Source organism: Bidens hawaiensis, unplaced genomic scaffold, assembly GCF_021521415.1.
Source record: "Bidens hawaiensis isolate Kalapana, Puna unplaced genomic scaffold, B.hawaiensis_p1.1 tig00023848_1, whole genome shotgun sequence".
Classification (NCBI taxonomy): domain Eukaryota; kingdom Viridiplantae; phylum Streptophyta; class Magnoliopsida; order Asterales; family Asteraceae; genus Bidens; species Bidens hawaiensis.
The window spans coordinates 42,232-114,320 of NW_027493756.1; the positions used below are offsets into that span (position 1 = coordinate 42,232).

Below are 72,089 nucleotides of genomic sequence, written 5' to 3' on the forward strand. Positions count from 1 at the left end.
CGTTACATCCTCCCCAACTTAGGGGAATTTCGTCCCGAAATTTAGCTTTTTAGTATACTTGATGCATCGATGATTAAGATTACATGATCCCATGATGACCACTATGCGCCACCACTTCTAATATTCGTCTCAGGCACCACCCAAATCAAGCCGAAGGGGCTTATATATAGGGTGTACCAGCGGCTAACCCACCACTCCTTCAACCTTACTTGGGTGTTTCCTTCGACTCCTATTAGATCAATGACACACAGGACGACACACTATTTTCCACTACAAGGCATCATCCTCAAGCTTTACATCAGACATATTCATTTCGGATTGAAGGGGTTTATATATAGGGTGTACCAGCGGCTAACCCACCACTCCTTCAATCTTCCGCGAATATTACCCTCGGTAATTCTTGAATTCAATGTCTCACAGCTGCCACGCTAACTATAAGTCCCTAATTCCAGGTTTCGCTTCAGACATATTCAACTCGTGCCGAAGAGGTTTATATATAGGGTGTACCAGCGGCTAACCCACCACTTCTTCAACCTTTGTCGAATATTTCTCTACACGAACCTTGAGTTCACGACTTCTAGTTACACAATAGCATATTGCTTATACACGTATACACCTGTGACCTTGATGTAATTATATTCCGGACTATAATTACGAGCTCACCTTGTATCAATGTATAAGCTCTATTGTGTGCGGCTAGAAAATTTGACACGACACCACACACATACACACAACCATGCTCCATGAATGCAAGAATGAATGACAAATTTTTGGCTTAAATAATGTATAAATTTCCCCAAAATTCATATGATTGAGTAGATATGACTTGTGCTCCCAGCATGAGCCCTGAGTAGCCAAATTTGTGGATGCAAATAAAAGAATACTTATAAGCATAATAAGGCAACACGATATTCATTGAATAACACAATTATTTGATACATGCTGCAAATGTTATATTGACTTCTAGACAATAGATTACAAGAATAGAGACTAAGAGAACAGATGAGGGTATTTCTCCTTCATTTGATCTTCGCGTTCCCATGTAAACTCGGGTCCGCGTTTGTTATTCCATCGAACATTCACAAGCGGTATGCGGCTACGCTTGGTCTTCTTGACCTCGCGATCCAAGATTTCGACGGGTTCTTCAACAAAAGCAGATTGTCGTTAATTCGAACCTCGTCGACGGGAATGAGAAGGGCCTCGTCAACAAGACACTTCTTTAACTGCGAAACATGAAAAACATTGTGAACTCTACCGAGTTCCGGCGGCAGCTCAAGACGATAGGCAACTGGTCCGATCCTTTCAAGGATTTTGAATGGTCCAACATACCTAGGAGCGAACTTTCCCTTCTTCCCGAAACGGACTACGCCCTTCCAGGGGGAAACTTTCAGCAGAACACGGTCACCAACTTGAAACTCGAGTGGCTTGCGTCGTTTGTCTGCGTAGTACTTATGCCGACAACGGGCGTCTTTGAGTCGCTGTTGAATGATAGCGATTTGATCGGTTGTTTCCTGTATTAGTTCCGGGCCGATGATCTGTGAATCCCCGGTCTCGGACCAACACAAGGGTGAGCGACACTTGCGACCGTAAAGAGCTTCAAACGGCGCGCATTTAATAGAAGAGTGGTAACTATTGTTGTAAGAAAATTCTGCCAGCGGCAGATGAGCTTCCCAACTATTACCGAATTCAAGGATACAAGCTCTCAACATGTCCTCTAGGGTTTGTATGGTCCTCTCGCTCTGCCCATCAGTTTCTGGATGATAGGAAGAGCTAAGCTTCACACTTGTCCCAAAGGCCTTTTGCAAAGATTTCCAGAACCTGGAAGAAAAACTGCTGTCGCGATCAGACGTAATGCCCTTAGGCACACCATGACGGGAAACGATCTCACGAATGTATATCCGCGCCAACTTTTCCGTAGTGTAGTCCTCACGAACCGGGATAAAGTGAGCGGATTTAGTTAGAATGTCCACAATAACCCAAATTGAGTCATGACCGCTAGGCGTCCGCGGTAGCTTGGTGATGAAATCCATAGCTAACTCTTCCCACTTCCACTGAGGAATAATAGGTTGCTGAAGCAGCCCAGACGGCCTTCGATGCTCTGTCTTGACTCGCGAACAAGTCAAACATCTCATCACGTATAAAGCGATGTCTTTCTTCATCCCGGGCCACCAATAATGAGGTTTAAGATCTTGATACATTTTGCTGCTGCCGGGATGAATCGAGTATCTGGACTTGTGGGCTTCACTTAGAATAAGCGTTCGAAGAGGCTCAGAGTTTGGGATCCATGCTCGATCAAGAAAATAGAGGATGCCGTCCAACTTGGTTTCGAATTTCTGTTCGGCTCCACACGACAAAACGCCCTTGAGATCTCCATTCACAAGCGCCTGATTCTGAGCTTCGCGAATTAAGGAGGGAAGATTGGATTGAATTCGAATAGAGTGCAGCTGGGTCCTTTCTTTACGACTCAATGCGTCAGCCACCACATTAGCCTTTCCCGGGTGGTAGCGGATTTCACAATCGTAATCGCTGAGAAGTTCGACCCAGCGTCGCTGCCTCATGTTCAACTCTTTCTGATGGAGGATGTGCTGTAAGCTCTTGTGGTCGGTATAGATGACACACTTCGTGCCGTACAGGTAGTGTCTCCAGATTTTTAAGGCAAACACCACAGCACCCAACTCGAGGTCATGCGTGGCGTAGTTCTTTTCGTGCACCTTGAGTTGTCGAGAAGCGTAAGCGATGACCTTCCCTCGTTGCATTAAAACGCAACCGAGGCCTTGATTTGAAGCATCGCAATAAACGGTAAAGTCATCGTCACCTTCCGGAAGCGATAGAATCGGTGCACGGCAAAGTTTATTCTTCAGAGTTTGGAAGGCTTCCTCTTGATCTCGTCCCCACACGAAGGGTTCTCCCTTCTGAGTCAGAGTGGTCAAAGGCAAGGCAATCCTGGAGAAGTTTGAGATAAATCGGCGGTAGTAACCAGCCAATCCAAGAAATGAACGGATTTCGGTAGGTGTTTTAGGCGCTACCCAATTTCTGATGGCTTCTACCTTGGCAGGGTCGACGTGTATGCCGTCGACATTGATAACATGTCCCAAGAATTGAACTTCCTTTAGCCAAAATTCGCACTTGGAGAGCTTGGCATATAGTTGTTCCTTCCTGAGAAGCTCCAAAATAAGCCTGAGATGAAGCTCATGATCGGTCCTCGAACGAGAATAAATGAGAATATCGCCTATGAAAACAATGACAAACTGGTCGAGATATGGACGGCAAACGCGATTCATCAGATCCATGAAAATGGCGGGGGCATTGGTCATTCCAAAAGGCATAACCATGAACTCGTAATGACCGTAACGAGTTCGGAACGCAGTTTTCGGGATATCCTCTTCCAGAACACGCAATTGATGGTAACCAGAACGCAGATCGATCTTAGAGAAAAACGTAGCACCCTGAAGCTGATCAAAGAGATCATCAATTCTCGGTAACGGGTACCGGTTTTTGATGGTCAGTTTATTAAGCTCCCGATAGTCAATGCACATACGGAAAGTCCCATCCTTCTTTTTGACGAAGAGTACTGGGGCTCCCCATGGAGACGAGCTAGGGCGAATGAATCCCTTGCCAAGAAGTTCTTGAAGCTGATTCGATAATTCTTGAAGTTCCAGCGGAGCTAGACGATAAGGAGACTTAGCAACAGGGAGAGCACCAGGAATAAGATCGATACGAAATTCCACCTGCCTGCTAGGAGGAAGTCCAGGCAGCTCATCGGGAAAAACATCAGAAAATTCACGCACGACAGGGAAGTCCTGCAGTCTCTTGACTTTGGATTCCTTGAGAGTAACACGGGCTAGAAATGCGGGATACTTCTTTTGAAGGTACCGACTGGCTTTTAAGCAAGAAACGATTCTTAGGCATCCACCCGACCTATCCCCTTGAATGGTTAGAATTTCACCAGAAGACAGAGGGATACGAATAAGTTTCTCGGCGCAGATTACTTCCGCGCGATTGCTAGACAGCCAGTCCATTCCCACAACTAGATCGAAGCTTCCAAGACGAAAAGGTATAAGGTCAATACTGAACGATGTGGTGACAAGAGTAAGGGTGCAATATCGAATGACAGACCTCACTTGTGTGGACTCTCCACTAGCAAGTTCAACAACCAAGGCAGGTTCCAACTCGGAAATTTTTAATTTCAGCAAAGGAACCAATTCGCAAGAGACAAAACTCCTATCAGCTCCTGTATCAAATAGGACAGACACCCAATTGTTGTTAAGAGTAAACGTACCAGTAATAACATCGGGGTTTTGGCGTGCTTCGGCAGCTCCAATGGTGAAGGCCCTCCCGCGAGCCGGAGGAACGTTGGTGATGCGAGGGCATCGATTTCTGTAATGGTCCATCGCGCCACACTCGAAGCAGCCTCGAGCAGGGTTAGGCTGAGGGTTAGCATTCCCCACAGCCAATTGGTTGCCAGGACTCCTGCAGCGCTCCACCAGGTGTCCGAATCGTCCACAATTTGTGCACTTGCGGCACAACTCACTTGTTGGGTGATGATAAGAACATAAGTTGCACTTGGGATGCGGCCCAGTATATTCCTTTCTCGGTCTTCCCTGAACTGTTGCGGCTGAAACGGGGGCCATGGAGTTGATAGGCGTAGCACCAGTGATCGCAGTTAAGTAGGTCGCTTTCCGCTTCCTATTGTTCCCCTTTTTCGCTTTCCCATCGGAAGATTTGCCCTTATCCTGATGCAAAACACCGGACCTGAGCTGTTCCCTGGTCAAACGGGCAGTGAGATCGATCACTGCCTTAAGTGTAGTGGGGTCAACTGCAACCGCAATGCCCCTCATAGAGTCCGGAAGACCGCTGATGTATTGCTCGACAGCGCGTGAAGCTGGGGTAACCATGTGGGGCACCAATAGGGAGAGTTCATGAAATCTCCCCGTGTACTTCATGTGATCGGCGCCCTTCATCGTGTGCGCCCTAAACTCAGCCTCCAATTTCTGGAGTTCGGTTCTCGGAACGAACTCCTGCGTGACTAGCTCAACAAACTCGGCCCAGGGCAAGGCTAAGACCGCGTCTCGCCCCCTGGTTCTAATCTCGATATTCCACCACGTGAGAGCCCGTTTGTGGAACATACTCGCCGCGAATTTGACCCTGAGTTCATCCGGGCAAGAGCACATGTTGAATGAAGCTTCGACTTTCTCGAACCACTGGAGAAGACCAGCAGCTCCCTCGGATCCATTAAAGCTCGTAGGCCCAGTGTTAGTAAAAGCCTTATAGAGCCTGTCGGCCTGAAGAGTAGGATTCGGTTCTGGGGCTTGTGGCGCACCCGAGGTTCCTTCTTGCCTTAGGTTGTTAACCAGACCCGGAAGAACTGCTGCAATTTGCTGCGCTATGATGGCAGCGAGGTCAGCAGGGTCAGCATTAACGGACGAGCGACGAGGAGGCATTTTGAAAAAGAAAAAGAACGCGCAAGAATGATACCGGGAATAAGAATAACAGGATAAGGAATAGCCAAAGAATACATCGCTACGATAGACACAATTAAAGATGCAGCACATAAGCACATAGCAAGCACATAAGTGTGGGCGTGTGATAGTGATGCATGAATTATCTAGAGTTAAGGGTCCTAGGTTATAGTCTAGGTCGGTTTCCTAATTCCCTATAACCATTGGCTCTGATACCAATCTGTCACACCCCGGTCGTAATGGCGGAAAACCGAGGCGTGGCGACTAGGTCGTGATTGATTGAGCACAATAGTATAAAAGTCTAAATGCATAAACATAACCAAACTGTCAAATATTACATCATCCAGGTAACATGAAACAAATTGTTTTAATACAAAATATCAAGTTTCCAAACAACTCCTAGCCTAGCCTTCATCTCTCTAAGGCCTCTATCAGCTATTAGCTACTTCCTGCTTCATTTCCTGAAAACATGTAATAAAACGTCAACTACAAAAAGTAGATGAGTGAATTCATAGGTTAACTAATACTGTAGTGATAAGCCCTACACAAGCATACTAGGCTAAGTTGTAGGGGTTTATATATAGGGTGTACCATCGGCTAACCCACCACTCCTACAACTTATCCTACTATGCTTGGTATGCTTATCATCTCAACTGAATCTGCAAGAGTTTCGTATAAAGATTCCAATTATTGTTTCCATGCATGCAGGAGGAACGGTATCAAGGATATATGTATAAGATACCCAAGAATCATATGTAACCATGCCATGATGAAAAATGATAATGATGCATAATGATCACACAAGACCTGACATCGACCCCACACAAGACCACACTATGCTACTTGATTTCCTTGATGGTAACCCAAATCGATCACTTTGGGTACCATGAGAGAATTCTAAAGCGTACTTTAGTATCTCTTGGATTTCCTAATCGATCACTTAGGAGATCCTTCGGATCCTTAATCGAACACTTAAGAGATCCTTCGGATTCTTAATCGAACACTTAAGAACCCCATAGGTCACGTGTATTCTAAATCGATCACTTTAGAATCCCACATCTAGTGACGGCCTGTCTACCAATCGACCACTTGGAGATCAAACCTATGCACTATTGTGACCTATATTGCCACTGTTCACACGATCACAAGACTGACCAATGAATAATGTGTTTTCATGATAAAGTATAACGGGTACATGACTTTGATTTCCAAACGTCCAATGTTCCCTAAACGCTGAGTGATTCCCATATTTACTCCTGAATATTTGATTATGCATACACAACTTCCGAGAAAGTTAAGGTACGCGTAACCTGCCATGATTACTTGTTTTCCCAATGTTCATTGTTTGCAAAAGATTTGTCAAGTGTTTATGATAAGTAATGTTTGAATAAATGTGTTTTGTCAAAACGTGTACATTTACCATGTTTTCACCCCCAATGATTTGAAAGGCTTTAAAAGAAAAATGGGGGCTATGAACTCACCTTGTTGACTAGGTGTGGTTGCTAGGGCGGTCGGGTGCTGTCAAACGTCAATCCTCTAAGTCTAGACAAGGACATAATAAGTTAACAACGCAGTTTAAGTCTAAGAGTGTAAGCCTTACACGATCTCGAGCAAAAACTAGGTTTTAAAGACGAAACAGCTTGGTTCTGACCTGATTCGATCGAATAGGAACACATTCGATCGAATCGAAACACATTCGATCGAATAGACACACATTCGATCGAATAGACACACATTCGATCGAATAGAAACACATTCGATCGAATAGACACACATTCGATCGAATAGAAACACATTCGATCGAATAGACACTCATTCGATCGAATAGACAGACGTTCGATCGAATACGAAGCTCATTCGGTCGAATGAGTTGGAGACCATTCGGTTGCTTTCCTATTCGGTCGACTGGACTGGTTCGATCGACACATTCGATCGAATGAACTGATTCGATCGACTGGTTCGATCGACTGGACTGATTCGATCGACTGGTTCGATCGAATGAGTCTGATTCGACTCCTTCAAGCTGGGCGACGGAGATACCCACGGGTTTTCCAGATTTTCCAGATTTTTGACCCAAAATCGAAGTTTTTGACATGGAAATGCTCGGGATTGAAAGGGGTATCGATTCCTAGTACTTTTAAACACAAAAGCTTGCATTTTGACACCAAAAATGACGGTTTTTGACCAAGAACACACTTGACACAAAAGTCGGAGTTTTTGCTCGATTCGGGGCGGGTTTTGGTTGTAAAAACGTATGATTTTCAAGAAGATCTTACCGACAACAACGATAAACAGATTGGTGGACTCGAATCTTAGATTGGATGACTTTCTCTCACTACTCTCTCTCTAGAAGTGGGAGTGTTTGGGTGGGAAGTGTTGGTGGAAATGAAAGAGATGGTGTAAGAATACTTGATTTTCCGCTTAAATACTCGGGTGACTCGGGTTCGGGTTTAGGCTACCGACGGGTCAAGACTAGTCGAGTTCATAAGTTTTTAAACAAACTAAAACTTTTTCAGCAAAACTTTTATAAACCATTTTCCGAATAATTATTTAAAATCTTTTTTTTTTTTTTTTTTTTTTTTAAATAAGAACATTTTATTTTTCAAAAGCATAGAAATTAATATTTTCCAGGCGTAAATGTCGTTTTATAAAATAAACATTTCAAATGATAAAAGCAGATTTCTCCAATGATATGGGTTCCGAACTTATCGTCCAGAACCCCAAAGTGTATAGTTTCCGATGATTCCTTGATTTTTGTCTACCAGTCAAATTCCAGGGCGTTACACTTAATCAGCCCGCCGCAGTACGGACAACATCCCGGTGCCTGTGTTTGTCCGACAATCCTCTCATCTTCATCACACACAAATACTAAACACATGTTGGTTTGTTTGTCTAGAAGTTGACAACAATATTAAACGCCTAGGTAGTTGGCTAATTGTCTTCGCAAAACAAGTAACGAGCAATGTGCAACTAGTATTTATATATAGGAAGGAGATGTTTGATTGAGAGAGATGAATAGACGAGAATGTTCTACACTGTTGGGTGGGTCCACATGCGAATTTTGGTTGTGATTTACAATATTCCACGTGTCATGTGGATTGTACATTTTAGCGATCAAAAGTTGTATGATGATTTGGATAGGTGGGTACGTGTCGGCAACGTGTTATTTTGTGAATAAGTGTGTCGACTGGTAGGGCGTCACATTATTTGAGTTCGGTGTTTTTATTTTTCTTTTTATTTAAATTATATAGATGATGTAAATGAAACTTATAATTAATATAGTATTAATAGGTGACACCTCATACAAATCAAATGAATGTAGTCAGTTTAAGACTTTTCATATCGATATTTGGCATATTTAGATATTTGTATGTATTATAATAATTAATAATTAATTAGTTTGTATGTATTACAATAGTTAATCATCTTTATCATTCTATAAATTATTAAAACTTATATAACAATCAATGACAACAAAATATAACAAACCGTCAAGACAAATTATTAAACCCGGCCTACACGACCAATCCACTCAGCCAGGTCGGTTGGGTTTGTCATTGTTATAGGCCGATCGAATATGATTTCAAATTCGTAATTCTCATACTCTTAAATTATTAAAAACAAGGTTATTGTTATTCTTTTAATGACTAACTCACCAACTCTAAAATTACGTGTAAATCTAAACCTTCAATGTCCACTATTAGATTATAATATTCAACCATTAGACTCTAAAGTTACTTGTCAATCTACAGCTTCAATGTCCACCATTACACCGTCCGTAGTTGCAGAGTTATGGTGGTGTTTTGGAGCTAAAATGCCAGGGAACACCGACTCTCTTGATGTTTTGGGGTGACTTTTTGGTACTGGCATTTTGTACATAACATTGGTGTGACACGAATTTTGAGGGTCTTGTGAGAGAGAGGTAGTGAGGGGGAGGCGTTTTGGAGGCATTTTTCACTAGACCCACTTTTTACAAAATGCCCGGATGCAATGTTTAAAAAACTGGTATTTTACTTGTACCGAATTGGGCTAAACAATGGTACAACCGGTTGAACCGGGGTATACCGGAAGGTTCAACCGGTTGAATAGTTTACCTTATAATGGAGCTTCAATCTAAAAATAACCCAAAAGTAAATAATTCCATAAAAAAATAATCCAAAAGTTAATCCATATATATTAAAAAGAATAATGCAAAAACACTCAATTTTGAAAAAAATAGTCATAAAATTTACACGTTTAAATGTTAATTGTTGGGTTAAAAGTAATTTTGAAAAAATATTGGCCGCAAATATAAAAATTTCTCGGACATAAAACCGGTTTGTCGGTAAAAACCGGTATTTTAGACAAAAACCGCTGGAAAGATGTTCTAGCAAACCAGCCAAAAATACCGGATTCAAAATACCGGCATGCTGTCCGAAATCCGGTTTAACCGACCCTTTTGAACCGGTTTTTAAAACACTGCCCGGATGTATCCAGTTTTGACTTTTGACTACTATGGTCTTTGATTCTCGGATAATATTCAAGTCACTGTTATATATATATACATAGAGAGAAAGAGAGAGATTTTTTTACTAAGTGTAAAAAAGAAGTTTTTATAAAGTTAAGAAATTCCATTTTTTTGAACTTTTGGGTTTGGTGAGAATCTAGTATAACATCATTTTGTTATTATTGTGAATTTTTGTGTTTTTCTACAATCCGAGCGCAATATTATTATGGTCTAATCGAGAAATTATAAATATGTAAACGAATTTATGTTATATTTTTGGTATTTTTTTTCAATATGTCAGGGATGACAAAAGGTATTAATAGTATAAATATACAATCCAATTTTTTTTTAAAAGTAAATGCATGATTTGTTATCCGTAGTTGATCGAAGAGGCTATACGTAGTTTAGTCATTAGGCTATAATGTAATATGGCTCATTCGCTATGGATTGTATAGCAAATGGGGTCAATTCGTTAAGTTATAAGCCCATTCGCTAAGGGATTTAACGAATTGAGGCTCATTCGTTATTTAAGGTTATCATTCATTATGTAATGTAACGAATGAGAAGCCATTCGTTATAGGGACCCCCCATTCGTTAGTGATGTTAACGAATGGGGACTGGGCCTATAAATAGGCCTTACTGTTCATTAGAGAGGTAGAGATCCGAGCTTAATTTATCAAAGTACTATTACCATGCCGGATTCTCTCTATAATGTATTATCATAATATATTCATCCATAATGTATTCAATACGGTATTTCTTAACATATTAGTATCCGTTTAAAGCATTGTCTCGTGTATTGGATTGATGTATCGTGTTAGCGACTAGATCTTGGCTCGTTATATAACGTATTAACAACATTTTTGATCATTTTACATTAATAAGTTAAGCCAAATATTTTTTTCAAACAAATCCTTTTGGACTTTTCTTATAAGTTAATCCAAACACTTTTTTTATAAACTCATTTTTAAAAAGTCATATGTTATAAGAACTTTTAAAAAAAAATCTTTTTGGGCTTAGAAAAGCAATCCGAAACACACCCTAAAATCGCTTACTTTTCACTAAGTTTTTAAGCTTCATTTATTTTGTCAAGAAATTTCGATCAACTTTTCGGCTTTTATGCAAACTGATTTAATTTATTTGAGAATCTACAAGTGTTGCTTAACCAATACCTATACCTATTTAAAATAATAATATAATTTCCTAAAGAAGATCTAATAACGGGTATCGGATAAAGTTAGAAAAAAGTACGACTAGCGATTAAACTAGTTTTTGTAAAGAAAATTTGTTTATACCCCATGCGTTGTTCATCCAAATTTGGCCGGATCAGTTTGTTAAATTGAACTAATTTCTTACACGGATATACCTAAATGATTATTGATTATATTTGAAAAGAATGAACATAAATTTTCACCCGAAACAAATCAAAGTGATGAAACATTGTTGGTATCTAAATTACAAAACTTATAATCACATGTGAAAGTATAGACCTTAAACAAAGCATGCAATATAGTGTTATCTTTATTTTATAACAATACCATGAGCTATGTAACCATGAAGAATTAGTAGAATTTTGGTTCTAAATCTCCCTTTTTATTGTTGCACAAGGAAAATTCATGTAGGCTCATTTGAGAGTGGGGTTCGACTTCGAGGAGACATTAAACGTTGGTTTTGAATTAGTAAGTATGATAGTATTGGGAGTGAGCATACAAATAGGAAAGTTTTGTAACTATCCTGTATTAAGGATTGCGATCAAATCAATTGATTATGAAAGAGCAAATCATGTTTGATCAATTTTTTAGAGTGATTGTCTTCATACAATTAGCTTGCATATAATTTGTATTTAATAGTATCTCTAGATATTAGTTATTGTATTATATTTATATCACTCATTGTAATTGAACAATTTGTGGTTTCATAATATATTCAAAACGTTAATATGGTATCAAAGCTCATATCTCTAACGGGAAAACTTTTGATCCTATTAGCTTGCAAACAATCATCCACCACCCCTAAACTTCTTTTCCAACAACCTCTATATTTCTTTTCCAGGCACTATGATCCCATTATCTCTACTAAAATCCCTTAAAAAACACTTCTACCTACATCACCATTACAATGGTTACTTCTTCTATCACAACTACTTCTCTGTCTATATAATTTAGGTTTTGCAAAACCTATTACCCTATCACCGCCGCAACTATCATTTTTCCGGCGAATCCCACCTTTTATATCATACTTCTATTTCATTCACTCTAAAAAAATCACAAAATATATTTTACTTATGCTTCATCTCCATTTACATCTTCAACTTCTTCTATTTCTTAAATACCATAATCATCTACTTTTATCCAAGATTGGACTTATCCCATGGTCGTCCATCTTGCGGGAGCATATTAAGGATTGCGATCAAATCAGTTGATTATAAAAGAGCAAATCATGTTTGGTCAATTTATTGGAGTGATTGTCTCCATACAATTAGCTTGCATATCATTTGTGTCTAATAGTATCTCTAGATATTAGTTATTGTATTGTAATTGAACAATTTATGGTTTCATAATATATTCAAAACGTTAATATTCTATTGGTATTCATAGTAGGATGCGTTTTAGACTCTTTTGTTGATGTGACATGAGGTCACACAAATTACAATCTATATTAGTAGACTACACATTTATCTGTCAGGGTAATATCATTTTGTAAAGTTCCTTGTTTTAGTGATGTCTATACTATCATTGTCAACCTCCTCCGACACAACACATTTTCACTCGAAACAAATTTGAATGATGAAACATTGTTAGTATCACTAAGCAAATTACAAAACTTTTAATCACTTGTTAAAGTTAAACAAAGTAAACCTGCATTATAGCGTTGCTGCAAATGATCTTATAACAATACCATGAACTACGTAATTGTGAAGAATCAGTAAACGTCGGTTCTTAATCTCGTTTTCGAATTGTTGCACAAGTAAAAAATCTTGTAGGCTCATTTGAGAGTGGGGTTCTTTTTTTAACCGACTCCGAAGCAACACTAAGAATTGGTTTTGAAATAGTGATTGTGAGAGCATTCAGAGTGAATACATAAATGATATTCATTTTCTGTAACTAGTCGGGTGGTATTCATAGTGGGATGCGTTTTAGACTCTTTTGTTGATGTCACGTGAGGTCACACAAATCACAATGTGTATCGGTAGATATTCTATGTCATAGCTATGCATTTGTCTTTGTCAGGGTAATATTGCTTTGTATAGTTTTTTTTGTTTTTAATGATGTCTATGCTATCCTTGTCAGGTTGTTAGCCACACGTCAATTGTCAACCAGTGTGATACAAATTGTTTTGAACGGCAAACATCTCATTAATTAAAAAGGAATACAAGAACCCATGCATAAAATAAACTGAATTAAACCCCCAACAAAATAGAGGGGAGCACCAAAGATATGCGCCTACACCTAAACACCAACTCACTAGGAGCAAACAGGCACAAATCACCTAAGAACCTTCCATACACCATTTTGGAGACCTTGCCTTGTGAGAAGGCTTTAAACTTTTCCTCGAGGGAATAAGAACAAGGTTTAAGAAGAAGAAAAAAATGGACCACAAATTGAAAAGCCCTCACTTAGATGTCAAAGTTCTACCCCATTTGAAAGATTAAAGCCACTTAAGAGTACCAACACTTCGTTTGAAGAAAGGATACCTTGTTTTAAAGTTATAAAAGTTTTGACCAGACCCATTTATCTCTGTCCCCCACCCCCTCTCGGCTCTCGCACCCCTGCCAAAAAAATCATTTTAAGACATTTACCTCGCGTTCACAAGCGATAATGTCTCTTAGTTGTCGCTCATAAGAGTGAAACCCCCCAGTCCACTGCCTCTCCTGACAAGCACATTTCAATAACCTCCAAGTCCATTTGTTAGGTTTTGGTAGTAGTGTCAAGTTTGAATATCTCCGAGTCCATTTGTTAGGTTGTGGTAGTAGTGTGAAGTGTGGATATTTGAGTCTAATAACTCATAATTCATACGATCCAGACGAACATGATGATTTGAAGCTCAACAGCGAGTTTATTAATCCGAAACTTAGTATTGCGGATTTACCAATTTAGCGGTTACCCATTCGTATGCATTTGGAAGCATCTCATTTATAACTAGCTTTTGAACCCGTGTATTACACGGGTTTTGTCAAATAATAAAAATAAATTAGATTCTTTATTTCAATTGTGATTCTCAAAATACTTATAAATTAATTTAATGTAGATTTAATGGAAAAAAAACAAACAAGAGGTTAACAAAAAGTATGAAAATAGCATGATTTTAATGGAAACGTCAAGAAATTTTAAAAAAAGTATTGAAGTTGCGTAACTGGTTAAACATCATATATGAAAATGAAAAATTAATTCAATAATGAATACAATCCACGCTATGTTATAACTCACTTGACAAAATGGTTTTGACCCGTGACCCGTGAATAGCTAGGTTAGGAACCCGTGTATTACACGGGTTGGACAATGAAAACAGTATAATTGATAAATCTTTAAATACGTTATATGACTAAAATTAAATACTACAAATAATATTGAAAAATGAAAAGCTCATGAATCTCTAAATTATAAATAAGTTGCAAGTTTTATATATGCAAATAAATTGCTACATCTTTAGGGAAACATTAACAAATCATTCGTTATATAGCAACAAAGCATATACAAATCATATACAATCTTTTTTTATTTGAATTAATTGTTAGTTTCCCTAATCATTGATGATGACATCTGATGTCCAATTATTGATTCTACTATCACCTGCAATTCACAACAAAAAATAACCAAACTAATCATGATTTAACACCCAACACTTGTCTCATTCATTCAGTTCGATTTGTACATTCATAATCAGTAGTAGTGAACGAGCCACAACCAATACAAAGCAATGGGTATACTTATATTTTCTTTATGAAATTCTAAGCTTTTTGTCCTAAATGTTTTAAGTTTTGAAGTGAACGTTTCAGTTTTGTTTATAACGTTTAAACATAATATTTTGAACCATAATTAGAGCTCAACCGAGTGTATTATTTTGCAATTTTATAAACGATTGATGATTCTAAAGTCTCCTACACATCAATTCGATTGATTTAATTATTAATTTTTGATCAATTTGAAGATTCTTAATGTTCAACGACGTTCTATTTTGATTTTAGTTTTTGACTTTTGAGATTTCATACTTTAAGCTTTGATTAGGGTTTAGAAATTGAATGAGATAGAAGGAGTTCAGAATTTAGATCAGAATCAATTTGTAATCGATGAATTTAATCATGAATTAGTTTTGGGTTATTAACAAAATTACCGTCACGTATGTTGTAATCTAATACTTTGAAAAATCACTTACAAAATATACGATAAACCATTATTTTATAACAACTCATCATTTTTTTTTTGAAAACATGAAAATAGTAAACAGAGGCCCAACTACAATACAAAGCAATGGCCATTCTTCATTCACCATGTTACCTTACTCACTTAACCTCCTTCAAAATCAAAACACACCCTACGACGTCGTATAGAACCACACTCCACCTCACCATCCGCCGCCACTCGCTTCCCATGTCATCCTCCACCGACACAACACAACCTACTCCGACCACCGGAAACTCCGAACCAACCTCCGACGTACTGGTACAGTACGTCGTCCTCCGTCGAGACCTGATTGACACGTGGCCGCTAGGCAGCGTGGTCACACAGGGCTGCCACGCCTCAGTTGCCGCCATCTGGTCACACAAAGATGATCCACATACTATGGAATATTGTAACCCTAGCAATATCGATTCAATGCATAAGGGTTTTTCGGTTTTTGTCATTTGAGCTTAAATATTTTCTTTTTGAGTAGGAATTTATATTTGGCCCAAAACAATGAATTTGGGTCTTAATTAATAACTAATTAATTATTATACATTTTGGATAAAATATTTGAGTTGAGTACTCAATCAGGCTGGAGACAAGAAAAAATGTGTGCCTTTAGTATCAAGAGTTTTAATCGACATAAACAAATAAATTTTTACTAAATTTTTAAATTTGCTTATTGGTTATGATTTGAGTTGTACAATTTTTGTTTTTTTTAATTAAAATGGGCTCAAATGAATTGGCTAATCGAGTCTAACGGTGTTTGGGATTCCTTATTTTGCCTCCTTATAACTTTTTATTAAGTTAATAAGTTAGAAAAGTATAACTTATTAACTTTTTCCTCTATTAAAAGCAATTCCAAACACCTTTTTTTTTAAGTTAATAAGTTGGTGAAAATAAGCAATGCCAAACACCCACTAAGTACTAAGAATATGTATTTTTCTCAAAAAAAGTATATAAATTGAAAAAAAAAAAATCCAGGCCTATCGGGTAATTATAAACGGCCAACCCCCCCCCCCCCCTAAGCCGGGCATGGAGTTAAGTATATAAATTACTTAAATACGAAAAAAAAATTCTATAAATATGGTTCGGTTCGGTTTTTGTTACACGCAAACCCAAAATGGGAAATGTAAGCTCGGTTTTTACAAAAACATAAAGCCACTGGCGTTTTTGTCTCAGTTCGGTTGTTTCAATTTGGTTTTATGGTTTCAGAAAGGTTTTTCCGGTTACATGCACACCCCTAACCGATTTAAAGTTTGAATTTGTGAAGTTTTTAGTTTTGTACAACTCCTCTACAGTTATATGTCAGCTAATACACATTATTTACTTCAAGATTATTGAATATCAGATCATGATTTATAACGACATTTGCAGTCGAAGTTTTTAAATTAGCCTGTTATTTAAATCCCTCAATTTACAAGTATTATGTTTTAATTCGATTAATTTGTTTGTTAGTTGATTAATTAGGATAATGTGTAGGTAACTCTTGAAGTAAAAGGAGAAGTACAGTTAAAGAACTTGTCAGAGAAGCTTACAATTAGTAACATTGCTCATAAGTTGTGGATTGAACAACCCGAGAATTATCCTACTTGTCTCGCCTCCAAACCGTACCCGAAATCTGTTGTTTCGAGCTTCTTTAAGAAGCTGAAACTATGTAAGTGATTTGAGTTTTGTGGTGCTCAATTGCCAAAGTTGAATTTTGTTATCATTTGTTTTGATTATGATTATTATAAAAGCTATATATATATGAGTTGCTGTTGTGTGTACACATGGCTGATATAAGTGCATTAGGCGCGGATAAATAATAATGCATGATGCACATGATGAAAGCGCACCGTTCTAGATGATGCACTGCGATTCCATAATGTGCAGGTGATAGCATCATTATTTGAACGAATTAGCCTGTTGTTTATGATTTTATAGTTTATATATGCTGTTAGTGAATCACCTGGTGTTTATATATTGATTTTGGGATTCTGATTTTACATATTGTTCAAGACAATTCTTGTTTTCTGATTTTATAGTGTGTTCAAGTCAATTCTTGTTTTCTGTTATTATACTTATTTTCTGTTTTTGAATCACCTGCTTATTGATTTTTATACATTGTAATTGTGTTTTATGTTTAAGTTTGTTACAATGACGTGTGTGCCTCCCACATTGCACATCGGATTTTGGGACTTAAAACACATCGGTGTGCCTCACATTTTTAAAACCAAGGCATGGGCTGGTGCTGTCCGTGTCTGGTGGCGGGTGGTAATTAAATCCACAGGTGAAACATGGTCTTTATACGTCACACTAGTAGGGTTGTAAACGAACCGAACGAACACGAACAAGGCCTTGTTCATGGTCGTTCGTTAAGAAAATAATGCATTCACAAACGGTTCACGAACACAAATAAAATCGGTAGTGCCTAGAGATTGAGACCGATGAATTCATCAATATGAATAGTGAAAGCCCGTAAACGAGTCAAATGAACACGAACAAGGGCATGCTCGTGTTCGTACATTTAACTTTAAAATGACACACACTTAATCGAACAAATATCTATGTTCATGTTCATTTATTTAAAAATGGACATTTGTGTTCGTTTATGATCGTTTGTTTAAAATCTAAACGGATACAACTAAACAAAGATAAACTAACATATATGAACAAATGTAAATGAACACATCTACTATTATAATAAACAAAAATGATAGTTGAATCACATTACCCTTAATTGGCCTAAAATTTTGCCATGTGGCACCCTCTCTTTAAAGCTCTAGGTCATAAATATCTCTAATTAAATTAAAATTAAGAAATTAAAACCTTCCATATACACAACTAAATGTATTCCTTGACTTTTAATATTTAATTATAAAATTAGTCTTCAACTAATAATAATAGTTGTTTTGAATTCTTTCTTCTATGAAAACAAATTATCATTATCAACTAATAATTAGTTATTTCCTTTAAGTTACGTATCATTAATTACGTAGACAACTAATATACAGTAGTTATTAGTTATAGTAGACAACTAATATACAGTAGTTATTAGTTACCGTAAACTTTGTTTATTTCCATCATTCCTTCAGCAACAACTACGAAACTAATCTTTTTTGGTCCTCTTCATTCCTTAGTATTAAACACCTTTATTTGATAGTGTTCGTACTCACAAACACACATGAGGAGCCTTTCATAGCTCTGCTCCTCTTCGATCAATTTACCTTAATTACAACAAGTCCTACATCCAATTACGTATTTTATATTGCGCATCATATATTAATATTGTATTCTTCGCACTTTTAAGCATATGTGAATCACATGTATATCAACTAGGTGTCTTCTTGGTTGCCTTTAAAACCATTAAACCAGCCAAACCTACTATCTTGAAATGAAATTCCCCTTTAAATCAGCTATTTATGTTTATACAGTGTTATACATATATATTATATATATTTGGGTTATAAACGTCATATTACACGTGATTTTCATATAAAATTTACATATACTTATTGGATGATAACTTTTTTATAGCTTCTCTAAAAAACATGCAGAAATCATTTCATTATTCCATAACTAAATAAATATATAAAATAACAACTAATTAGGCTTTAAACTAGAATATTAAAATGAAGTTGTTTTTATAAAAAAATGACTGTTCGTCACTGATACACTAAACATAAAGGTGGTACCCCACTAAAAATTGTGTAAAATCATGGCCAACGGTTTGGTTTACCATTTTTATAATTATGGGCCGTATAAACTAAACCGGACTGTAGGAGGTGGTTGGTCTATTTTAATTTTCTTCATGTTGTTTACGTTTTAAATTCATCGCTAATGCTATTTTATACTTCTTCTATCATTCATATGATTCCTTTTTATATAAATATATTTATTTTGTCAAATGATAAGCGATGTCTAAAAGATCAAAAGCTCACATTATAAATTCGGAGAACGATGTTTCTAACGGGAGTTATACAACAACGTATCATTCGTTTACCTACTAATAATTAAATTTATGGGATATGTGTTTATTTTATATTACAACTAACATATAAGATTGTACACATTTGTTTTTAACGTTTCAGTTGATGCATCTACATGTCCGTTGTCATACATTTCAAATGGTATTTCATTATTATTTAATTTAACTTGAATTTAATTTAAAACATAAAAATAAAAATTTAAATTTACCTAACACATTTGTTTTAATTCCATCTAAATAGTTATCCTTCTTATAGTCTTTAATACGAACAATGCATATTTCGGCGCCGCTAAAAAATGAAAACAATGAAAACTTCATATAATAAACAGAAACATGGTTATGCCACTTGACACCTAATTGGACAATCTTTGTGTCACTTGGCACTTTAAGGTTCCAAATCAAACTATATCCCATCCCATATTGCTTCAATGAGAAATCAAGAAGAAAACTAACATTTATAAAAGACAAGGCATTGCATCCAACTTATTATTATCATTAGGCGGTGCATGAACTATTGTGTATAACTATTCGATTTTAAAAATATTTAATGTTATCCCGGCTGTTTTTTTTCGGTTCGTTTTGCGGTTTGAAAGCTGGTTTGCAAACAACCAACCATTTTTTATTATTATTTTTTATTTATTTGTCGGTTGGACGACCAATATGGTCCAGTTTCTAAACACTGTTTTTATCTCAAATGGGTTAAAATATATAAGTTGAATTATATATGTAACAAAAACTAAAAAGAAATATTTGGATATTTATGAATTTCCAACGTGTATATATATTTTTTCATATTGTTTAATAAGTAATTTAATATACCGTATAATACATACATACATATATATATATAAACAGTTTAACATATTTTTTGTATTTCATATTATGTCACCGTTTGAATAAATTTATTTATTCCAACCCGTGTTGCACATGGGTATGTAACCTAGTACAACATAAACAAATTTAAATGAACACAAATTAACAAATATAATGCATTTAAGCATATGACATAACCATATAATATTTAATTATTTTCTATTAATACATAAACGAATATAAATAAGCAAACATAAACGAAAGTTCATGAACATAAATGGACGAACGGAACATGTGTTCATGTTCGTTCGTTTAATTAAACGAACACAATTTTTTGTTCATGTTCGTTCATTTATTAAATAAACGAACTTCCCTTCGAACGGTTCACGAACAGTTCACCGAACGTTCGGTTCGTTTACAGGCGTACACACTAGGGAGTCAAGTACGCCACAAGGCTGTATATGGCCTCAAACCAATTGCAACTTCGACGGTTCTAGCCTAAGCTGGTGCCACACTGGTAGCTGCAACGGTCTCCGTCAATGCCAAGACTATGGCACACCATCCGACACACTGGCCGAGTTATGTATGAAACAATTTTATAATCTTAATTTCTTTGAGTTTCTCTTGTCAAGGGATTCTCTGTGTCAATTTAAGCCCAATTCTATAAGGTGCACCCGTGGTGATATATACAACATATACATCAATGGCCAGTCTAGCGAGTTATGCACTTGTTGGTGCAATAACCCTTGCACCTTATAAAATGTTAATCATGGATGGATCAATTCGATTGAAACGAATACTATGTAAGTTTGGTCTATATATAAAATTTTTTTAATATTATGAGAAGTCATAAGGCTTCAACCTTAGGTTCTTAGGTTGTTAGATCAGTGAATACTCAGTGAACACCTGATTTGGTGTGTTCGTGATAAAGATTAATAAACTTTGTGTTATCATGTTTCTCTTAACTTATATTGGGCCAAGTTGATCGATTATAGCTGGATGCCACATGCTATGGAATATTATAAATCTTTATAATTAAATATTAACCTAAATTAATATACTGTTAATAGAATATCACAATACCTAAATCTATTATGTACGTTTATGATCGGTCACTTATAATCCGTTATGATATGTTATGAATTATGATGCAAGATGGGCTGTTATAAATCATTTAAAAAAATGTTATTTGATGTATCTCATATAAATACAATTTAACCTAAAGTGATTGAATTTGATATCATGGCCATTTAAAATCAAATTACTTACATTAACAAAAGGAACTATTTGAGACACGTTATTTGATTAAAACTAAGGGCGAACCAATATCCTTAGAGCAACGCCAAAGACAAATTTTAAAATTGTGGTCATGTCAACACCACTTGTGTTGCCTTCAAACGCCCTTGGATGGCCCTCTCGTCTTCTCCCTCCATCACATAGAAACCGTCAGAGTTCGTTCTTGTACACTAACACCTCTCCTCCATCTCTATTCTTCATATATATTGACCGTCATCTCCTTCTCATGAGCTAAAAGACACCTTCAAACTAGGCGTCGTGGATGTCATTAGGTTGATACTCAACTCTAGACACAAACTCCGGTACAAAACATAATTTACAAGTATTTCTTTATGGCTAGTTATTTCCACTTTGATGGCTAATTATTTAACAGGTTTGATTATTTCTAAATTTGACAATTTAAGCTCATTAATGTAGGAGTTGCAAGCCGTCGTGTGCCTTCGATTTCTTTTAAGTGAAATCATAAGATCGTGTACAGTGGATAAAGCTTTTATGAGAGAGTTTTGCGCTATGTGGCGCCACACCACCATAGAGACTTTATACAACTAAAAAGTGTAATCCATATGTAAGGAACCTAAGGAAAGAATTCTATCTAAGGAAAATTACTAGAATACACAACTTTTGATCAGATATTTTCAAATATGAACATGTCTATTTAGCCTATATCTGTTTAATTATTATTTTTTTCCTCCAATAAACAAGCGACATGTCAAGGAAGCCGGTTAAGTCTTAGCCGACACTTTTTGGGAAATGAAAATTGTAAAAAATATATGAGACCCACTTTCAACCAATTTATGTGGTTTTACGAATGTTTATTATACAATTTAGTGATTAAAGGTAAATTAAAAAAAAACTTTATAAATAAAAAAAGAAAACAATAGATCGCAAAATATTACACAATGCCAAACAAAATATAGCACAATGTTGAGTAATATAACACAACATCAAGACAAAAAGACACAATCAATAACGGAAATAAACAAAAAACACAATGATAAATAAAAAAGATACAACGATATTTTTTCTTGAACATTGTGTATTTTTCAAGTGTTTTTCTTTTGTTTTTTGCTTTTTTAGAACGAGAAATACGGTGAAAATGTTTTTGTGCTTTTACATTTTTTGGGTTTTTTTCCATTAATTTTTCATTATTTTTTAAGGGTTGTTTTTTACTAACAATCTTTCTCACTCTTATCATTTTTGTACCAATTTGTAGAATAACGTAATCTTATTTTTATATATGCACTTTTTTTACAACGAATTTCTAAACATTAATTATAATACATATATTTATTTTATTTATATTTTTATCATAGGCTCATAGCTTTTCTTTTTTGGCAAATTGGATTTTATAATCCTACTTCTTCGAGGTAAGTTTTAGATCACTCGGCTCATATCATCTTTCGGATCAAAAGCACTAAGAATCAGTTTGAAATCCACAAAATGCTTAACGGAGTTAAGTTATTTTTAACCAGGGTCTAATGAAAACAAAAAAGTGTGAAAGGTGGGACATATGACAACTATTTTCTGAGGTGAGATTATTATCAGTTAACCTAAAAAAGATAAGATTAATATGATCCAATTTGACTTTTTTTTTTCAAACTAAATTACTTTCTAATTACTCCTTAGTCAATATTAATAAATATGGGTAGTTAAACTACTGTTCGCATAAGCAAAACATGATTAATGTAAGTGATTAAATGTCAAAAACTTAAATGTGGCCATCGAAGGGGACTTAACAAACTTAATTCGAAGATGACATGACACAAGGAAATTCAAGCGTTTCTTTGAAATATTTCACATTCATTGGATGAATAACATTAGAATAGAAGGAAACCGAAAACTAATATGGTTTGTAGTTCACTGACAAATATAAAACCTTTAAAATTACGGGTTTAAGCTGAGAATGTACAATGATCAAAAGAAAGTTGTCTTTTTTTTTCTTAATAAAGAAACTAAAAACCTTGAGATGGATTAAGAATGACCGGACAACTCCCTGAAGAGTTTCGATATGTTTTTCTTGTCATATACTTGTTTCAAAATACATTGTAAGCGTGTATTAAACAACGTAGTTAGTAGTAAACATCACATTAAACAATATAGTATTTTAATATATGTGAAATAAATTGAGGACACAAGGCATTAGCTTTATTTTTACACTGTAGATGCAAAGATGTAGTAAACTCAGTAAACTCATTCTGTGAGTATAAAACAAACAGAAATATTAAAGAGGATGAACTCGTTTGTTTTTTTTTATCAAAAGAACTCTTTTTAAGAAATATATGCTCACGACATTTTCCCTATGTTTTCGAATGAAAAAGAAAAGTATTACCGCTATCGCACTCTAGGTGTCAAATTGTCAACGATGCTGATGATATGTATTAAAATATTGATGACGTAGAAATGAAAAATTAGACAGTATGTCATCATACCATATGACACCAAACGAAATTATAAAGTGAAAATTCTTAAAATGGATAATTTGAATGGATAAAAAATGGGAAATGACCCACTAATCTTAAATATTTTTAGAAGGGACCAAAAAAATTAAATTGGGGTGACACTTTAGGCAGCGTTCCGACGAGAATTCTCGACAAATTAAAAACTGGCACATGTAAAGAGTCTGACAAGTCCGGCAAAAAAATTGAGGGGGCCGTCCATATTTTTTATTAAATATTCTGATCAAAAGCAGTCTTCCCAACGGTTTTTTTATAATTCATACATGATTCGTACAAATTCACATCTTTTTGAAAAAAATGCATTTTTAATTCCGTCTGTCAAAACACATTTGAGAAAAATGTGTTCCAAAGAGACGAGATTGTTATGTTTCGAAACAACAACCCATTGATGAGAGGGAGGATTGTGTGGTGGTGGGGTATAAACAAAAACTTTATATAAACAACACGTAACAATCTCGTCTTCTTGGAACACAAGTTCTCAAATGAGCAGACGAAATTAAAAAGACACTTTTATCAAAAGGTTGAGAATTTGTACGGACCAGGTAAAAAACATTAAAAACCGTCGAGGAAAAATGCTTTTGATTAGAAGATTTAATGAAAAAATAGGGACATTTTCCTTAAATTTTTCATCTTTTTGGCCGGACTTGTCAAACTCTTCACACGTGTCAGATTTTAATTTGTTGGGAAATCTCGTCGGAACGCTATCCAAAGTGTTGCCATAATCCAAATTTCTTGGTCAATTTTGGGAATATTGAAGATTAGTGGGCCATTTTTCATTTTCTCTCTCTTCAAATGGTTCATTTTGAGAATTTTCAATTATCTACAACAATTGTAAAAAAAAACTAAAAAAATAAAATCAAAATCGTCATATACCTCACATGATATTGATATGTGCTTTACATCGATCGAAAACATAAAAATCAAATACTAGTACATGTTCTAATAATGCTGATATCAGTGCCGATGTTCAGACGGAATTACTTTGATTCGCCACAGTACCGTACAATACCGACAATCATAGACCTTACAATACAAAAAGTACTCTATTTTAAATGTACATTTATATATCTTACGGTGCTGGTTTGGAAAGGCTAACGAAACATTCAGAAAACAAAATTACATGAAAGTAAAAAGATTTTGGATTCCTTTGATCCAACTAATTACAATATATAGAAACGAATAATGTAAAATAAACCTTTTACATTAAACACACCTACATATATACACCCGAAAACAGTGTTTGTGTTATATTGTGGCGAGAAAGAGGAGTTCATGTAAGGTAATCCATATAATGAACAAAATCCTACATACGCATGCAGTCAATAAATATATTTGAAATTTCAATCTATATAATTTTAAAAAAATCTTATACAATCTTAGGCCTATATAAACCGGATTTAGCCTCACTTTGCTTATACCCAAAAGTCCAAAACCACAATGACCACCTCCACCCTTTCTACTTTCCTTCTCTTGGCTCTTCTTTTCCACTCCACCAACGGAGAAGCCGTCTTTACTATTCGAAACAACTGTCCTTACACCGTCTGGGCTGGTGCGGTACCTGGTGGTGGCAGACAACTTAACTCGGGCCAAACCTGGTCTTTATCTGTCCGAGCAGGCACCACAGGAGGTCGTATATGGCCCCGTACCAATTGCAACTTTGATGGTTCAGGACGAGGTAGCTGCCAAACCGGTGATTGCAATGGTCTCCTCCAATGCCAAAACTATGGTACACCACCCAACACGTTGGCTGAGTACGCTCTAAATCAATTAAACAATCTTGATTTCTTTGAAATTAATCTTATCGACGGATTCAATGTGCCATTGTCTTTTAGTCCCAATTCAGGTGGGTGCACCCGTGGTATTTCATGTACTGCAGATATTAATGGCCAGTGCCCGAGCCCGTTACGAGCTCCCGGTGGTTGCAATAACCCTTGCACTGTCTTTAAAAAAAATAAATATTGTTGCAACACTGGACCTTGTGGACCAACTGGATTTTCAAGATATTTTAAGACGAGGTGCCCGGATGCTTATAGCTATCCTAAGGATGATCCAGCTGGCACATTTACGTGCCCCGGTGGAACCAACTACAATGTTGTATTCTGCCCCTGAAGCAATTTGATTACTGAATCAAATTAAAAGGGTGTTAGAATTGTAAGAACCCAAATAAATATCGTATTATATATAATGAATAAGCTAAGGAGAGAGTCTAATTACACGGCTTTTTCCTTATTGTACTCTCCTCTTTTGTCAAAATATATTGATATATATGATAATTACTTATACATATGCCATTCAAAGTCGAATACTTTTCCCACCTAAGCTATGAGTCTCCGGCTCATCTTTTTTATTAGCTCTAGGGATTGATAGCGTTGGATATCATTATCTTAACAACACAATGGAATTTAGATACTATATCATAAACCCATAACTTAAATAGCGTTCAAACAACTAGATATGAATAACATATTTGCTTCTCTCCTAAAAGACAAGACATACAACCTTGGTAACACGAATGGAAGTAATGCGGAACACAATCGAATACTTTTTCGAAACTCTCGCCATACAAAATGTATGTACATACACTAGAAACTCAAAAGGTCCAAATTAGCATTAAATGAAACAAAAGGAAATGAAGTATTTTTTTTGAACGGCCAACTAAGTAAGGCCGGGTACCCCGTACGCGGCCCCTATTGGCTAAAGGTAGCCTGAGCCTGCCACTAGTCCGGATGGACGGAGCCCCTAGCGGTCCACCTGTTGAGGGATTCACCGGATAAAACCCGACCCCCACGCCCGCCAAACGGCACGCCAGCAAGGAGCCGGTAAAACCGGGTGAGATCAGGACTCGAACCCTGGCAAGCCAGGGTCATCCCTCATATCTCCCATATAAGTTGGTGGTAGTGAGGTTTGATCCCCCTACCTGTCACTTGTAAAGTGAGTGCTCTACCATTGAGGAAATGAAGTATTGACCGGTGCATTTTGTATGCACGATATTTCATATTATTAATTATTTAATCTATTAATATTAAAATAAAACTCATCGCTTTTGTTTTAGCTATTATGTTTTTCATGTAATTTTGTAGCTCTCACCGGATATCTATATCTATATTACTTATTAAACATATTGTATGGACAAAATGGTCATTTGATCCCTTTAAGACACCGCAAAAAGAGCGTTAAATTTAATGAAGGTTCCCGCCGGCGCCTTTAGTACTTTTCCAGCAAGAAGAATTTCCTCTTCCCGTCGCCATCGGTGGCTGATACAATGGATTTAGCCATGGCCTAATTTATTCTCTACTGGTAAGGTAATGCCTGCTTATTTTTCCAAATTTCAAATCCATAGAAGGCTATCAGTGATTTTCAGAATTTGTTGTTTTTAGTATGTACATCCAACCTACTTTCAGGATGACTTATTATGCTGTTGTTAGATTTGGCAACACTATGCAAAGCCTTCCTGCCTGAATTTATTATTTTAATTCTTGTCTTGTTTATGCAATTATGAGTTTCCTATTGCATTTCTTGTATCAACACAACCAAAATTGCTTCTGCTTTCAGTAACTCTTAGATGCTAGAAAGTAAATAATAATAATAATACTGGTGATGATAATGTAGATTGTAAATGATTATAATTTTGTACTGCAGTTGCCAGAATGTCTTCAAATGATTGGATATCGAAGAAGAATTGGAGTATATAGCAAGTATGAAATTTGCCTACAGGTAACCATATTTGTTATAGATCATTAACTTAATCAAGGTGTCTATTTTGCATCATTTTAACCAAAGGCAAACCGACGGATTGTAGCAATTTTTAAGGTGCGGAAAATTCTGGTTAGTTGGCACTCTTGATGAGCTAGATCAAATAAATGCTTATGACTACTTAAAAGAGATGGTAAACTGACACATGATACATTTGTTTGTTCTTGTTAACAAGTACCATGCCATATTTGTTAATGATACATGAGGAAGTGGAAAGAATTGTAATGGCGGATTTTTTATTCGGTAGGGCCTTGCATCTGGTTGCCTCTCACCTTAAAACTCTAAAAGTTATGCTCTTGAAAATGACTGAAAGAATTAACAGTAGACCAGAGGAACTGTGTTTGTATTTTTGACCTGTAGGTGTTTGAATCTAATTTAGAAATCCTCGTAATTAATTTAAAATATTTGTCTTCTTATTGTTGTTTCTTATTAAGGTATTTTTTGTATAATGTGAGAATTCAGGTTTGTTTTTTCTTATTGAGGTATTTTCAATTTTAGACATAGCAGGTTCACGTGGATTGTAAACATTCTTAATTTCAATTGTTTAGTTTTGAACGTTGGGTGAGATATTATACATAATTAAGCCATCAAATATTGGAGCTATGACATTGTATACACAAGTCTGTATGACTTTAGAGTTTTGTATGATTTCAAGATACACTTAGGGTACATGATAGTAGTTTGCTGGTTCGGTTGTGTGTCTTTTTTTGTAATTTTTTTGTTCGCGTTAATGTCTTTAAAATGATACCATTTATAATGATATATGAATTATGCTTGAGTCTGTAAAAGTCAAACTGCATAAGTGGTTTTTTTTGTCCCTTTTGACAATTTCATTTGGTGGCTTGGTGCATTAGGTGTTTTTGTGTTTGTTTTATTTCATTATTTCCCTTTAATTCTGTTTATCAAATGAGTCTTAAGATTATAAACCTTCATGAAAAGAAGAATTCCAATCTTGCCCTTAAATCACATCTGTCTACAGTTTGGTCTTTTGACTTTCAAAGTCAATTTTATGATTAGCTTATATAGTATCTGACAGTTATTTATGAACATTTCGCTTTATATTATGACATATTGTCGTCTAATTCCCTAAATAGGAAGATCAACAATTGGCAATTACACGGCTTTTTTATTATTGTTGTGAGTTGGTATAACAATTGTGTTAGCAGCTTGTGTTATAAATTACACTAAGAATAAGAAACATTGTATTATTTTTTTTTGACATGTCTGACATTTCTGGATCGACGCAGGTCCTCGTGGTGCAATGTTACCAGGTTAGTTTTATGTCAGGCCTTAGTTACCATGTGTTTAAGTCAAAAATATGGTTTCTGCAATAACGACAATTGGGTCATTGGGTGCTGAATTTAGTTAACCGCCAATTTAAAGGAAATTTTTAAAGAATGGTAGTTGTGGTTTATTGATTAATGGTAACATTTTATAAAAATGAAAGTAGCAGGAATAATTTGACTGAAAGTTTGACTTCCTGTTGGTCAAACTTGACACTTTGCCTGTTCAATTACAAACATGCATAAACTATTAAAAAAATATTGTTTTTAATTACTGAACACGGATCACTAAAAGAATAAGCAAACCTTTCCTTTATGGTATTTTGGTAAGTAATGATACAGATGACGTATAGAAAAAGTTAGTCCTGTTCTTGCATATTTCTACTCTTTTTCTTTTTAAGCGTTATTTGTTATATGTTTGGCCCATTAATTATATTTTTGTTTATATTTATTTTTCTTACTACACTGTTCAAGCTCATGGCTAACTAGCAAGAGGATGAGGTACGCGCCGTACACCTGTTATTAACTTTTATTGTTTTGAATCCTGTTTAATGATTGTTATAATTATTGAAGTTAATTACTAAATTCTTCAGATTTCAAACTATACCCATTTCATTAAATACGTTATATAGTATAATCCCTCTCTTCACCTTACACTTGCAGGATGTATACTTTGATGATGAATCAAGAAAGGGATGCTATTTATCTTTGTTCATCAAACAGGTAGAGATTCAAAAAACAAGAAAATTACTATTTTAACCTTTTAAATGTTTGTTTAAGCGGGCCGCTCTCACTAAATCAAACTGGTTTGCATTAGAGAAGGCGGTTGAACCAAAAATATCAAATATCATCACTGAGTTGGCTGAAACATCTCAGGTTGCAACCGATAAACTGATAACCTCCTGAAGGGTAATCTTCAAACTAAACCAATGGATGATATTAATCTAATCAAAAGATCCGTGCCAAAATGCTTGGTCGGGTAACGGGTGAAACATGCTTGCTTTTTATACATGCTGTCAATATGTGAGTTTACGCCAAACATGATGTTTCATTTAAAACAAAAAAACTTAGGTGACGACTTCTGTATGATGGGAAGCATGAAACATGCTTGCTTTTTATACATGATGTCAATATGTGAGTTTACGTCAAACATGTCATTTAAACAAATAAAAATAAGTGACAGCTTCTGTATGATGGGAAGCATAAAAAAATTTCTACTTTTACATCGATTATACTTTATTTGGTTATGGGAATGGCGTGTTTTGGGTATGCGTTTTATCATAGCATATGCCAGTATGAACCGAACGGATACCAACTAAATTACTGTCACGATCCCGTCACAACACGTGAACTTCCACTAGTACTAGTTAAAGGATATTTAACGATCAAATTGTTAATTCTTTTTGGTAGTAAAATGATGGACAACTGGACATCCAACTCAAATGCAACTTAAAATCTTTTAAAGATAAAAAAAAAGATGACGATTTGTAATTAAAAGGCATTTCGGCTAAAGAACTATAAGAAAGAGGCTCGTGAGAAAAGATGATGAGGCGGTGATGTTACGTGGACTTTAAAAACGAAAATAATTTGGTCACTTGGTAGGCTTCTATTTCCACATTAATGCATGTTTATATGTACACTATGAAATTGTGATGGGCGTGTGTATATATATATTTTTACTAACAAGTTGAATTAAAAATTGTCTTATTTCGGGTATTCCAAATAAATTACCAAGTAGTGAAAATAATCCCCTCGACCAGAGATAACTACATTCTTTTTCTTTTTCACCAATCTAGTCGAAGTTAACAATCTCATAGTCAAAAGCGATAGGAAAATCTATCTCTAACCAACAACCTATCACTTTACACCGAGACACCTAACTAACACATGATCCCAAACATCCACTGAGTTCGGACAAGATGGACAATGGATTGGTGGAATATCCACACCTTTGATAGAAAGGTTATATCTAGTTGGTAATCGATCCAATAGCAACCGCCAACTTAAATTGGTAACTCTTTTGAGAACAAAGTTATTCCATCTTGTACAACAAGACGCATCCGGTAACTCCACTCGATCAATTAACATTTTAATACTCTTAACACAAAAATTGTCATCATGATCAAATTCCCGCAACTAATAATCATTTGAGTTTGATAAAGTAACCGCATACAAAAACCCGACCAAATCATGTAGTTGTTCTGACTCTACCCCACCTCTAGGATCTCTTCTCAAATTCCAAGCCAAAGAAGAGTTAACCAACCTCTCACTTAAAAGACAATTTTGTTAACCTCTATATATGTTGAAGAGTCTCGGAGATCTCGAAGAAAAAGACGATCCTCCAATCCAAATGTCTTTTCAAAATAAGGTTTTTGTTTCGTTTCGCATCTTTTTTTTTGATCGAGTGACTGAGAAAGGGAAAAGGTTATTATATATCATATAAACAATTCACTGACCATCCCTTTTATATTTCGAGACATACAAGCTTGTGATGGGCGTATTACGCGATCTACAAACATTTCTACCGATAATGTATATCTATTGCAAAGTATTTACAGATTTGTAAACTGTAAGTTCTTCTAGAAGAAATTGATGTGGGTACTGGACTACCGGGTAGAAGAAATATCTTTTTTTTTGAATCGCGCATTTCATTAAAACCGACCACCGTATCCCTCTTACCGTGCTAGCAGGGAATGGGGAACAAACAAAAGCCAAATTACAACAAAAGACTTTTCCATCTAAACCAATCTGCATTTAGACAATTTGATCTATTTTTGATCTATAAAATACTTAAAATCTAAACATCGCTGAAAATATTTTCGATTTTAATAGGCTTGTTCTAAAAACGTGACTTGCTTTGAGCTCTACAAATACACCAAATAGCTACCATTAAAATTGACCGCACTATTTTTCCTCTATCTCCCATTTCAGGTTCTTGTTTATTAACATCGACTATTGCGCGAACCGATGCCGCAAAGTTTTATGGAATAACACACCACTTGCTTACTGATTCTCAGGGCCATCTTCAAAGATTTAAATACATCGGTCGAGCTGAAATAAAAAGGCCCATAAAATATAATATTAAAATCAAATACCGTAATAGCTAACAACTAAGGTTCTGTTTGTTTTTTATTATAAGATCTGCAAGAGAGTTATGTCTGCAGACGCGCAGACATAATCTCCTGAAGACCGTTTTGTTTATAAAAAAAGATATTAAAAGTACTTCTATTGTCTTAAACAATAAGCAATATCCAATGTCTTCACATCTCATTCCAATACCCAACATCATCTTCAAACCATAAAAGCATAGACCCCTACATCTTCACTGGACACCACCCTAAAAGAAATACGCACCGTCACCGGACACCGCCGCAACATCACCGGACACCGCAGCACCATCACCGGATCTTCACCGGTCACTGGACACCGCCGCAATCGAGACCTAATGTTTCAACAATTATCACAAATCTCTACAGCACCATACGATTATCACAAATCTACAAATCAATTATACAACTGAAAGCCAAATCATAACATACCAGCTTTTTTCAGGCAGCCCTCTAAAACCTCTACAGATCGCGATCGAGGACCAAGCGTTCCAAAGATTTTCATCATTGCAGGGAAGAAACTCTGCAAACACCCACCCACAACCCAGATTAAAACAAATCAAACTCAGATTCTGATGTGTTCTGTAACACCACGTCTTTTACCCTTTACAATTTAAGGCTTAAAAATACTAACTTAGAAAGAACAGGAACCAAAAGTGTAAATTCTGAAAATCTTCTCCCATCGCGGTACGCGACGGGGTAACAATCAACCCATCGCGTAGCGCGATGGGCTTGCTGAGTCAGTGGACACGTGTCCAACAACGTGTCAACACGTGGCACATTGTGACAGGCCACGTGTCACCACCGCATAAGGCGGCATCTTTTTGCGGCGCGGCGGTACGCGATAGGGCACAAGGAACCCATCGCGTACCACAATGGGGTCCAATTTTGGCTATAAAAGGGGGGTGACGGGCATGAGCTCCATTCATCCCAAACACACCTCTCTTTACACACACACATAGCATTGGAAAGCGTGCCCCGTTGCCGTAGCAAGCCGGCATGCCGTTTTCTCGAAGTTCGTGCAAGAAACGAAGTTATAATCAAGTAGCAATCACATAAGCGTGTAGATCAAGATCCTGCCTTTTTCTTATTATCATTCTAAGTATCCGATCTAAGGTAGGCGTTATGTTTAAGTTGTTTGAATTATAGCTTGGCTATCAATCGAGGCTATGGTCTTTAACCTTGATCGTATTTCACAAATCATTCACAATCATGTTTTCATAAACGTTACTTCATGATGAAGTAATGTTAAACAAAAGAAATATTTTGACGGGCATGTAGTAACTGGAAGGGGGATATCACTAGTAGTAAGTTTCTTGCCTAAGGAAAAGTAATTCGTATAAATCCCAATCAACCGAGGGACCCGTTTACTTACCTGGAGAAACTTACCAACATGATAGAACCTATTAGGCCAAAGCATGCTATATCAAATGTCACATAAAACAAGTGTTTTCATTCACAATCAAAGATAAACGATTTCAAGGTTAAGCTTACAATCATAGCTTAACATCATTCAAAACATTCATATGAACCTATTTATGTATAGGTTAATATCATTCACAATCACTCAATCAATCAGTCAAGGTTTTCAACACCGACGGTACAGGTGAATACTTTCAAACCTTTTATAACGTGAATACGTTAACCTTTTTAATCAGTCAAAACATATTTATACTCAATGAGACGAACGGGTGTTTGTCTCAAAGAGCCAGTCAATATTTTCATGAGATTATGTGATCTCTAAAACGTTGTAATACAAAGTAGAGAATAAAATCAACTCAGACCGAATACACATGTGTCTGGATCCAAACATAACCGTTCAGCCTAATCATTCAAAGACTACGTGGCCGCGGGCTAATGGTCATAACTAGTCTCCCGGTAAGGGCTACGTGGCTCGGGAACAATTTTGTGTGTAGGGCAGTGGTACATAGACCAGCAGTAGAAATGCTTCTGCTGAGCTTGTAGAGAAAACTACATTTGTATTGTAATCGCATTCAAAATGTTTTATCGAGTCATACGTGTTCACCAGCATATAGCTGACGTATTTTTCCAACCCATTGCAGGTAATTAAGCATAAGTAGCATTAGCAAAGATTGGAGTCTATATGAAGATAGAAGCGCGTACAAGATGGCTCTATTTTTTATAACTAAAATCCTTGTAATATGAAACATATATTTTGTAAACTGATGCTCGGGTATTTAGTTCCCGAGTAAATTTTCAATGTAAATTAATATTATATTCAACCTAAAGTCTTCCGCTAAAATTAACCCGTAAACTCTGATATATTTACAAAACAGGTTCCAACTTGTGGTCACATGCCTAGGCCCTAAGTCGGGGTGTGACATGTTCCTCAAGAAGCAATTGATTGGAATGCATATTGATGAGTGATGTATTGATGCAGAATGAAATTGGAGGAGATGTTAATGATTATTATTATTTTGATTTGAGAATGAAACAGATTTGGTAAAAGAAAAATATGGGGAGTTTTATATTGAAAGGGGAGAGCCCTGTTTAGTTCCAATGAAAACAAATCCTAGTAATTTTTAGTTATGCAGACGATATCCAACTTGTGAAACAAACAATATTATATTTTCAGATTACAGATCTTCAGACCACATCTTTAGATTACAGACATGAAACAGATGAAATCAGATTGCAGACACTTTTTGTCTTCAAAAACAAGCAACACCTAACTAATGATTTGTGAAGCTCTTTTAACATTGAAATATATATATTTTTGATCCTTGGTGGCTAGCTTGGTCAACGACAAACCAATAGTGGTGGTCGACTAGGTTGGTCGATGTTCAAGTTATATTCGACATTCACTAAGAAGGAATGAGCGAAGGAGGAATTTCATTCGGCCACTATTTTTTGTTATTTTGTATTTTAATTTTTATTTATTCTTTTAACATTTAATATTAGTCTAGGCCCAATTACTTAAACTTGATTGAATGAATTATGAGTAAAAAAAAAGGTTTAGGCCCAATAATTATAAGATGGTAAGTATCCAATCATATTTTATAAGTTATATATTATAGGATGAATATCATTAGTGAACTCTTAAATTATTTAAAAACTTGAAGAAACTATCAATAACTAACGTGTTTTATAAAATTTTTTGTATGTTAATGTTATTTGAGTGTAGTTTTATCACTTTTTTATATATAAATTTAAGATTACAATTATGAAAATTAGTTTTTACGCGTATCAAATATATTGTTACATATATGTAAATTTTTTATTACATAAAATTTACACATCTAGAAACTTGTGATTTATATATGTAATATATATATATATACACATAATAAATTTTAGCCCCTTAAAAGTTACGTGTCCAGGCCAACGGTTCGGTTCACACCAACCCCGGCAGGCGGCCCTGTTAATTCCACACCATTGAAGACACAAAACAACCTGACAACAAATGCTCGATTGAATCGCTCGCTGCCATACGACCTACAAACACTCGGGCCCACTAAAAGCTCCCTTTTAACAAAAGAGGTGATTAAGTAACACCTGCAAACAATCATTTTGGCCTTCATGGAAACCCAACTATTCCATTTCAATATGCACTCACGAGGAGGGTTGACAGCCTTGTACAATTGCTTTTACATCGAAGCAACTGTAAAGTCAAGGACGGATGTAGCTAGTAACCAAGGGTAGCATCTGCTACCCCTCAACTTTTCATCGGTAGTGCAATGTTTTTTAATTTTTTTTTTGATAGTTTTCTTATTTCGCTACACTGAAAAGATATAACGTTGCCCCTCTTTGTTTAAAGCCAACAAAATTAAACGTTAAAATCAATTAAAGCCCAACTAAAGTTTAAAGTTCAACCAAATTAAAGCTCAAACCAAATAAAATCATTGTTTGTTGTTTGCATGGAAGCTTGGTTTAGGCCGGACATCAACATTCAACAGATCAAAGTTTCATCAACTTTCAACAGTAAAAAAGAATTCGTTTATTGTATAAACTACGGTAAAAAATATTCGTTTACATTGTATAAAATACGACAATTTTTTTAAACATTACCCCTGAGATTTTTGTCTACATCCGCCACTGTGTAAAGTGACTTGAGTCATCTCCTTCCCAAACACATCTATCTCCTTCCCTACCAAAGCTAAAATAATATAGAGTTTTAATTAATCTCATAAATTCATTTATCACTTCTCCATAAATGGGTAGAGATTTCCGGCTCCAGTTCATGGAAATAACCCCATTCGACTCGATACATTGATACGTGAAAAGACTAGCCTTAACTCCTTTCAAGGAAAAAAGATTAGGATAATTATCTATAAAAGATACCTTAGTCTAACCAATTATCCAATCAAAAGCATATCTTCTGTTTAGAGCTGGGAAAAAAACAGGTTAACCGAACCGACTCGAAAACTGAATTGAAACCGAACCGGTTTGAAACTGATTTTATCAAAACCGGTTTTGAACTGCTATAAACTGAACCGGTTTGACAAGTTTATAGTTTTTTAACTATAACCGGTTTAAACCCGACTGTTGGAAACCGGTTAGATAAATCCGGTTTAACTCGATTATTAACTGGTTTGCCTATATTGTGTTACAAATCTCATTAATAGCATAATTATCCTTTTATGACTCATAGCCAATGCATTGTGCGTTGGAATTAGAAAATCAATGCTTCAATTCGAGGGGAGAAGACTTGGCTAGAGGTGCATAAATCGGTTTCTCAAATACCTAGTTTTTGTATGGCCGGGTATTGAAAAATCGGGTATTGATAATACCCGGGTTGGGTTGGGGTCCGGATATTCCCCCTAAAAACCATACCCTATGTATCGGGTTCGGGTCGGGTATAGAACTGGGTATTCTTAAATCGGGTATTTTAATACCTATTTCCGGATATTGAAAAAACCCTGTTTTTGGGGGGTTTTCTAGTTTTTTTCTGGTATAGATTGGATTTTTTAAGGGGGTTGCACTTTTTAGGGGTATTTTTCAGGTATAGATCGGGTATTTAAAAAACCCGGTTTCGATATTGGAAAAACCTGGTTCCGGGTATGGAACCGGCTCCGGTTTTCGGGTATTACCGGGTGCAAATCGGGTCCAGTTCGGGTACGAGTTTTGTTACTGAAATGCATACCCTATCCGTACCCTACGGGTAGGGTCGGGTATTAAAAACCCTGGCATAAAAAAATCCGGTTACGGATTTTTTTTGGGTCCGGTTTTGCGTTTGGGTTTTTTGTGCGCCTCTAGACGACTAGACTTGGCTAACCAAAGAATAATAAAAGAAGGAAAACAAATGCTTCTTGGTCACTTAAGTCTACAGGTGCACAAATCGGGTATTAGAAAAATCTGGGTCGGGTATCGAACCAGGTTCAGGTATGATCGGGTATTGAAAATACGGATATTAGCAATAATTGGGTTGGGTATTGGCTTGAAAAACCATACCCTGTGTACTGGGTTCGGGTCGGGTATTGAACTGAGCCTTCAATACCCGGGTATTTGAATACTCTATTTTCGGGTATTGAAAAAACCCGTTTTATGGGTTTTGAATACCCTATTTTCCGGGTATTTAAAAAAACTCATTTTCTACAGCTTTCTTCTGTCAACGGGTCTGCTTTATTTTTTTTTATCCTAACTCCATTTTTTTGCACACAAACTTCAAAATTCAATCAAACATATATTAACAACTAAATAATGATGCAAAAAACATATATTTATGTGGTTTTAGTTGTTGTTTGATATATCAAATGTGTTCTCTAAACAAGTATTTATATCATATATATGTGCTTAAAAAAAGACTCGTTGAAGAACGACGATAGATCTATGGGCAACCACACAAAAACATGTGCACAAACACTAATATCCGTGTATGTAAAAAACCCAGTTCGGGTATGCAAAAAACTCGGGTTTCAGATAAAACTAAAACCGGGTTTCGGGTATAGCTTAAACCGGGTTTCGGGTATCGTGTATACCTAGAACCGGGTTTCGGGTATTATCGGGTTTAGATCGGTTACGGGTTCGGGTTCGGGTACTAAAAACCCGGGTTTTAAAAAAACTGGTTTCGGGTTCAGGGTTTTTTGTGTACCTATACTTAGAGGTGCACAAATCGGGGTTTTCAAATACCCGGGTTCGGGTGTGACATTTATCAATTTCGGGTCTCGATTGTATTCGTATTGGTATTGTTTTATGTTGTAAACCGACCAGTTTTGTAAACGGAAACTCATGATATATAAAAGATTGGATTTTTATGTTACCAAATCATTCCCATTTGTTCAATTTGAAAAACCCCTTTTACGGATTCGAAAACGGCCTTAAAACGCGCAAATTACATCAAAAACGAACATCCGGACGCGAAACGAACCACTAGACGAGCTGGGCCAGCCCCCCCACCCCCGGGCACGCTGCGCCGGGCGGCTTGGGGCTAGAAGGAGCTCGCGCGACGCCTAGGGAGACCTGCACACAATCCGGATTTTGTTTGTTGTTTTGTGGTTTGCTTGTTTGTTTAACCAATCTATTTTCATGCAAACATAAAAGAGAACCTTGCAAAGAAGCCTTGACCCTTACCCTATATATACACACCCTTCTCCTTCATTTTTACACTTGCTCTCACTTAAAATTCTCTCTCAATTCTCCATAGATTCAAGGTTGTTATTTACGTGTTCTTGAATGTTTAACTTCCAAATGTCAAACCAAGTTTAATCTTTCATTCTATTTAGCTTATATAATCTTATTAATACTTGACTATGGTGGTACAACATATATATAATACACACCCCTTGTTACCTTTGGTAGTTGCTTCTCCGACTCCGGTTGGTTAAGCTTCGGACTTCGTAAGGCAATGCTTCATGTAGGACTTTCGTGGTCCTTGATATATATATATATACACTTATATAACTTGTTTGCACATATTAATCTTGTTTAACTTCTACTCTTTTTAGTTTGTTTGTCATATTTATGAAGTTCCATGGTGTGGGTTTGTAGAGACTAACCTCGGTTTAACCGTAAATAGTCCAAACCATAAACCGAACGTGTTACTAGTTTTGTTAAATACTTGATTAAACATGCTTAATGTTAGATTTGAGTTTCTAAAATCATTTTTACAAGTTCTTTGATATTAAGCATGTGGAATTCATCTATGAACTCGTTGGAATATGGAAAACGAACCAAACCAAACCGAAACTTTTGCTTAAAAGACTTGTTTTTAACTTTTTGGTTGTAAAACTTAAATATTTTCGTTTATAAATTATTATTATACAAGATCTATGATATTTGGGCATGTGGAAACCATCAAGGAACGTATTGTGAGATGGAAACCGAACCAATCCGATTTTTACTCGCTTAAGACACACAAGTGTGTTTTTAGCTTTCAAGACTTGTATATTTCTTTAAAAATAGTTTACAAATTGATTTTAATTATTTTCTTAAGTACTTGGAAATGTTGGATCCAACTTGATCTCATAACATAGTTTGGACCGACAAAACCGAACACTCGCTTAACGTGCGTTGTTAGTTCTAAAACAATAGAACTATATACTTGGTTAAGTCTTAATAAGTTTTATTGAGTTATCTCATAACATTCATTATTTTGAACGTTGACTTTGGGTTTGACCAATTACCAAGTCCCGAAACAACAACTCGAACACTCGTTAAAAACCCGTTTTAGTATCTTTATCCCAAAAGAACTTGCATCTTTGCATTTTTCCCACCTTATTACTTAACATAGGTTAAGTAAATATTAAGGTTAGATACTTTAACCCAGTTTCGAGCAAACTTACATTTTAAAGGGTTATTATTATAAATTCTTAAATAGTTACATTTTAAACCTTGAACTTTAATTGTTTACTTTTCGCAACAATTATTTTATTTAAAGATCTTCAAGACAACCTTTCTAAATCCAAGACTTTCTTTTATTTAGGCTTCATACGTTAAACTCGTCGTTCCGACAAATCTCCAAATTATCATCTTTCAAGTTTATTACTTGAACGTGAGTAACTTCATACCCCGTTTTCTATCTTTTGTTTTGGGGTGACATTTCATACTTATTCAAATTAAATTGCTTTATACTTGAGTCTTAAACCACAAACGTTGTTGTATACTTTAATTAAATAAATGCTCGATTTGGTGTTCTATGCTTATATGCTTATGTGTTTATAGCTTTTGGAAGGTTGATTCATAAATCTGTGATCTATCTGGTATTCTCTTATAGCACGGTGCCGTTAATGTATTCTTATTAACGACCTCATGAAATCTGAATCTATTTGGTATTCCCTTATAGACGGTGCCGCTAATGTATTCTTATTAGCGACCTCATATTATCCAAATTATTGTTATTTATTTGTTGTTCCGTATACAAGATTGTGGCTTTTCTTATTATATACATATATGCTCAAAACTATGAATTGCTCACCAATCTTTGTGTTAACAAACTTTATTTTATGAAATGTTACAGGTTTGCATTTAGGTTGATGTTGGATGCTTGGAGAAAACGACACAAATACCTTTAGGATATTAGTAACAATGAACAATATTTGATTTGCTACATTTTGTGCTATGTTGTTGTATTCGACTTATGAATATTGTTATGTGACATTTTCGATGTTGTGAAATGAAGTGAGTTTGTTAAATATTGTCGCTTTAAATAGTGTCATGCGCTTATGGGCAATCGTTACACCTCGGCATTTTACGCCGCCTTTGGTCGGGGTGTGACATCGGGTATGAACGGTATTAGAAAATCGGGTGTTGGTAATAACCGGGTCGGGTTCGGGTATTGTCTCTCAAAACCATACCCTATGCATCGGGTTCGGGTCGGGTATAAAACCGGGTATTTGAATACTCTATTTTTGGTATTGAAAAAACCCTATTTGTGGTGTTTTTCGGGTTTTTTCCCGAGTATTTTTCAGATATAGATTGGATTTTTTAAAATGTTGCACATGTTAAGGGTATTTTTTGGGTATTTTAAGGTATTTTTCGGGTATACATCAGGCATTTGAAGTACCCGGTTTCGGATATTGGGAAAACCTGATTCCGTGTATGGAACCGGTTCGGGTTTTCGGGTATTACTGAGTACAAATTGGGTCCGGTTCGGGTTTTAGTAACGAAATGCATACCCTATCCGTACCCTACGGGTAGGGTCGGGTACTGGTTCGGGTATTAAACACCCGTGTATTAAAAAAACCGGTTCCGGGTTTTTTTTTCGGGTACAGTTCCGGGTTCGAGTTTTTTGTGCACCTCTACCTCTTCTTAAGTCTAAGAATAGATGGGCCTGAGCCCATAGAAAGACATAAGAGGAAATTGGTGTGCTGGAAATAGGGCTGTCCAAACTGCTCGACGCTCGCTCGATAATTGCACTATCGTTTTTCGCTCGATTTTAAACGAGCCGCTCTGCTCGGTTCGGTTTGCAAATGAGCCAAGCAACGAGCAAAGGCTCACTTGGTTCGGTTCGGCTCAAATATTTTTAATTTATTATATATATATACAATTATATATATTTTGTATAATTAATTTTATAATTATATTCTATTTAGATTTAAATGGATAATATGCACCTTTCATGTTTAGTCCTTTATTTTTAAAAAGATTTTATTTTGGTCCTGATGCAGTGATTCTTATATTGTCTAGGTTTTCCACCCACCATTATTTACGGCTCCCATTTTCCCATAAACCCTATAACTTTTTTGCTTAATCGAAGACAAATGGTTTCAATTCAACGTGGAACAAGTACCTCAAATCGACACTTGTGAACGCCCATGGGTCTTCTTGTTTGAAATTCATTTCAAGTTCGAGTAATCCTCCTAAATCGTCATGGGTTAATATCATTTGTCGATGTAGCAACGATGGCGCTAATTCTGGTCATGACAGGTCTTCAGATTGGGTATGGAATCGGTGGAGGATGGGAGTCAACAAATTTATGAAATTGTGAACGAGCAAAACTGAGCAGAATCGAGCCACTCGGCTGTAAACCAAGCGAGCTCGAGCAAGACTTTTCTGCTTGTTTCTATATATTCGAACCGAACCAAGCCGCTCGGTTTCAATACGAGCCGAGTTCGAGCAGATGCTCGCTCGGTTCGGCTCGATTCGTGATAAGCCTTAGCTGGAAAGCGGAATTCAATTATGGATCAAATGATAATAACCCACGTGAGTGTTACTTTTGAAAGTGTTGGATACATGAGGTGATAAAAGGATGGTCTATTATTAGTAAATTGATTTACAAAATTAATATTTCATTTAATTAATTTTTCAATTAACAAATTAGCATTGTTATCAGATGTTGTTATCTGGTTGGCTGGTTCTTACTTAGATGATGTATTCTAATTTAAAAATGAAAAGGATTTTTATACAATGACATGTTTGTCTTTATTTATTGACATGGTGTAACGCCCCAAAATCTGAAAGTTTATTAATCATCGTGTTACTTAATTTTGTTGCATGAAATATTTTAACTAGGTTTGATTAACTTGGTTAGAATGTATTATTTAATCGGAAAAAAGAAATTTAAGAGACAAGTTGATATCATACTTGAAGGTCTGAAGTTGTAAAAGCAAAATAATAAAAGATCATCCGCCTTGTTGTAGGGATGGGCGTGTGAGCGTGTTTTCTACATCATGACAACAAGAAGATGAATTCAGCAACAATTAATTTGAATTAACTTGAATCAAGGATAAAAACTTATTTTCATAATTATAATCACAAAATTACATATAATAAAATTACATATAATAAGTGATAAGCTATCCGTAAATAATATTAATTAATTTGTAAAAGAAAATGGTGTTTGTTTGTTAAGAGCTTTAAACGTCTTAAGTTTTTAGGACAATTACAATTGGCTATCCATGTGGCAAAAGACAGACTTTTTAGGTAGACTTCTTGTTCACAAATCTCCTTTTTGTGGAGGTGGAGTTTGTCTTCAAAGTCTACAGAAAATCTGTAAAAGCAAACTACAAACTGATGATGCTGCTATCTGTCTCTCTCTCTCTCTCTCTCTCAAACACACACATGGGAGCGCGCACGCATACACATGTATAACTTTAATATTTTTAATGTGGTTTGTGTAGATTTGTTGTAGTATAAAAAGTTTAAGTTTTTGATAAAAGTTTAAAATCTGATCACATGAAGATGATGTAATGGTTTATTGAGATTTGTTATTGTGGATCCTCTTAGAAGGTCTGAAATAACCTTATCCTACGTGTATATATTATAAAAACAATATAATACAATGTATTAATGCATTGTTGAATATGTGTTATTCCTATTGGTCTATCGTTCTTCTACCTTCGTTCTTGCGTCTAACAGCACACCATGTATAACGTCACATACATATATAAACGTTGAATCGTTGACTCTTAAACAACAAACTCGTGTGTACATGAGTCCTATCTTTTACACACAAATTGTGACGGACCTATAAATCTTTCCCCGTGTTATCATCTTTTAGTATTTAGTGTCCAATGAATATTTACACACGAGGCCGATTCGTTGTTATAAACCATTAAACCAAAACGACTAAAACCCCTAAAAACAGTGTATACTTCATATCATTAAAAACGAACAATGATAATCAAATAGACAATCAAATTTGAGCCCGAAATATAACATTTCCAGCACATACACACACATATATATATATATATATATTAAGTTTATAAACTTAATTGATGTAAGATGAAGCAGCGAAAACCTTTAAAAATAACATTTTTAATGTATATACAACATTTAATCAATGAAGAAAAAGAATTAAAAAAATAATAGTATTTCTGATTACACGTATAAAAACATTTAATCTAACTTGAGAAAAAATAAATCAATAGGGATTTAAATGTTTCTATATACATATCACAAATACTATTTTTAAATCAGAGCGCTCTTTAAGTTATACTCTATCCAACTATAAATATCTTGTCTAGTGGTCATTCAAAGAGTATATATCGTATAATACTTACTTATTGGCCAGACATGATCACTCGATGCCCAACACAAACTTAATTAAGACATACTACATATATATTTTTTTATACTGGTGTCACATAATACCGGTAGGATATGTAATCCGGCTCCATATAATTACATATTAATTTATTTACGAGAGAAATTTATTTTTAGAACGAATTTACTTTTTACTCCTGTCACATATGGAAGCTTGAACCAAAAACCTTCAAAAATAGATATTATTATAAAGGTTTGTCTTTGCCAATAAGACATTTACCCGTTGGTACTTCTAAGAGATATATCATGGATTTTTTTTATATAATCCGATAAAAGTATGAAGAAAAAAAAAGAACTATGTGAATTACTAAACTAGTTTGATGCATGTAATATTGATATTAAAATGAATGCATGTAAGTACGTGGTGGCATTAATGTGTGGAGTATTAGTAATTAATGTGGCTCTTTTTACGGGATTCGGAATTTTTTTAGACAAGATTATCTATCGGTAAGTATTATTTTTTTTTTGGAAGAATGACTAAAATGGATAATTTAACCAAACAATTCATTGACTAGGCCCTTAAACTAAATAATACTCTAAAATGACTATTTTTTAAATGAAAGGATCCACCGTAATAGAACAGACATCCGGCAGATTTATCTGACACCATCTGACACCCTTTTATTTTTGAACCAACCACATTTTCACACGTATACACTTAAAAAGTCGGGCCCAACCATTTTTTTTTTTAAATCGACTGTTTAGGTTTGACGTCGACAGTTTATTAAACAGTCGGTCTGACGGTTTAAAAAATAGTCGGCCAACGGATCTATTTCGTTGGGTCTTCATATCTACTCTGTCGATCAACATATCTATTTTGGTGGCATTCACATCTATTTCATCGAGGCTAAAACTAAACGATCGGTTTTTAAATGGTCGGCGCCAAAACTAAACGGTCGGACTCGACCGTTTAAGTGTATGCGTCTCAAGATATGGTTAGTTTAAAAACATAAGAGTGGCAGATTGGTCTGTCGAATGCCAATTCTTTTAAGGTGGATATTTCCGTTATAAAATGACCATTTTAAGTGTTATCTAACTTAATGTGTGATTAAATGAGTCATTTTAGTTATTTGCCCTAACTTTTTTTTGTTTTGGTTTGTGTTGGGTCGAACGATAAATATTTAGTTCAACTTTTATTTGAGTTGAAAAAACGTTCTCTCACATTCATATTTTTTATGTTTACAAATTTTGACTGGGTTCAAAGTCTCGGCATAATCATTACTTATTTGTTACAATATTATATATTTCCGAACAATTGTTAACCAAAAACCAAATTTTCGATTTTTAACCCGACTGATCATGCGCAACAATACAACCGGCAATAATTTTCAGACTACAAGTTTTTTTTTTAATAACGCATGCAGTTTTAACAAAATCTAGCATAAAGCTGGACAAAATACATGAAGATCGAAGGAGCTTATTATATCTGTTCAAAAACTGTATATGGCTTTGGAATGTTACACTTCACATCAGATCGATTATAGTACATAATAACACTTATTGAAAATAAGTTTTTAATATTACAAATTATATATACTTATATCACCCGTGAACCGGCATCATCAAGATCCAAGCTCCTTCAAGAGCTGCAACTTTTCAGCGACCATCATCACCGTCTACCACCATTGTCAAGCTCCATCACCTTTTGTACTCTTACAGTTTTATGTAATTTAACTGATTTAATGAGAAATTAAACATGTTTTGTTTATTTTCGCCTTCAATTTGATTAACAGTTGTGTTTGTTGCGTTAAAACGTGGAAATGAGCAAACTTTCCGACAAAGTCTCTGGCGACCCATTGTGGCACGACTGTTCTTGCATGCGGCGATGATTTGGGCAATAGCGACGAAGAATTGAATTAGTGGCGATCGTGTTTTGTTGCGTTAAAAACGTGGAAATGAGCAAACTTTCCGACAAAGTCTTTGGCGACCCATTTGCGGTGATGGCTTGGGCAATAGCGACGAAGAAGAATTAGCGGTGAAAGAAAGCAGCGGTGAAAAATCTCGAAAAAAAAACATGCGGTTCAAAAAGCTCGCAGCTCGTGGTTCGCTCGAAAAAAGCTCGAACAAAAACGGCTCGACTCGGCTCGGCTCGTGGCTCGGTGGTTATATATATATAAAATTAATAATGTATATATATGTATATATTAATTATTATATATTTATCTCTTATATATGGACTTGATTTGGACATCTATTTATTTGGCTGAACTTTTTTTTCAAATGGTTTATTAAATTTAATATTATATGTTAAGTTAAGCTATTAAGTTTAAAATTTGCATTATTTTTTTGTATTTCGAGCCAATTCGAATCAAGCCGAGCTGGCTCGTTTTAAAACCGAGCTGAACTCAAGCTCAGGTTTTCAGCTCGATTTCAAATTCGAGCTCGAGCCGAGCCAACTGGATCAAAATTCGAGCCGAGTACGAGCCAGCCCTGGTTCAAGCTCAGCTCGGCTCGGCTCGTGAACACCCCTAATCTAGTGCTGAAAGAAAGCAGCGGAACCTTAAAAATTTAACACGAAAAAGGCGTGAACAAAAGATAATGGAGCGTACTCAATTATATATAAAAGTCTGAAAATACATGATACAGCTTGAAGGGTCCAAATCCAATTGTATTTTAACTTGCTTCAGTTTCGTGATAGTTTGCCGTTTGCAAACCTAAAAAACCAAACAACTACTCCTGCAATAAACAATCGCACAAAATTAAGTTAAAAACGTAAAAAAAAAGTATATAGGAGATTTGATGATGATTACAATTGTAGAATAGAATAATCATACATCGTATACACATTTCAAACGCGGATGCGGGGGAAGATGGGCGATCGTAGACGAACGAATCAACCGAGAGATCCTGGCATGCTGCAAAGAAATTGATTAGTTGAAAGATTCGCCCATGGAACATACTGAGTATTAGCTCCGTAACTCCCAAGCAGCAATAGACGAAATCGTAGGCTGTCGGATCTGAAACGACATGGATGAGTCCTGACGATTGCCGTGTGTTTGATGGTTTGAAAAATTGGGAGGTCATGTCGAAGTTAGATGTAACATCACGTAAATTTCGGGCCAAAAATGTCAAAGTTTCCAAAATTGAGGGACCAATTATGCCAATTTCCAAACTCTAGGGGATAAATGAAAAATCTGTTTTCTTGACCCATCGCGCTACGCGACAGGTCAAGAGAGACACCCATCGCGTACCGCGATGGGGTGTTTGACAGATATTGACACGTGTGCCACGTAGCACATGGTGGCAGCATCTGCCGCCACGTGTCACCACGTGGCAACGCGTGCGACACGTGTCGCCACGTGTCAACACGTGGCACAACGCCTGCCACGTGGCGACACGTGGCAGGTCTAGTGATGACTGGCCAGGCCTATATCGCGGCACGTGATGGGCCAGCCAGGGAACCCGTCGCGTACCGCGATGGGATTCGAAATTGGCTATAAATAGGAGGGCTGCGAATTCAGTCCATCTCACACTAAATTCCAGCATACCACTCTATCTCTAACTTTCTCTCACTACCTCGAATTACGTGCCATCGATCCGTCTCGAAAACCGTGCCCGTTACCTCGTTTTCCGTGCCACTCCCTGATATCCCGAACAAGAAGGAAGTGCTGCCCCAACGACCCGGCGATTTCCTCAATGTGCGTGCCAAGAGTGTTGGTGTCTCGAAAAGCGTGCCAAGTGAGGAGGAGGAGTTTGCAAAGAAAAGAGTATTGATTGAGCGGCGTCGAAGTGCTGCCCAAGTAACGTGGGTATTTCTAAGCCAATCAAGGTAGGCATGATGCCCGACCAAAATAATAATAAAATATTATAAGGGCTTAATACCCTAAGTCGAAATTATTCTCGATAAACAAAAGAAATACATAACAAAGAAAATAAAGAAAAGGAGAATGAAATATATACATACATGAGTAAATATAATATATGATTATTCTTTGTTATACAATATATTATTTAAGTACAATGAATATACTTGAATAATAAAGAAAAAGAATACGTTTCTTAAAGAAGAAGAAACGTCGGGTTTTTAATATAACTAAAGGTTTATAAGTTACTATTAAAACTAGAGGTGCACAAACCGGTTTTTTTAAAAAAACCGGTTCGGTTAATAACCGGACCGGTTAATAACCGGACCGGTTAATAACCGGTTTTTTTCTGTCAAAACCCTAACCGGTCTAACCGGTTAGGACCGGTTAGGACCGGTTAATAAACCGGTTTTTTTTATTAACCGGTTTTTTTTTATTAACCGGTTTTTTTTTTTTTTTTTTTTTAAATTTCGCGGTTTCAAATACGAATATTTGTTTTTTATATTTTGTACTTAATGAAGACCATTATTTTTTCACACTATAAACAAACCGGTAACTACAAGGCAAACCGGTAAGTACAAGGCAAAACGGACTGACCGAAGCCATTCTTTGCTTTCGTTGTTAGGGTTCTTTGATTGGAAGATGAGTATGAGTGTGTGTTGGTGAATGTGTTTTCAACAAACCAAAGATTAAAAACACATAACTTTCATTTATAGTTTTTACATTAAAAATACAAACATTAAATCGTTATCGCATATTCGTAACTCAAAAATACAAACATTAAATCATTAACACTGAAGAAATCTCTGCCAAGAACTGTTGTTCATGATTTAACTCAAAAATACAAACATTAAATCGTGAACTAGCAGATGCTCCTGTTGTTCCCAATCGCAGTTTGTTCATGATTTGCCTCCATGTTTGCTGTTTCTTTAACTAAATTAGAAAAATCCAAATCAACAAGTAAATAAGAGCACATATTAGGAAAAAGAATGCTTAGACACGATTACATGAACAACTTGCTGTTTTTTACTCATGATTTGCCTTCATGTTTGCTGTTTCTTTAACTAATTTTCTTCGCTACCCGATCCCGAGCTATTTCTTAGATAATCGTCGTACGCGGCTTCTTTATCGGTCATTGGTTGAGTGTGTCCTTCATTGACCTCGTCTTCATACAAGCCCGCTTCATACTCCATTTCCTCCTCGAGTGAGCGTTGATGTTGTGCCCTATCTAAAGAGTCCAAGTAATCCTTGTAGCAAATCGACATCTCTATAGCTGGTGCAGTGAGTCGAGTCCTCCTAATCGATATAACCCTGCCAGAAACAGAAAAAGCAGACTCCGAAGCTACCGTGGAAGCTTGGACCGTTAGTAAATCTTTGGCCATGGCGGCGAGGATCGGAAACTCATCCTCCTTACCTCTCCACCAAGCCAGCAAATCAAGACTTCTAAATTCATCCGGAGTCATGTGTTTCACAAAGTTGGTACCACCATACCTTCCAAGTTCACTGCTTGGGGTGTTTACCCTTTGACGTTTACCGGCGTCTTCCCAAATTATGTAGTACATCCCCATTTCAAGGTCGGTTTGGGATTGGGATTGGGCAACAGCTCTTAACGAGTCATGAATTTGGGAAGACGACCCGTATTTTGTAAGGTAGACATCATACATGTTTGACAAGGTGGTGTTGAAAGCATTCTTTAAAGTTTGGCTATAATAGGGGTTTTGATCGTCGTTTAACCCAAGCTCATCACAAATTTTTTCTATTAAAGCTTCAACACCACCAACATTGATGCAAGGGTTTAACGCAGCAGCACATGTCAAAACAGCGGGTAGTTGTTGAAAATATTTTCTAAATTTTTCTTTCATTTTTACACCCATATCAAAATAAGGTGCACCCCTATAATCAAGTTCACTCAACTTTGTGCACATGACAGCAATTTTTGGTAAAGCAATGGGGCTTGTTGGATAATCGAGTGTGAGCTAACCTACCCAACCTAAACTATATATAGTTGTTTGTGGGGGTAAAATGTTAAAAAAAACGGCTAGAAATCAAGAAAAAACGGGCAAAAAAGGACCCAAACGGTCATATGGCCGTTTTATAACGGTAAAAAAACCGGTTAACCTAAAAACCGGTTAACCGGTTTTTAGGTTAACCGGTTTTTGACCGTTAACCGGTTGACCGGTTTTTAGGTTAACCGGTTTTTTAATAACCGGTTTTTAAATTTAACCGGTTTTTTTACTAACCGGTTCAATAACCGGTTTTTGTCCACGAATGAGTAACCGAAGTACTAACCGGCGGTTCAATAACCGGTCTAACCGGTTTTTTAATAACCGGTTTTTCTATTAACCGGTTTTCGGTTAAACCGACCAAACCGGTTCTATAACCGGTTTTTTTGAACACCTCTAATTAAAACTAAAGGTTTTAAAGTAAAAAAAATAATGAACTAAAGGTTCATCGAGATTAATAAGACTAAAGGTCTTAAGCCGGATCGTGTATCCGACTAATGAGAGTTATACTCGTACTATAGGTGCGGGATAGCAAGAGGAGAACCTACGGACGGTGTTGGAAACCGATCCCATTGAAAAGGTGAATACGCCCCACTTTTACAAACTTGTTTTTAAACAAACAAACGTTTTATGTGTAAAACTTTATATGAGGCTACGTGTCTCTAAAAACATTATAAATAAGAGTATAAGCCAGCCCTCAGGGTATAGTATACGTTTGTCTGGATCCTTACATATGTGGAATGCGGTGGGCACATCGCACCACGCTTGGTCACGATCTCCAGCCACGATGGGCCGGACCTAAGTTACGTCCGAGTGAGGAATGACCATGTGTATATTTATGGTACCTAAGTTATGTCATAAACGCTGCGGTGTTTCGCTGAGGTGCTCTAGTGCAGAGACTCGAGTTTATGGTGATTGATTTAACTTGATTATTCCTAAGCCAAGATGGGCCGAGACTTACGTGCTCTCGAGGGGTGATTAAGTAAAGAAAATATTTTTAGCGTCAGCATATTCACCAGCATTCGTTGCTGACGTATTTTATTAACATTTTGCAGGTAATCAGGAATAGAGCTTGAAAGACGAAGAAGCTCAAGAATCCGATGGCTCGGAAAATTTTGTGTAAATATAAAACATGGTGGTTTTGTAAAACTTATAAAACTAAACGAGACTTTCGTCTCGTCTTTTGTTATGTAAATATTTATAAATATGATCCTTATGTTTTTATAAAGACTTCCGCATTAACCCGCTACTCTGATTTAATTACAAATATGGTACTAACTATGGTTCACACGCTTAAGCCTAGAATGGAGGTGTGACATTAGATTAGTGGAATGGGTATGATGACGAACATAATAAGGTTTAGTAGGAAAGATTGGAGAGAAACATGTGTAAACGTACGTGTTCCTAATACCTCTACAACATGACTGACAAAACCTATTTGTACAGAATGGTAGAGGGGTAAGAGCCAAACGTGAAGAAAAAAAGTACACAACCATATATAACATGTACAACTAATATAAGCTTTCCTTTTAAACAACCGGTAAAACTTTGTATGTAAAGAAGGTTTACAACTGAAATAGCATAAAGTACAACCTTCATTGCACCAAAAAGTTGTAAATTAAAAAATATATATAAATTTAGTTAAACCCCAGTACGGCTACTAGAATTTGAAACTACAATTTCTAGAAAACACAGACACACACAGACTCTCTCTCTCTCTAGACGCTTCTTTCACTAGGGTTTCATTAATTTTCTCTCGATCATTTGCAGTTTGTGATCAGGTTTCAAGATTTAGAAAGAGATATGGAAATAGTACCCAGAAAAGAAGATCTGCCGTCGTTATCGACCGTGTAAGATTTCTCTCTCTCTCTCTCTCTCCATTTTGTATATTTTAACTAGGGTTTCATGATAACTTGTTTCTCTCTCTCTATCTATCTGGGTAATTAACCCATGTAAGTACGTGCATATTAATTATCACTATTAATGTATAGAAACTGATCATAACTGTAACTATTATATGCAGCGGATAAGTAATAATACTTCTGGCGTTGAAATGATTACCTAGCATGTTATTCGGCACAAGGCTAGAAGAAGTCTAAGAGAGCAAGCTCCACCCGTGAGCTGGCATCATCAAGATCCAAGCTCTGTCAAGAGCTACAACTTTTCAGCGACCATCGTCACCGTCAACCACCATTGTCAAGCTCCACCACCTTTGTACTCTTACAGTTTTATGTAAAAGTAATGTGATTTAACTGATTTAATGAGAAATTAAACGTGTTTTGTTTATTTTCGCCTTCAATTTGATTAACAGTTGTGTTTTGTTACGTTAAAACGTGGAAATGAGCAAACTTTGCGACAAAGTCTCTGGCGACCCATTGCGGCACAACTGTCCTTGCATGCGGCGATGATTTGGGCAATAGCGACAATGAATTGAATTAGCAGAGATATGTTGCCCCTATACCTTTAGTGGAGATTGTGTTTTGTTGCGTTAAAAACGTGGAAATGAGCAACTTTCCGACAAAGTCTTTGGCGACCCATTTGCGTCGATGGCTTGGCCAATAGCGACGAATAATTGAATTAGTGACCCATTGCGTCCATTGCATGTGGCAATGATTTGGGTAATAGCGATGACGAATTGAATTAGTGGCGATTGTGTTTTATTGTGTTTTGCTGCGTTAAAAAGGTGGAAATGAGCAAACTTTCCGACAAGTCTCCGGCGACCCATTAGTGGAGATGGCTTGGGCAATAGCGACGAGAAGTTGAATTAGCGGCGACCCATTGAGGCACGCCTGTCTGTTGCATTCGGCGATGACTTGGGCAATAGCGATGAAGAATTGAATTAGTGGCGACATGTTGCGGACAACTGTTACACGAGTGTCACTACTATTCTGGGCGTTTATTTAGTGTGAGACATCATTACGAACATAAACGACACCGGTCTAATCCGTATCATGATTCTATTTTGCACGTTTTCAGAAATGCATTTTGAATTTAATGTCGTCACCGGAGTTCATCGAGCCGACCTGACTTATTTACTATTTGACTTTTAACAATTAATTTAGTTAAAACCCACGGCTACTTTCCGATTTTGAAACTACATTTCCCTCTTAGAAAACACAACGTTTCTCTCATTAGGGTTTCCAATATTCTTCTCTCATTTGCAGTAATTTGTTATTAGGTTTCAAGATATAGAGAGAGAAAATGGTAATAGTACCAAGAAGAAGAAGATTCGTTGTCGTTATCGATTAAATCCAACTTGCAGCAATCATGAGCCGTGTATTAAGATTCATGGATGAAGATTACATAACCCTAATTGTGAAAAGCCTTGATGGAGAATAAGAATTTTATAATATTAAAAACCTGTGGAAAATCAAACCCTAAAAAGGTTGTAGACGGGAAAATAGAAATATGGATGATTGAGATGGACCATAAATGCATAGTGTAAGCTCATTATAGAAAAGAGAGATTTGTGGGTTCCATCCTAAGGATCCAACGTCCTACAACGACTTCCCCACCTATAGTATTTTAAAGACCAAAATCTGAATGTAACCTTTAATTTATACATATTGATCGGATACCTTTGGGGAATACAAAGGTGAAAGGTAAGCAAAGAGTAAGCAAAACTACTTTCTAGACACTTTATTCGCATAAATGTCCAACAACCACACAATATCATTGGAATTCAAATTATAGATATTACTAGGAATATTGATCAGTGTTTATATCTAATCTAAAAGAGAGAATCATCAAATGTGGTTAGGTAGTTCATCCTAATATCGTTTCTACCTTACTTCTCACATCAATTTCATGTACATGTATATATCTCATTTCTCATACCAATCTCATGCGTGTAATTTAAAACAAGTTGTAATTTTCTTTTTATTCTAATTTGACACTCATTCAAACCCCTTAAAATATAAATTAAATTTAGAAATGTATTTTTCATTCCCCCGTATTCATAGATAATCTATTAATTCCTTATATTTGGGTGAGTGTTTGTAAACACGTGAATATCATTTTACGCATGCCATAAATTTATATATTTGGTTTCATCCTTCATTTGTTAATTACATCGAATGTCAATACCGTATCAGTACCGTAATTATAATAATTAATAAACCAAACCATACCAAAACCGATTGAATTTGCAACACGGAGAATTCCCCTAGTCCATAACCAGTGTTATAAAAATCGCTAGTTGGGCGATGAGGTGGGGACTAGCGATTAATCATGATTAATCGGAACAGATTTTAATGTATACTTTTGTCACACCCCGACCAAAGGCGGCGGAACATGCTGGGGTGCAACCGATTGCTCAAAAACACAAGACACTATTTAAAGTGATAATATTTAATCAACTCATTTTATTTCATAAAATCATAAAGAGTCACATAACTTGTTCATACAATAATTGAATTCAAACATAGCAAGTAATATATTGTTCGTTTTACTAATATCCTATTAGTCTTGATAACGTTTTCTCCAATCCACGAGTCGACTATAGTCAAACCTGTAACATTTGCATAAAATAAAGTTTATCAACACAAAGGTTGGTGAGCAATTTCATAGTTTTTGAAACAATATGTATATAATAATAAATGCCACAAATCTTGTATACAAAACAATACATAATAGCAACAATTTGGATAATATGAGATCGCTAACACATTAGCGACACCTGTCATAGGAGAATACCAGATGGTTCAGGATTTTTATATGAGGTCGTTAATAAGATTACATTAACGGCACCGTCTATAAGGGAATACCCAATAGATTCGGATTCATGAGGTCGTTAATAATAATACATTAACGGCACCGTGCTATAAGAGAATACCATATAGTTCACGGATTTATGAATCAACCTTCCAAAAGCGATAAACACATAAGCATATAAGCATGTAAGCATAGAACACCAAATCGAGCATTTATTTAAGTAACGTATACGATAAAGTTTGCGGTTTAAGGCTCAAGTATAAATCATTTAGTTTGAATAAGTATACAATATCACCCCAAAACGAAAGATGGAAAACGGGGAAATGAAAGTACTCACCTTTCAAGTAATAAACTTAATCGGTAAAAGACGAGTAACCGGAAAAAGGAAGTTTAACGAGCATGGCTTACACGAAAGAAAAATCATTAATTAGAAAGTTGGTATAGGAAGTCTTTAAAGTAAAGTAAATAATATGTATAGGGGTTGATTAATAACATCTCACTTTTTGGTATAACTAATAAAATATTTAAAATTCATGTGAAGGTTTTATTTACATTGATTGTCTTTATCTAAAAATGCTTACTTTGACGCTAAGTTAAGTTATGAACATTGGGAGACTAGACCTTTAGTTCACACATTTAGGAAACAGTTCCTTCATATCAAGTTCAAGGACCAAATGTGACTAGTGTGAAACTTAGTTATGTAGCAACTGCTCAAATCCGACCCGACCCAGGTACCCGTTTTCGAATCCGATTCTTTTTATGATTTAAAATTTGATTATTTAATCTTTGTAAATTTAACATTTAATAAATTATATATATATATATATATATATATATATATTTTTATATTACTTACTAATAATAATAATTTCTTTTCCATCGTCCCGCCTCTTTTCTCTCTAGTCGCCGTCCCGCCTCTTTTCTCTCTTGTCGCCATCCCGCCTCTTCCTCTCTCTTGTCGCCGTCCCGCCTCCTTTTCTCCTTTGTCGCCTTGAACCCCTTTTTCTCTTAACTCTTTGCTTGTCCTTTGATTCTTCCCGCCTAAGGATGTCTGCGCAGCTCCACGCGCCAGACTCCTTACAAGGAAGCCTGCGTGAAGACCAGCTGTTCCTGCGATACGCGAGGCGAACTGTTCTCGCAGCGCGCTAAGAATTGTAGTTCTTCTCGCAGCGCGCTAAGAACGGTAGTTCTTCCCGCGACGCGTTAAGAATTGTAGTTCTTCTCGCAGCGCGCTAAGAATGGTAGTTCTTCCCGCGACGCGCTAAGGATTTGTAGTTCTTCCCGCGGCGCGCTAAGAATGGTAGTTCTTCCCGCGGCGCGCTAAGGATCTTAGTTCTTCCCGCGGCGCGCTGTGGATTGTTCTCTGTCTGCCTTCGCCCTCGCGCGTGCGCTCGTATCTTCTCGCGCTAGACCTTAAGTCTTTTCTTCTGTTTAGGTCAGCCTGTTTTCTTTTGAGATATCTTATCTTTTGTTTGAGCACCTTAGGTCAGTTCCGACATCTGTCCTAAAAGCCACTTTCGGCGCAGCATGCGCACCAATCCTATTGGTTGACAGAAAAAGTGACTGACATAATCCTTTGAAATCTTCTTTTGCATGTCTTGAACAGTGTTTTATCTGACGCCTCCCATGCTTTGACCTGTATCCTGTCAGCTTTTCCCCATCCCCTGCAGCTGCCGGCGTATCTTTTGATATCTTTTGCTTTTGTTTTCTTGTACTTTTTAATATCTTTTGCTTGATTTGAGAAGATCTTTTCCTCCTTTTTAGGGATTGTGTTCCCTAGGGTTTTCCTATAAATAAAACTATTTTCTTTTAACACTACACACACTACACTAAACACTTCCCTAAATCTTTCTCCCTTTGCTCTCTGCCGAAGATCCTCAGCGCCTCTCCTTGCCTCCGTCTTCTCTTCTGTTCTGCCCAGATTCTCGGTAAATATAAATATATATTTTAATTTGTTTAACTAACATAAATCGATACTTACTGCATATATTAAAGACATAAAAACCAATCGTTAAACCAATAACTTCTTATTTATAGGTTAACTTGTGCTTGTTTAAAAGTTGGTTCTTGCATTATCTTTCAACACACCTTTTTCAGGTGAGTAATCTCGTACTTAATCCCCTTTTATTTTTAACGTTTTGGGATGTTCATGTGTTCGTACAACTTGAGTCTTAAACTTGTTTATGAAATTTATGTGCGCAAAACCCCATGTGTTATGGACGTTTACTTGACTGTTTATTTGTATGTGTGAATCATTAACCGCTTTGTTCGGCCTATTCCGAAGTTTTCATGGATCCAATAGATGAACACGGGAGACCTATCGTTTACGGTTTTCTTGTTTTGTTACACATGCACGTATGTTTTCTTGTTTTTGTGCTCAATTGGGAGCACGGATTGAACTATGAGCTATGATCTAAGGCTTGATCACAATCTGATTACACCCTATGTTAAACCCCAGTTATGCACATGTTGCGCGCAGTGTTTGTATTATCTATTTATATCTATTAAACTTGATTTCTCACCGACACGCAAGTGTTGACGTTTTATTTTAACACATGTTCAGGTTTGCTGTAGCTGCTTTTGGGAATCTCAAGGACACATAGGATGTTTTCTTTTTCATTGGACCTAGATTAAAATGTAACAAGACAATTTATGTTATTTGAATATTTTAAGTTATGATATGATTTATGTTACCTTATGTCATGTTCTGCGCGTGCGCAATGAAAATGTATTTATTAAATATTGACACCCAAATAGTGTCACGAGTAATGAAACAATACGTGGCGCCCCGATGTATAATCCGCCATCGGTCGGGGTGTTACAGATTGGTATCAGAGCTCCGTGACTTTAGGATAGGTGGTTAGACGTAACGACCTAGAATACCTAAGAGTCCCTTCTCGCGCATGAGAAATATCTCATGTTTGCGCGCTAATTGTTAATTACTCGATATTTATAAAATATGCTTGCGCATACGCAGCACATGATTTCATGTTTATTTCGCGATCTTTCGATTTTTATTGGTAAATTTCAATTTTGTTTCTTTACTTGCATATTCGTTTGTTGTGGGGATTGAAAATCCGAGAAGTCATGGTGGTACATGAATAGTTGATTTTCAATTACCATTAACTTTATGTTTTAAATTGAAGATTTGAAAAGTCATGGTGATACATGAATTGTCAATCTCCAATATTCATTTGCTCGATATTTTAAATTGAAGATTTGAAAAGTCATGGTGATACATGAATTGTCAACCTTCAATGCTCGTTTACTCGATATTTTAAATTGAGATTCGGAAAGTCATGGTGATGCATGAATTGTCGATTTTCAATTCGAATTTATTACCTGTATTAAGTTTGCATTTAAATTCATCTTTTACTTCAAAATTTGATAGCATTTAACTCCGCGAAACAAGCTTTACGACGATATACTTTGCGCTAAAACGATTTCCCATACCAAGATATTAACAAAAATTAAAACTTTTATAGAATGCCTCCGCTATCTCGCCGTCATCAGAGGAGAGAAGCCTCGCGCAGACGTAGGCAGCAACGTTCCCAGGAAATGGCCGCCGCAATAGCCCAAACCTTAAACCAAAATAATCCCAACCCCTCCGGATACAATATTAAATCCTTTAATGCGGGTAACCCTCCGAAATTCACAGGACTTGAAGGAGCCACCGTAATGCTCCAGTGGCTCGAGAAAATTGAGAACACCTTTCTCCATACCCAATGCCCTCCAGACCGACGAACCTTATACGCCTCAAGTGTCCTAGAATCAAGGGCGCTTACTTGGTGGAACGGAGTAGCTCATGCGCGTGGCGAAGAGGCTGCTTCTAGCATGCTTTGGGAGGAATTCAAGGAACTTTTGACTAGAGAATTCTGCCCTCCCAACGAAATAAAGCGCCTTGAGGAGGAATTTTGGAACTTGAAGCAGTACAGTGGCGAAGCGCGCGAATACGCTATGCGCTTCCACGAACTAAGTTTGCTTGTCCCACACCTAGTTACCCCTTCCCGCCGAGCCATCGAGAAATTTCTTGGGGGTCTCCCCATGGAAATTCAAGATTCTGTATGGGCTAGAAACCCAGCAACCCTCTCTGACGCCATCGAGTTGGCCGCTGTGCTCAGCGACAACCATGTCAGGGCAGGAACCCTGTTCCTGCGGGGAGCCGAGAAGACCAAACTCACCAAGACTGTCCCAGAACCAACAGAAACCAAGCCAGAACCCTCAAACCGTAACAACCTCAAGCGTAAGCGCAGACCCAATCATCAAACCTACGCGCTTACCAACCCACTTGTTGTCCAGCAACCCGCCTACCAACCTCTAGTACACGCTCCTAACCCACTGTCAACTTACCCAACACCCCCTGTAGTCCATAACTATGCCTTAACCAATCCCGCACTCCCTGCCCCGTCAACTAAGAAACCTTACACAGGAAACCAACCTTTTTGCCCAACCTGTAGACTTCATCACCCAACTCAAACCCCGTGTCGACAATGCAACCGATGTGGCCGTACTGGTCACACTGCTGAGAACTGTAGAGTCCTTCCCGCCAACCCAATCGCGCAAACACCACCAACTTACCCGCTAAACCCACAACCAGCATACCCTAATCCACGACCCAGGTCGTGCTATAACTGCGGTGACCCCAGTCATTTCCGGAACGCGTACCCGAGACTGCAAGTACAAATTACGCAAGCTAATCCGGTTAACCAAATTTCGAACCAAGTGACGCGTGGCCGAGCTTTTAATATAACCGCGCACCAAGCGCAAGCGAATAATGATGTGGTTAATGGTACATTTTTACTTAACGGACAATATGCATCTATACTTTTTGATACTGGCGCCGATAGAAGTTTTATTTCTCGCGCATTTGAGCAAAAACTCGCGCGACCGCGAGTAAACTTAAACGAAAACTTTTCAGTTGAATTGGCTAATGGTGAAACTATCTTAATAAACTCCGTGATCAAAGATTGCACGCTTAACCTTAATGAACACGATTTTCTAATCGACCTCATTCCCATGCCTCTTGGAAGTTTTGATGTGATTATTGGAATGGACTGGCTCTCGCATAATCGCGCCGAAGTAATCTGCGCCAAGAAGTTGATTCGCATTCCTCGGGAAAATGGGGAAAATCTGCATATCTACGGCGAGAAACCATCTAACGGTCTTAAACTTATGTCATGCTCTGAAGCCCGGAGACTTTTGCGGAAGAAATGTGTCGCATTCTTAGCTAATGTGGTCAAACCCGATGAAGGAAAGAAGAAACTTTCTGAAATCCCCATCGTGCGTGACTTTCCTGAAGTCTTCCCCGATGATCTTTCTGGTTTACCTCCCGCTCGGGAAGTCGAGTTTCGTGTTGATCTTGTCCCTGGTGCTTCCCCCGTAGCCAAATCTCCTTATCGACTTGCACCCGCTGAGATGCAAGAATTAGCAAGTCAACTTCAAGAGTTGACCGATAAAGGATTCATTCGCCCTAGCTCTTCGCCATGGGGTGCTCCGGTGTTGTTCGTTAAAAAGAAAGACGGTTCGTTTCGCATGTGTATCGATTACCGCGAGCTGAACAAGCTCACCATTAAGAACCGGTATCCCTTACCGCGTATTGACGACCTCTTTGATCAACTCCAAGGTGCCTCTTGTTTCTCCAAAATCGATCTCCGTTCTGGCTATCACCAGTTGAGTATCCGCTAAGAGGATATTCCCAAGACTGCTTTTCGAACCCGCTATGGTCATTTTGAATTCTTGGTCATGCCCTTCGGTTTAACCAATGCACCCGCTGTTTTCATGGATCTAATGAACCGGGTGTGTAGGCCTTTCTTGGACCGATTCGTGATCGTGTTTATCGATGACGTTCTGGTGTATTCCAAAACCAAGGCCGAGCATGAACAACATCTTCAGTTGGTGTTGCAAAAGCTTCGAACCGAGCAACTCTATGCCAAACTCTCCAAGTGTGAATTTTGGTCGGATGAAGTACAGTTTCTTGGTCATGTTGTAAACAAGATGGGCATTCATGTCGACCCATCCAAAATTGAAGCAATCAAGAACTGGACTACACCGTCCACTCCTAACGAAATCCGTTCCTTTTTGGGCTTAGCTGGTTACTACAGGCGATTCATTGCGAACTTCTCAAAAATCGCCTTGCCTTTAACCGCTTTAACGCACAAAGGCAAACCGTATATTTGGGGCTCTAAGCAAGAAGAAGACTTTCAAACGCTCAAGCAATTGTTGTGTGAAGCTCCTGTTCTAGCGTTACCTGAGGGTACTGACGACTTTGTCGTTTATTGTGATGCCTCCAACCAAGGTCTCGGTTGTGTACTTATGCAACGAGGCAATGTTATCGCTTACGCGTCAAGGCAACTCAAAATTCATGAAAAGAATTATACGACTCACGACCTCGAACTTGGTGCAGTTGTATTTGCCATAAAAATCTGGAGACACTATCTCTATGGGACAAAGTGCATCATTTACACCGACCATAAAAGCCTTCAGCACATTTTTGATCAAAAGGAACTTAACATGAGACAACGCCGATGGAACGAACTCATCAGCGATTACGATTGTGAGATCCGGTATCACCCTGGAAAGGCTAATGTGGTAGCCGATGCGCTCAGCCGTAAACCTAGCCAACTTAACTGTATATTGCCGCGCACGCAGCTTCGCTTTGCGCCGATCCAAAGCAATCTTGAATCGCTCATTCGCGACGCGCAGCGCGCATCGATCAGCAAAGGCAAACTACGCGCCGAGTTAGCGTGTGGTGCAGAAGTACATCTAGTCCCTAACCTGAATGGAATTCTCTGTTATCTCAATCGCATCTGGATCCCCAATGATGAGAATCTTCGCTCTGTCATACTGAGTGAAGCGCACAAAACCCGGTATTCCGTTCATCCTGGTGCTGACAAAATGTATAAAGATTTGCGCCTTTCTTATTGGTGGCCTGGTATGAAAAAGGATATTGCTGTGTTCGTAGCTAAATGCCTAACTTGTTCTAAGGTAAAAGCTGAAAATCAACGCCCATCTGGTTTGCTCGAACAACCTGAAATTCCTACGTGGAAATGGGAAAGTATAGCAATGGACTTTATCACCAAGTTACCCTTGACCGCAAGCAAACATGATAGCATTTGGGTAATAGCGGATCGATTGACCAAGTCTGCCCACTTTCTGCCCATTCGTGAAACCTACCGTGTTGAACAACTTGCGCATCTATATGTCAAGGAAATTGTCTGCCGTCATGGTACTCCCTTGAGCATCATATCCGATCGCGATGGCCGTTTTATATCCCGCTTTTGGAAATCTCTCCAATCTGCGTTAGGAACTCGTTTGGACATGAGTACTGCATATCATCCTCAGACTGACGGACAGTCTGAGCGAACCATCCAAACCCTTGAGGATATGCTTCGATCTTGTGTTCTTGATTTTGGAGGTAATTGGGATTCGCACCTACCTCTGATCGAGTTCTCTTATAATAACAGCTATCATTCCAGTATCGGTATGGCCCCCTTTGAAGCACTTTACGGTCAAAAGTGCCGTTCACCGATTTGTTGGAACGAAGTGGGTGAAGTTCAAATCACAGGACCCGAACTAGTTCAAGAGACAACCGATAAAATCGCCAAGATCCGTGATCATCTGCTGACTGCCAGAAGCCGACAGAAGAGTTACGCAGATCGCAGGCGGAAGCCTCTCGAATTTCTAGTTGGTGATCTTGTTCTCCTCAAAGTGTCGCCCTGGAAGGGTGTTGTCCGCTTTGGGAAGAAAGGTAAGCTTTCACCTCGTTATGTTGGTCCATTCAAGATTCTTGCGAGGGTGGGAAAAGTTGCCTACAAGCTTTACCTACCGCCCGCGCTCAGCAATGTGCATCCAACTTTCCATGTATCCAATCTCAAGAAGTGTTTAGCTGACGAGAACCTTCACATACCACTTGATGAAGTTCAAGTTGATGAGTCTATGCACTTCGTTGAGAAGCCTGTTGAGATTATGGAACGCGAGGTAAAGCAAACCAAGCGCAGTCGCATCCCTATTGTTAAAGTTCGTTGGCAGTCCAAGCGCGGAGCCGAGTTCACTTGGGAAAGGGAAGATCAGATGAAGATCAAGTACCCGCACCTTTTCTCTGCGCAACCTACTTCGAGATAAATTTCGGGACGAAATTTCTTAAAGTAGGGGAGACTGTAGCAACTGCCCAAATCCGACCCGACCCAGGTACCCGTTTTCGAATCCGATTCTTTTTATGATTTAAAATTTGATTATTTAATCTTTGTAAATTTAACATTTAATAAATTATATATATATATATATATTTTTTTATATTACTTACTAATAATAATAATTTCTTTTCCGCCGTCCCGCCTCTTTTCTCTCTTGTCGCCGTCCCGCCTCTTTTCTCTCTTGTCGCCATCCCGCCTCTTCCTCTCTCTTGTCGCCGTCCCGCCTCCTTTTCTCCTTTGTCGCCTTGAACCCCTTTTTCTCTTAACTCTTTGCTTGTCCTTTGATTCTTCCCGCCTAAGGATGTCTGCGCAGCTCCACGCGCCAGACTCCTTACAAGGAAGCCTGCGTGAAGACCAGCTGTTCCTGCGATACGCGAGGCGAATTGTTCTCGCAGCGCGCTAAGAATTGTAGTTCTTCTCGCAGCGCGCTAAGAACGGTAGTTCTTCCCGCGACGCGCTAAGAATTGTAGTTCTTCTCGCAGCGCGCTAAGAATGGTAGTTCTTCCCGCGACGCGCTAAGGATTTGTAGTTCTTCCCGCGGCGCGCTAAGAATGGTAGTTCTTCCCGCGGCGCGCTAAGGATCTTAGTTCTTCCCGCGGCGCGCTGTGGATTGTTCTCTGTCTGCCTTCGCCCTCGCGCGTGCGCTCGTATCTTCTCGCGCTAGACCTTAAGTCTTTTCTTCTGTTTAGGTCAGCCTGTTTTCTTTTGAGATATCTTATCTTTTGTTTGAGCACCTTAGGTCAGTTCCGACATCTGTCCTAAAAGCCACTTTCGGCGCAGCATGCGCACCAATCCTATTGGTTGACAGAAAAAGTAACTGACATAATCCTTTGAAATCTTCTTTTGCATGTCTTGAACAGTGTTTTATCTGACGCCTCCCATGCTTTGACCTGTATCCTGTCAGCTTTTCCCCATCCCCTGCAGCTGCCGGCGTATCTTTTGATATCTTTTGCTTTGTTTTCTTGTACTTTTTAATATCTTTTGCTTGATTTGAGAAGATCTTTTCCTCCTTTTTAGGGATTGTGTTCCCTAGGGTTTTCCTATAAATAAAACTATTTTCTTTTAACACTACACACACTACACTAAACACTTCCCTAAATCTTTCTCCCTTTGCTCTCTGCCGAAGATCCTCAGCGCCTCTCCTTGCCTCCGTCTTCTCTTCTGTTCTGCCCAGATTCTCGGTAAATATAAATATATATTTTAATTTGTTTAACTAACATAAATCGATACTTACTGCATATATTAAAGACATAAAAACCAATCGTTAAACCAATAACTTCTTATTTATAGGTTAACTTGTGCTTGTTTAAAAGTTGGTTCTTGCATTATCTTTCAACACACCTTTTTCAGGTGAGTAATCTCGTACTTAATCCCCTTTTATTTTTAACGTTTTGGGATGTTCATGTGTTCGTACAACTTGAGTCTTAAACTTGTTTATGAAATTTATGTGCGCAAAACCCCATGTGTTATGGACGTTTACTTGGCTGTTTATTTGTATGTGTGAATCATTAACCGCTTTGTTCGGCCTATTCCGAAGTTTTCATGGATCCATTAGATGAACACGGGAGACCTATCGTTTACGGTTTTCTTGTTTTGTTACACATGCACGTATGTTTTCTTGTTTTTGTGCTCAATTGGGAGCACGGATTGAACTATGAGCTATGATCTAAGGCTTGATCACAATCTGATTACACCCTATGTTAAACCCCAGTTATGCACATGTTGCGCGCAGTGTTTGTATTATCTATTTATATCTATTAAACTTGATTTCTCACCGACACGCAAGTGTTGACGTTTTATTTTAACACATGTTCAGGTTTGCTGTAGCTGCTTTTGGGAATCTCAAGGACACATAAGATGTTTTCTTTTTCGTTGGACCTAGATTAAAATGTAACAAGACAATTTATGTTATTTGAATATTTTAAGTTATGATATGATTTATGTTACTTTATGTCATGTTCTGCGCGTGCGCAATGAAAATGTATTTATTAAATATTGACACCCAAATAGTGTCGCGAGTAATGAAACAATACGTGGCGCCCCGATGTATAATCCGCCATCGGTCGGGGTGTTACAAGTTAAGGGTTGGAAAAAACTTTGAGAGGATTGCTTATGTCAAGTTGTGTGTTTATTAAATCTGACCAAGACAACGGTGGGCCACGTACTATGTTTTGTGAGTCTCAAAGGGTCACTTGAACCTTTTAAGTAACACACGGAGATATTCAATAATTGATGCATGTTTTGGGATTTTGGGGATTTTGAGTATAATGTGGATTTAATTCATAATATGTTTTGAATGGTAAGATGCATGTGTTATATTTTAGTGAAATGCATCTCTTTTTAGTGTGTATAGATGGTTGGGGACGACTTTTGATATTATGTGATGCAATTGGAATTGTATGTTAAGAGCATAAAAGAAATGTGCCTCGAGTTAAGGTTCTATGAAATGAATCTATGAGACAAGAAATGAAGAGGAAAGAGTTTAATCCTTATTACCAGCGTTGAATTCGTGAGATAATAGTTTGCATAGCTTATTTTGATGCATTTAACATGGCATGATGAGAAAAGAGTTGAATTAACCATGAGTTGTTGTAATATAGAGATATATGTTGAAGACTTGAGATTGATATTTAGCTGTTGACTTTAAGATGTCACGATCAAGGAGTGAAGGCTCTAGCAATAGAAGAATCTTAAAACAAGTATGTGTAAGTAATGTGTGTATGATGTGAATTACAGTCGTTTTGTGAAATTTGCATGATCAAGAGTTTTAATGTATGATGTATTAGACCAATATTGTGATTGTGATTGTGATGGATATATAAACACTAAAGAGTGAAGCATTGTAATGAGGCTAAAGGGTAATCATGAGTAGGTGGTTTAACATGTATCATTTGACACACAATGGAGCTTGTGGGGAATAAAAGAATAAAGCTTTACCATGAGCAGGTGAATAATAGTTTAATTCACACATGAGAAGTGCGAACTTGTGGGTCACAAAGAGCATGTGATTCGTTATTGAAAAGAGTGAGTTGTCAAACTTGTTATTAGCATGGAGATACCGCTGGAAACCTATTGTTTATTTATTATTGTGTGTGTCTATATATATATATATATATATATATATACACGAGTTATATGCATGAATGAGTTGACTTGCAGATTAGAAATCATCAAAAGTGGCAAAATGATACGTGAGTGGTGTATAACACGTACGCCAATTGGTGTATTATACTCGGGTCTTTAAGTGTATAAAACTAAACACCAATGTCGAAAGTTGCTTTGTACGCTAAATGAGCAGAGCAAGGACTCAAGGAGGGGCGAAAGTTGCTATATTTATTTACTTTACATTATGATTTATATATAAACTAGTATTAAGACCCCCCGCGTTGCAGGGGGTTGGGACGCGTCATAAAACCGTTAAAAGAGAACAATTTAAATACGAAACGGTGCTTAAGATCTATGTGTTACGATGCGAACGTTAAACCAAACATCAACCGTCTCACTCTCACATTGTACAAACACAAAGCTAAAAACCGTCCAGATGATATAAGCTTTTAATCACTAACACAACTTACAAAATAATAAACTGAATGTTTAAAAAGGAATCAGCTTGCGAAGAACAGAAACACTGCGCAAATACGCCTCCGACGATGACAACCCGACCTCTAGAGCTAACTGCATTTGAGTAAGTTGGTAACTTGATATTCTAACATGCACTAAAACAAAAATATAGAATGTCAAATATCTAAGCTATATTTTTAAGACTTTTCTATATATCAAGCAAATTACCATTTGACTGTAAGTCCATGAGTCCATCCATTCAGCCAATCGATATAAAAAAAAGGAAATTGCACTTCAGAGAAAATTATGATGGCTACCCATAATCCTATGTAGCTTTTCAAGAGTGTCATCTTGCTTCCCAGGGCTTTTATTTAAACTGAATTTGAGAGACGTTGTGGGAAATCATGTAACTGCACGTTTGAACACAAATCTTAAATTGATCCATATAATTGTCAGTCTCAATAGTTTGTTCAGATGGATTGCATCTTCCTGATTAATATATATTGGACATATAACCAAGAAAAGTAAGATAAGAAAATTTTTTAAGGTGGATCATTCAATTAAAAAAAGATCCGTGTCAGAATATAGTACGAAAATAATTAGAATTTACCTTTGCAAATGAAGCCATATCTTACACCAACTGTTAACGTCAAATGAAAAAGGTAAATTGTAAGATAGTCAAACGATCATCATAGCACAAAAAAAATTGAATTATGACATTCGGAGGCTAAGGTTAAGTCAAGTTCATTCATCATCATAGCCTTTATCAACCCAAAAGTGTTAGATTTTAATTACCAACGTTTTTCAAGCTACAAACCATGAAGCAAACATGTACATAATCGAAAACAAAGTGTCGGAAACGGTATGAAAAAGGCCAAAAATAGATATACTTCGGTAACCACCACATAAATGCCACATAAAGGGGACAAAGAAAACAAATTCGATCGCACACTTGAACACAATTAAGCCATAAACATCCAAAAAACCGTAACTATAATGAGACTAATCTCATCAGTTAAGCCTGTAATTAGATAAACTCAAGAGGCTCACCACCGACAAACACCACCAGACAACCACCGCTACCTAGGGTTCCCATAAAGAACTCGACAGTTGTAGGTTAGTCGTGAACACCCAACCCACTGCCACATATCTGTAACAATGAATCTTATCACAACCTTGAATACCAATATACCATTCAAATAGTTGTAAATAATAATTTTTTTATGTAAAAATAATATAGTAAATTCTTGATTTATTTGTACAACTTTGAGAGTCCTTTTATCATTTCAAAAAACGCAACTTGTCATTTGCCATTGAGTTTTAAGTCTCCCCAAAAACATGGAAACTTTAACATAAATAAAACTAAACACGACCATAAATTGTAACACACTACTAAACTCATGGAAGGTAAAGTTTTGAAATTGAAAATTTTAATTTTGACAAACAATTTTCCTCATAGAATTATATATTATCATGACACTTTGGACACTAAAAGTAGCTATTTTTAGCATTTTCAAAGTTTCAAGTAGTTCAAAAATTACATGGATGAACTCTCAAATCTCAAATGCAAAAAGAACAAATATAGACAACCACATGTAAACTTTTAATGGAAACAAAACCAGACACAAACAAAAGACCAACTATAACACAGTCAAGACTAGAGGTGGCAAATGGGTTGGGTTGGGTTGGGTTGGGTTGGGTCGGGTCGAAACGGGTCATGGGTCGGAACGAGTTAGGGTTGAAATGGGTTAGGGTCGAAACGGATTAGGGTCAAAATGGGTCACTTAAAAAAAGGTTGTTTTGGTTCGGGTCGGAACGGATTAGGGTCAACAGGTTCAGGTTAGAATGGGTCATGGCCGGAACGGGTCAAAACGGGTTTCGGGTCCGTTTTTTTTAACCAACGAATCAACGCGTTTTCAACACGTTACAGCTCGTTTTAACAGAAAAAACTCGTTTAAGTGATTTTTCAGTTCGTTTCAGCATGTAACAGCTCGCTTAAGCGATTTTTAAGTTCGTTTCAGCATGTAACAGCTTGTTTAAGCGATTTTTCAGTTCGTTTCAGCACGTAACAGCTCGTTTAAGCGATTTTTCAGTTCGTTTTAGCACGTAATAGCTCGTTTAAGCGACTTTTCAGTTCGTTTCAGCACCTAACAGCTCGTTTAAGCGATTTTTCAGTTCGTTTCAGAACCTAACAGCTCGTTTAAGCGATTTTTCAGTTCGTTTCAGCATGTAACAGCTCGCTTAAGCGATTTTTCAGTTCGTTTCAGCACGTAACAGCTCGCTTAAGCGATTTTTCAGTTTGTTTCAGCACGTAACAGCTCGTTTAAGCGATTTTTTAGTTCGTTTCAGCACGTAACAGCTCGTTTAAGCGATTTTGCAGTTCGTTTCAGCACCTAACAGCTCGTTTAAGCTTTTTCAGTTCGTTTCAGCACCTAACAGCTCGTTTAAGCGATTTTTCAGTTCGTTTCAGCACGTAACAGCTCGTTTAAGCGGTTTTTCATTTCGTTTCAGCACCTAACATCTCGTTTAAGCGATTTTTCAGTTTGTGGTAAGCACTTAGCAGTTTGTTTCAGCACGTATTTGTTTCGTTTTCGTTGACTTTTCAGTTTCAGTTAATTTGTCGGGTTTTTTTTTTTTTTTTTTTGTTGAACGAGGACAACGGACGATATGTTTTAGTTTTTTTTTTATTTTTTTTTTGTTTTTGTTTATATTTTAAGTTATGATGTTTTTATGATTTTTTTGGAATATTTTTATGAGGGTTTTGTTAAGATCAAAACCCCTAAAAAAAATTCAAAAAAAACAATAAAAAATTCATAACTCAAAATATAAATAAAAAACGAAAAAAACTAATATGTTTTCGCCATTGTCTTCGTTTATCAAAAAAAAAAAAAACCCGACAAATTAACTGAAATAGAAAAGTCGACGAAAACGAAACAAAAACCAAAAGCGACTCGTCCAGTGCGAAAACTCGAGTCTGCACAAAACCTAATCCGAGCCGAAACCTAAACTGATATCGTTCCAATCTAAAACCCGTTTCAACCCGAACATGCCACTTTTCCTTAAGACACTAACCCACATCGACCCATATAGTTAAATTTTCAACCCATTTTGATTCGAAAATAAGAATGTGAAATTTTAAATTGACCCATTTAATTAAAACCTATGACCCAAATCAACCCATTTAAATTTTAAAACAACCCAAATTGACTCATTTGAATGTGTTTGGGTCAAGATGGCCACCTCTAGTCAAGACTCATAAAAAATAGTTTTAAAATTGAAAGTTAAGACTTTTGACATCAATTTCTTTTCTTTTCATGGAAGAGATTTCAAAACTCAAAATGAAAACACTGCATTTAGCACACAATAAACCAACAAAACAAAGAAACCAGGCACACATAACCAAAACAGAAAAATTAACACACAATTTGTAAACCCTAACTACTCACAGGAGCAAACTATTGTAAAGGAAGTGGCAAAACTTAGGCAATAGTAGATCGGCCGCCTCCCGCACCCGGGCCACCCCCACGAACTACGGCTAGAAATGGCGCCGACACAGATGCATAACACCACCACCGGACCCTCGCTGCCTAGGGTTTCCAAATCCAACCCATGCTGACTGTCTCCCTACTAAAAGGCCATCGGACCACCGCCGCTACCTAGGGTTTCTAAGTGGAACCCGGCAACAGATGATGGTGACAACCTTAGTGGTGGAAGATAGTCGAAACAGAGGTTTAAGACGATGATGGCGGGTGGTACGGGAGATGAAGATAAGAAAGAAAGAGTGAGAACTGAGAAGCCAGGAGGTGTATAAAGATAGAAGAGAGGGAAAAGTAGACAGCTGAGGCGTAATGACTGTAAGTAATCTGACATGTGTGATCATACGTTTTATACAAAAAAAGGCATGGGATGGTTTACAACAAAAGAAGCAAGTAGTACAACTTGTAAAGCGTTATAAAACTTTGAAGCAGGAAGTACATGTGAGAATGCGTTACTCATTCGCCATCATTCTCAAGCCCTTCCCAAGAAAGGTCTTTTGCACTTTCGGCGGATACAGAAGAAAGGTCGCTTTCGGCGGATAAAGACACACATGTCGAGTCGTTTTCAGTCAGATCCTCGCAAGTTGGGCCTTTAACTTCAATTGGGCCTGTCTCACATAAAAGACCAAGGAGATCTTCTCCTGGGCTTGAGGATCTCTCAAACATTGGGCCTTTTTCAAAAAGCCCGAAGGCCAATTCTCTTAATGACTTCAATTCTCCCCCACCGGGAATCCGCTTTCAAATGGGTGCCAACAGATCAAAAAGAAATCGCAGGTCAGGGGGAAGAAGGAAGGTGTTTCAAGGCTCCACGATCTCAGACTCAGTGTCTCCCAAATCGGTACCTTCAAATCTGATTTCGGAGTCCCATCAAGAAGATATAGTCATGCAACCTGTTGAGAATCAAGATGATTTAGAAGAAGAAGTTGCTAATACGATTCGAGTGGGGGAGGCCGTTGGTGCTAACTTGCAGGTATTTGACAACCAAGTGCGGAACATGGTTGAAGGTGAGGTAATTCTCTCTATTCTCAAATGAATTTTTTAAGCCTTAATATCAGAGGTTTGGGTCACGTTGATAAGGCCAATTGGGTTCGTAATTTGAAAAAATGTCACAAAATTAGTTTTATGGGATTTCAAGAAACTCAGTTTGCAGACCTGTCCAGGATTAATCTACAATCTTTCTGGGGTAATCACACTTTCAGTTCAGAGGTGGTGGAGGCCACAGGCAGGTCTGGTGGCATTCTTAGTATGTGGGATCCTAATGTGTTCTCGGTCGTAAATGTGGTAAAAAACAGAAATTTTCTTCTGCTATCCGGTTTTCAGAAAGGTCAACAATCGTTATTTCATATTCTTAATGTCTACGCCCCCCAATGTATTAGAGCTAAAAAGAAGTTGTGGGAAGAAATTCGTTTGATTAAGGAGGCTAGTCCTAGGGTGTGGGTCTTATTTGGAGATTTCAATGCGGTTAGATCACCGGAAGACCGAAAAAACTAGATATGTAACCCCATAGAGGCCAAAGATTTTAATGATTTCATTTTTTCTGCCGGGCTAGCCGTATATGCTATGAAAGGCAGGCGGTATACTTTTTGCAAAGGAAAAGGATCGAAGGTCAAACTTAGCAAAATTGATCGTTTTTTGGTATGTCATAATTTTATTGAACTTTGGTCGGATGCATGTCTTACCGCCCTTCCTCGTTTCCTCTCGGATCACTCCCCAATGATTTTAGCTACAGACCCTGTCGACTGTGGGCCTATACCTTTTCGAGTCTTCAACTTGTGGCTTGATAGGCCCGACTTTGAAGAAACTGTTAAAAAAGCGGTGGAATCTTTTTCTTTCAATGGTCCTCCTGATGTTCTTCTCTCTAAGAAGCTAAAACACATTAAGACTTTGTTGAAAGGTTGGTGTACTGAAACTAAACAAAAAGAGAACGAGGCTTTTGAAAATTTTACCTCTGATTTTGTACAAGATTGACGGTATTTCGGAAATTCGGGATCTATCGGAAGAAGAATTATGGATTCAAGCAGAATGTAAAGCGGGCCTCTCGGACCTATCAGACCTCAAATCAAAAGACTTAAGAAAATTGTCCCGTGTTAAATGGGCCTCGTACGGGGATGACAACTCGTCTTTCTTTCATGGTCTCATTAAAAGTAAAGAAATCAAAAGTAAGGTTCATGGCATGGTTGTTAACGGGGTTTGGACCAGCAATCCAAAATTAATCAAACGGGAAGGGTGTAAATTTTTTTCAAATAGATTTAAAGAGACTTCTGTATCTAGACCTAATTTGACTTGTTCCGGCATTAAACGTCTTTCTGAATTGGAGGCTGGTTCGCTTAT

At 37.0% G+C, this 72,089-nt stretch overlaps 1 protein-coding gene and 1 pseudogene across 1 annotated transcript; both read left to right on the forward strand.

The window, feature by feature from the left end:
* Positions 1-15,413: 15,413 nt before the first annotated feature.
* Positions 15,414-17,090, forward strand: LOC143568223 (uncharacterized). The gene is made up of 2 exons (XM_077054430.1): positions 15,414-15,776; positions 16,809-17,090. Exons 1-2 carry the CDS (start codon positions 15,414-15,416, stop codon positions 16,989-16,991), a joined length of 546 nt encoding a protein of 181 aa, XP_076910545.1. The 3' UTR covers positions 16,992-17,090.
* An 8,155-nt stretch (positions 17,091-25,245) lies between these two features.
* Positions 25,246-26,195, forward strand: LOC143568224 (protein P21 pseudogene; annotated as a pseudogene).
* The last annotated feature ends 45,894 nt before the right edge of the window (positions 26,196-72,089 follow it).

Excerpts from the sequence above, each read along its gene's own strand:
- LOC143568223 (XM_077054430.1), top strand. The coding sequence starts at position 15,414 with ATGGCCATTCTTCATTCACCATGTTACCTTACTCACTTAACCTCCTTC. Across the intron at positions 15,777-16,808 it reads CAATGCATAAGGGTTTTTCG|GTAACTCTTGAAGTAAAAGG; the intron begins GTTTTTGTCATT and ends GATAATGTGTAG.